The 70,495-nt window shown below is 45.8% G+C and overlaps 1 protein-coding gene across 4 annotated transcripts; it reads right to left on the reverse strand.

Moving 5' to 3' along the window:
• Nucleotides 1-2,205: 2,205 nt before the first annotated feature.
• On the reverse strand, nucleotides 2,206-37,702 carry Slc6a13 (solute carrier family 6 member 13). 4 transcript variants are annotated; one of them, XM_038321021.1, is made up of 16 exons: nucleotides 37,580-37,619; nucleotides 35,533-35,645; nucleotides 35,120-35,326; nucleotides 21,278-21,412; nucleotides 18,275-18,415; nucleotides 15,256-15,340; nucleotides 14,499-14,631; nucleotides 13,500-13,634; nucleotides 7,626-7,729; nucleotides 6,600-6,724; nucleotides 5,496-5,608; nucleotides 5,066-5,203; nucleotides 4,356-4,458; nucleotides 3,916-4,016; nucleotides 2,941-3,111; nucleotides 2,206-2,629 (listed from the first exon to the last, which is right to left on the reverse strand). In XM_038321021.1, the coding sequence occupies exons 2-16, from the start codon at nucleotides 35,555-35,557 to the stop codon at nucleotides 2,507-2,509; spliced, it is 1,839 nt and encodes a 612-aa protein (XP_038176949.1). In that variant the 5' UTR covers nucleotides 35,558-35,645; nucleotides 37,580-37,619; the 3' UTR covers nucleotides 2,206-2,506. The 4 variants fall into 4 exon arrangements, 3 of the variants coding, with proteins under 3 accessions (XP_038176949.1, XP_038176950.1, XP_038176952.1); XM_038321022.1 differs by lacking the exon at nucleotides 35,533-35,645 and having other exon boundaries at nucleotides 37,580-37,702; XM_038321024.1 differs by lacking the exon at nucleotides 35,533-35,645 and having other exon boundaries at nucleotides 37,526-37,581.
• Nucleotides 37,703-70,495: the final 32,793 nt, after the last annotated feature.

The raw sequence follows: 70,495 nt of genomic DNA on the forward strand, positions 1-70,495 counted from the left end.
TCTGTGTCCTGCTGGATCCCATCTGTGTACTGCAGGATCCCGTCTGTGTCCTGCTGAATCCAGTGTGTGTCCTGCCAGGTTGACACAGGTCTCCACCCTTCACCTCCCCACTGCCTCCACCCAAGCCAAAGTCAAGTACCATGGTTCCCAACCCTGACTGTACCTAGGCATGGTCACTCATACCCATAATCTCAGCACTTGGGAAGTTGAAGCAGGAGGATCTCTGTAAGTTCAAGGCCACCCTGAGCGAAGACTGAGATCCTGCCTCAGAACAAAACAAAAGCACAGTGAAAGTGTTGGTTAGCCAACTCTGACCACACCAGCCTCATTCCTCACACCTCCACCTGCCAGCCCTGCGTGGATAGCCAGTGTCTTCCTCCCACACCCATCCCCAAAACTGGACTAAAAGAACACTTGGGCCCCTGAATTCATTTGAGCCCTGGAATAGACTTGCGTGGGTTGGAGTACATAGTGTTATTCACATCTGAAAAGTGAGCATGAATTCCAAGGAGTTTCTACCAAGACGTGCCATGAGGTGAACACAAGTCAGGGACAGAACCAGCTCCCTGGTTCTTAGACTAAAACACATGGTTTTCATAGCATTAATTCCACCATTTGTGACTCTCATGAGCAGGACTCACCTCATCACCACTGAACCACCTCATTTCCTCAGCAGATTTATAAAACTTTGATCAAACAAGGTGACAGAGAGAGACAGCATACACACAGAATGGCCTACCCAGGTTGTCAACTTCTGTGACTCCTTCTCAACACACTTTGTTTGTTTGTCCAGGAAACTGCTTCTGGTCCAGGCAGTGGTGCACACCTTTAATCCCAGCACTCAGAGGCAGAGGCAAGTGGCCAACCTGCTCTACAAAGCAAGTTCCAGGCCAGCCAAGGCTACATAGAGAGACCCTGTCTCAAAAAAGGAAATGTATTGGATTCCAGTTCTGTCCATAAATACATGTGGTAAATATAGCACAGTGCTGTAGCCATCTAGAAATATGGTCAGGTGGACAGAGAATCGAGACAGTAGAATCCTGGGTTTGGGCACATTAAACCTGCAGGACTATGACCAAGCCTGTGTCCAAGGCACCTAGAAGAAAGAATCCATGTCCCCACACAGGAGGACCACTGTCCCTAAGTTCTACAGACTTTTCAGACAAACGACAGAAACTCGAACTGGAAAAGACTTCAATACACTTCCCTTGAGAATGACATGTCAAAAGCCGAGGAGCCTCCGGGAATGCCTGAACAGCTCAGAGTCACAAGACACTTAGCCAAGTCAAGGGGCACCAGAGGACCCAGGGAGACCTTGCGTTAGATTTGGAGAAATACATGTTTGGTTCATGATGACAGCACACAGCAGCATCAGGCGCCCCTCCCCATCCCCTTAGAGGCTGGTCGCTAAGGCACGCCTAAGATCTTGCTTCACCTCCAGGCAACATCCTGGAGCTTTGCCTGCCTTCTGCCAGATTCTCTTGAAACCTAGCCTTAAGGGTTCATCGCTGACACTCAGGGCTGAGCACATGACGGTGCCACCCCCTTGTGGTCACATCTGGAAGTGACAGTACCCTGTGTCAGAACCTCTTGCTAGCTTAGAACGAGGCTGTCTGAAGGAAGTGGATCCCTCTGCTGGCAAAGTCTGGGCACCGCTTCCTCTGCAAGACCCCTCTGCATCCATCTGGATCTGCAAAGGCCCAGCTGGCAGCCAGTCTCTCAGCCTGCATCAGTCCATGGGTACACACAGTTGACAGTGTTGGCAAGCAGGGTAGGGACACAACAAGGGTCACGTGGGCAGGAGGAAGCTGTAACCGGTCTGTCTTCTTCCATCTTGTAACCAGAGCCTGGTCCCCTCTGTCCTTCCCTCCATCTCCCCTTGTTAGTCCTATGATGGAAATAGGGTGGAGCGGTGGCAAGAAGTAGAGAAAAGGACAATTCTGGACCACATGAGACCTTAGGAAAGCACGGAGGGAGGGGCAGCTTTCTTCAATCTGAATGTGTGATGGAGGACATTGGTCTGGCCCCATCATTTGTCTCCCCTGTCCCAGCATAGCAGCCACGCCTGCTGTGTGATTCAGGAAAAACTCAGTAAGGACGGAGAGTTAGCAGGAAGCAGGACCCGAGAGCCACAGTTCCACAGTCAAGGTGAGGGATGGGGCAAGGCACAAACACAGGGCAGAAATCAGGCATACCGGCAGGCAGTTGTGGAAGGAAGTCGGATTTAATGGCATGGAGGGAAGAGGGCCCAGCAACCAGCCAGGCTTTCCCCTCCCCAGCCCTTGTTGGGCTTCCCAAGCTGCCTCAAGGGGTGTTACTGATGTGGACATGTACAAGGTTTGGGCCACCCTGGAAGAGGGGAGTCGAGACAGGAGGTACCCAGTTCAGAAGGTGGCTTCCAAATACCCCCTCTTGTCTTATGTCCCCCAGCACAGAGAGGGGCTTCTGCCCTCTGCTCCTATAGCTGTCCAGAGCCAGGCTCACAGGCATGTTTAAAGTCTTGGCCCTAGCAAGTAGACTCCAGTTCTGTGAGCCTGAGAAGGGATGTCATAGGCGTAGCAGGAGCCGTAGGTTCCGGTTGGTTCTTCTGGGGAAGGTCTTCAGCCGGGCACGTGAGCTGGCGGAGCCTCTGAAAGGAAAGTGGAGATAGTTGTCGCGGTAGAGGAAGGGTGCCTGCCAGTGTCCCTCGTTACTAATGTCTGTCTGCCTTCCCTGTCGTAAACCTGTTTCCAGCTGCCAACCTCACAGTCACAGACGCAAAAGTCTTGCAGTTATGCTGTGTCCCTTTCTTAAGACCCCCAAGAACTCTTTATCTGGAACCTTGGCACCCACACCAGGCTGGGGGTGCTCTTTATACACCAGCTCCATGGGAAGCCACCCGCCTGCCATCCAAGACCTATTCATCCAGCGAGGTTCTATCCTCCATTGCTTTCCGCCTACCTCTCTGAGTGGGCCCTTTAGAGTCCTAAGCTTGTAGATGCTCCAGGCAGGAATGCAGATCATGGAGGACAGAGCGAGAAGCCACCCCAAGGCATCCCCCCACCACGGGTATGTGTACTTCTTGTTGTAGGTCAGGGGTGTATATTTGATCAGGGAGAACAGGAAGGTTGCCTGGAGGGAAAACAATGGAAGACACAGAGGTTGGTGCTGGGGCTCTGTGTCATCGGCACCCCCATCACATCCTACCTCCACAGCTGCCTGGTAGGGTTTGTTCTCCCAGCAGGCTTTGCTGCTGCTTATCTAGGTCAGTCAGTCTCCAAACTCCACCCACATTCTACTCAAAGACCACTCCTGGGTAGCAATTTCCAGTGTCCATCCCCTGTCACTGCCAGGCCCTTGGGTCTCTCTCGTAGCCGGCTCTAATTAGGACATAACTCTGTGCCATCTCCTACACCAAAAGTCAGGCATGAGGGCCCCAGTCTTCCTCTACCCTCCTCGTTCATGCCAGACACACGACAGGAGCTCCAGGAGCTGCCGAGTCCCCGCTCTCTGAACCATCCTCGATGGTGTGAGTGCTCACCTGTCTATAAAGTGATATAGAGCTGACATTTTTCCTGTGTGTCAGTGAGACAGCATGTTGTGGCGAGCACTCTGGGGACCCGCTGCTGTGCTCACAGGCAGGATTCTGAGCTCTCTATTATAGTATTATATTCCAGTCCTGTCTGGGACATCAGCCTCACACTGGGCTAATGGTCAGCTCATCTAACAGCCTTGAACCTCGATTAGTGCCTCTGTGGTGAGGAGAACCCTCTGTGAAGGGGAAGGAGGGGGTTCCTCTTCCTAACTGATCAAGTGAGAGGATGAATGAATCTAAGATGGTGTCCAAGGTCAAGGGAACCATGGGCCTCCACTCCGCTGCAACCACAGTGCCCCTCCACCCTGCCCCCTGCCTTTACCCCGTGAGAATTCTGTTACCATGCACACAGCTGGGGTGAAAAAGAGCCAACAATATTTGACAAGAGGCCATGGCTTGTATCCAATCATATCCTCAATGTTGTCATAGAAGCGGCTGGCTCCTGTCAGGAGGGAGGAAGAAGGACAGAAGATGCATTCAGGCTGCGAGGGGTTGGGATGGGGACAAACAGGCTAGGATGGGCATGAACAAACACAGTGCCATGGCTGCCTTTGGAGCCATGGCTGGAAGAAAGCAGCTGGCTAGGATTCATGGACATACACACCATCAGGGAAAGGAAAGAGTTAAAGGGTTTGGGCAAGACAGGATGTGAACCCTTTAGGTGCTCTCGGTATAGCTGTGACAGACAGGAAGAGTGAGTGTGAGCAGCAGCTGTCTCCCTTGGAAAGTGCTGGCGTGGAAGAGTGTGCCAGTGTCTGGGCCCAGGGCAGAAGCCACTCACCATAAACCCAAGCCACACAGAAAGACTCAAAGATGGCCACGAAGAGAAGGCACATGCCGCTGGCTGCATAGTAGTCGAAGAGTTGAAACACGTACATGCCGCCCTGCGTGGGAGACGGTCATCGGGAGGACGCAGAAGGGCCCGCCCCTGTGGCCCCTATACCCCGCAGGACAGAGGTGGTGAGGCCCACAGACAGTAGCGTAAGACAAGAGAGCTTTAAGCTCAGAAGCCCCAGAAGTCAGAAGCAATGGCCGTTTCTTAGCATTGTTTTTGGATGGAAGATGAAGAGCATAAGAGTGCTGTTATTCTTGTCCCTGAGGCTGTCCAGGGTTAAACCCAAAAGCTCCAGACAGTGTATCCAGTCTTTTGAGGAAGGCTAGCCCTCACTGGATTCCTCAAGCTGATGGGTTCTGTCACCCGCCTCCCCAGTGTGACACTGACAGAGGGCCACCCATCCCCAGGGTACATCCTTCCCTTTGAGGTCATCCCTGGGAAAGCATGGGATCCCCGCAGAGAGCCAGCTTTTCCAATAGTAGATTTCCCATCTATTCTGCCATATGTTCTGTTACCCTAGAGCCAAATTACCCCTCAACCGTTCATTCTGTGGGGGCTACAGAGGGAGGTGGTGCTCCCACAGCCAGGAGGCCAACCCTGTGGTCCTTCCCGTTTGGCTCCCAGTCAGGTCCCCATCCAGACTCCCAGCCTCTCACCTCTGTGAGCATGATCAGCCCGATGAAAAAGGAGGTGACAGACACGATAAGGATGAGGATCTCCCTTCGGTTCTTCCTACGGAACACCCTGGGATACATGTCCACCAGCGCTGTCACCAGGCTTTCTACGCACACAAACTGAATGAGAGGATAAGAGAAAGTAGGGGGAAAGGGAGCTCCCAGAGCAAGCCCACCAGCCAGCTCCGGCTTCCTTCCGACCAGCAGCCTCCCGCTCCAGCCCCCAGAGCAGATATCCCTGTATGTGAGTGTGAGGTAATGCCACCCTGAAAGCTCCTCCAGGTCCCTAAAAAGGTATCCACCTAGCACATCCACCCAGTCCCCAACTCTTCAAGGTCTCACAGGGTGCAAACTCAACCATTGCCCTCCACACCCAGTCCTCCCTCAGATTCGGAGGGACCGCCTCTGATACCTGGCTATCCAGTCCCAGGAGAACAACCATGAAGAAGAAGCAGCAGGCCCACAATGGTGAGAAGGGCAACATCACCACAGCTCGAGGGTAGGCGATGAAAGCCAGGCCGGGGCCTACGGCAGGAGCAGAGGAACACAGCCCAGAGCCTGAGCCAGCTCCAGGCCTCTGCCACCCCAGGGCCTCCCAGGATGGGGCCATGGAATAACAGAGCTGGAAGAAACTGCCCCCAAAGTTGTCATCACTAGCACGTACTGACACAAGCCACCCAAGCATCCACTTGGTTCCCAGTGCCCCTGGCACAACCCCACTCTATTACAGCAGGAAGAGAGGCTAGAGACCCTTGCAATGAAGAAACTTGGGTCTAACAAGGCTCTAGATGCCCAGATCTACTGCCTCAAACCAAAGGTCTCAAGCTAAGAATGAGGTCCAGGGGCTAGCAGGCCAAACAAATCCATGAAGCCGACCTGAAGGAAAGTAAGAGAAGATGGAAGGGGCCTGCTGTGATCTAGAGTAGGGGAGGATAATTGCTTTCCTGTGCTGACAACCATAGTAAAGGAAATGCTCTGGGCCTGCAATTCACTGTGGCTACCCTGAAGACTTTTCTGTCCTCATCATGAGTGACCCAGAAGCAAAAGAACCCACTGACACATTTACTGTCAAATAACCGCCCCCTTAAGTTATTCAAATGGCAAGAACAAATTCCCCTGCCAAAACCTAGTTAAGCCATAGGAAGCTTCCTCTGAAAAGCCAAGGGTATCCTGTGACCTTGGACCCAGTTCCCACTCTAGAACAACCAGGAAAGTATTGATGTCAGTTTTACATAGTTTATACCTCATGGTACAAGCCAGATGCTCTACATAGCATGTGCCATATACTGCTTCAATGTCCTTTATCGAAAATGCTTGGGAGGTATTTTTTGTTTGTTTGTTTTTTGTTTTGTTTTGTTTTGTTTTTTATTTAGGAACGTTTATACGGACCCAGACAGCTAGGTTTCCCTACTCTGAAATTTTGAAATGCTCCAAAATGGGAAACTTTTTTCCAGCATTAACTCCAGATCCTGGTTGCCAAGGGTAAACCTGTCTTCAGCCTCCCCGGGACACTCACCTGACTCAGCAACCTCAGAGATGGGCACGCCCTGCTCCTGCGACATGAAGCCCAGGATGGAGAAGATGGCAAACCCGGCCACAAAGCTGGTGCTACTGTTGAGGACGCAAAGGGCGATACAGTCCCTGTGGGGTGCAGGTGGCAGAAGGAGGCATCCGGTTAGGTCAGGAGAGAACTGCCAAAAGCCTGGGTTTTCTGTCCAGGAGCTAACAGAAACCCCGGGGGAATACAGCCTCTCCCACAGCTGCAGAGGCCAAGGGTGGGGCCCCCTGGCAGAATACAGACTGGTCAAGGGCACCTCTCCTCCACCCCTTTGACCCCTGACTAGCTAGCTCATACGTGGAATAAACCATGGTGGTCCTAAAAGAATGATACCACATGGAAGGAAAACACTAAACACTCCAGCCGCTCCATCACCTCTGCCCTGACACACTGCTCCTACATCTGGGGACACGGCCACTCTGATATGAGCCCATGGGCTCTGGACATAGGTAATAACAAATAACAAATATTATATATATATATATATATATATATATTCTTAGATATCCCAATTTGATCTTGAGATGCACAATAGAAATTTTGGCAATATTTCAGATAATATTAAGACTGGCTGAAACTCTTGAGTATGAACCAGGTCAGCATGAGACAGAGATCCTACAGCAAGGGCTGTCTGGGAGGCAGGCTCAGAGAGTGAAGCGAGAATGTGTAAGGACACATTTGCCAGGTGGGGTCACCAAGACCGGGTCACCATTGGGCAGCATCAGCAGTTACTATCCTTGCTGGCATAACGCTTTTGCACCTGTGAGCCTCTTAATAAGCCAGGGAAGGTTGTGCGCCTGATAGGGTCTTCCGGCCAATCATAGCTATCCTACCCTCTGAAAAGCAATCCTTTGCCCAGCTACCTGGGCCAGCTTCTGAGACTTTTCCGCGGCCTTGGGGTGCCAAGATAGGATGCAGATGGACCAACGGCATGAGCTAGTGCAGTCCATCCTAACCTGGGTTGCCAAGAGATGAGAGAGTCACCTGTAGCAGTTGTTGTGGTACTTGTTGTAGCTGCCCAGGGCTGTCAGGCACCCCAGGCAGATGGCAAAGGAGAAGAAGATCTGGGTGCCTGCATCCATCCACACCTACACGAGGGAAAGGAGGAAGCTGAATGGTACGGAAGCCCATGGCAGTCATGCCCACGTGAGCATGAGGGCATGCTCCAGGCTCTGCCAGCTGTGGTGGCAGACCTCTTCCCGCTGCTCACATACTGGCTCTCCATCTTAGGCCCCTAAATGGAGTTTCTTGGAAATGCCTCAGGATGGAACAGATGCTGGGCATTCAAAGAAGACTAGCAGAGGCATGGTGGGGAAGATCAGAGGATGCTCCTGATCTAGAGCTTGGTATCAGGTATCCAACCATGAATACAAAGCCCTTGGCTCTACCCCGTGCCATCCTATCTCAAGTCTCACGGCAGTGTGACCAGTGGTGAAGGCATTTCTAGGGACGTGGGTCCATAATATCAAAGCCACTTCAAGCCCGTAGCTTTGTTCCACAATCCTTTATGTCTTAAAAGTGAAGAGAATAGTTCTCCGCTCACGGACGTCCAGTGGATGAAGTGGAAAGGAAAAAAAATTCCCATCTAAACCTCAGTGTGGCTGTCACTGTTATCTCAGCTGGCTGACCCAGCCTTGCATGCTGTGATTTCGATCGAACAGCTAGAATAATATCCCATCAAGTCTCAGGGCTAAGCCGTTCTTCAGGGTTGCGGGAGGTAGGCTCCGGAGGCCATAACCCTCTTACCTCCCCTCATTTCCTTCCGCAGATAACAACCTCCAGTGCCCTTGCTCACCCCACAGCTCCCCAGTCCCTTCCTGCCCCTCCCTAACTCCTTCACCATAGCCACCACCCTCGGGTTCCCTGCTCTACACTCACCCCACCCCCCCACTCACTCATCCTCCTCAAGTGCCAATCTTCCTCTCCACGATGGGCGTCTAGGGGACCCAATGGCAGCTGACCACCTAGAATCACATCTGCTCCTCAGCCAACATCCACAGCCAAGACACTGAGGCTTGCAGGCTGGAGGAGAACCCAGAACCTTCCCAAGCTCCCTGGCGATACTAACAGTCAACTGCAGGATCACCACTGACAGAGTCCTTGAGAAACAGCTTCAGATGCAGGCCAGTTGCCCCTCCTCCTCCTCTTACTGTAGTTCTGTCCCTACAGACAGAGGGACCAAAGAGAGAGATGGCAGAGAAGGGGAGAATGTCTGCAGCCGTCTGTCCTTCCTGCTCACTGAGCACTTCCCCCAGGAAAAAGCCAGCAGCAGTGGGAAGCATAGTTGAGGTTGGGGGAAGGGCTAGAAATCACCAGAAAACAGCACAGGGGTAACCATGAGGGGAGGGAAATTGCGATGGGGAAAAGTAGTACTAGTGACCCTTTTGAAGCAGCTGGGCAAGCAGAGGGCGGTGCTAAGGGGACGGCAAGGACATGGGAGAGTGATGCCACCCAGGCAACTTTGCCTTCAAGACGTTCAAGGTCCACCCCCTAAAAGTGTCCTAATCGTCTCAGGGAACACAGTGACCTCTCATATTGTCCTGTTCTATTCGTTCCTGACCCCATAAGATCTGAGCCACTTAACCAGCAGGACATTGAAGCAAGGAACACTGAGTCTGGACAGAGAGGGTGTCCCTGGGCTGGAGGTGAGAGGGCAGAGTTCATGGCACAGTTGTCATGATGTCAGCTGCTTTCTTCCAAATAGGACATCCAGGCCTTAGCTGTACAGCCTGAAAGCCTCGCTAGCCTTGAACTTTTACCCCGCCTCATAGTGCGTTGGCCCTGTGTTAAAAGGGCACCCCCTGTGTGCCTACAGACACACTGTGATGGCCCCTAGGCAGGTGGTGGCCCCATGCTGTGACCATGCGCATTTGTGAACTTGGATTTGGGAAGAAATCTTAAGAGAAACCATGACTTGGCTGCTTGCCTCCCCTAGCGGGAGTTGGGGACAGGGGAGCGGAATGGGCCATGGCAGGAAAGAGGTCAATGAGAACAGAGAAACTGCCACCCAGGAGGGCGAGAGTTCAAAGCTCAAGGGTCAGATGCGGCCTTTGACGAAAGGCCTCTGGCTGTGAACTTGGCAAAGCGTGCTCTGCAGCTGCAGCTCATCACGCCTGCTGGGTTAGGGGAATGGAACAGGATGGGGGGAGGGAGAGGCTTCAGGAACACACAGCAAGCTGTTCTGTTTCCCACCACAGGGGACCCACTGCCTCATCATTCCAAGCCCCCTGGGTTTCAGAACAGAACCCTGATGTATCTCCTGCTGGGCCAGAAGATTGACCCAGAAAAAAAAAAGTATGAAAAACACTTGGTGGAGTGTGGGCAAAAAGAGGCCTTTGGGGGAGAGAGGAAGAAGAAGAGAGCAGATCCAGGAATGGTGTCTTCAAACTCCGTATTTGTGGATAAATGCCTGCTGTTCTTAGAAGGGCAATGGCTGTCAATGGTCAAATGTCAAACAGTCATGGTCAAACAGACCGAGGCTCCAGCCCCACTTCTACCCGTTACTGGTGCTTGATTTAACCTCTCTGAACTGTACTGTTCTCATAAAAAAAAAAAATCAGTCCAATAACAAATAAAACAATGAATACAAAATGTCCAATACATAAATAAATATTAATAATTCTCTGCCCTAAAGTAATAAAAAAAGTTGTCCTTAGAACTTAAATAATCTATAAGCTTTCAGATGGTCATAATGGCGCATGCCTTGTAATGCTAGGATTTGAGAAGTAGAGTCAGAAGGATTAAGAATTCAAGGGCATCCCAAGCTACAAAGCAAGTTCCAGGCCAGCCTGGGCTTTGTGAATCCCTGTTTAATTGAGTACTCAAGACCAAACCTACCCCTCTCGCGTACTAGCTTCTGCTTCTCAATGAGTCTTCAATTTGTAAGCTTTCACGTCTCCATCTATAGAATGAGGCCAATACCTGACTCGGGATACGTTTGGTGATTAGAACAATTCACCCATGCCTGGCCCTGAGCCTTGTGCCTGGCCAGAGATAAGCACTTGTGAGCAGCTCTCGTTTCAGCTCTTATTAGATGACACCAAAATAAAGACCTAGTTTCAGTGGGCGGCGGTGGCGCATGCCCAGGGCTTGGGTGGCAGAGGCAGGTGGATCTCTGTGAGTTCAAGGTCCAACTGGTGTATAAAGCGAGTTCCAGGACAGCCAGGGCAACACAGAGAAGCTCTGTCTCAAAAAACAAAAACAAAATAATGAATTAGTTTTGATCCACGGTTAAACACCCTACTTCATGAGAATTGCAACATGTAGGGGTTTTAAAGTTTCCACGGGGCTCTTCAGACAATCTGCCCCCACTCCCCCACTCCCTGACCTTACTCATGAGCTGAAGCTCAGTAGAACAAGAGGTGGCGATGAGGGACAGGCACGTGGTGTGAGAAAAGCAGGTGCTGTGTTCCTAAGAGCCAGTTCTCAGCAGGAGCCCTGGAGCCTGGGAAAGGCAGGAACCTGGCCAGCTCTCAGCAAGCCTGGCAGAGAGGCGGAAATGAGAGAGGAACCCAGCAGTCTCCCCTGGCTCCCCGCCTCTGCTCGTGGTGGGAGAGATGCCTTTAGTCTTTGTGTTACCTAGCGGGGATTCTGTACCTTTCTCAAGTGCCAGGCAAACACCAGTTGGTATTATCACACTCCCCAAGGAGTGCCAACTACATTCAATTAGGGCCTAGCAGGATGTCCCATCCTGCAGGCACTACTGAGCTCACGGGTGATAACCACCTACCTTCAACATGGGACTACAACCCCGTTGCCCTTGAACCTGCTCCCTGCCCACAGCCACAAAACCTATGGAACAGGCACATTCCCTATGCAGCCTACAGTTGCCTGGGGATTGGATGGATGGCAGCAGGAGCTCAGGGTTTAGTAAGCCTTTCTCTCTGTTGCAATCCAGACACAGCTCCATTAAACCCCGGAGCTGAATCTTGCCTGGCCCATGCTCATGACTTCTGGGAACTATGTACCACACACTGCTCCTAGAATGGGCCTGGAACAGAATGCAGCCCAGTACAGTTTGCAGTGAGGGAGTTGCAGAAGAAGCCAGGGTAAGCAGACACCTTGCCTCCTTGCCTTCCAGAAGAGTCTGTAGGGTTGTCATCATCCAGACCTGTTTCCAGCTGCAGATGTGAAGGCAGACTGTCTTAAAACCTTGGGGTTGAGAGCTGGCCTGGCGTGACACCTTGCAGTCATATCCAATACCACAAAATCTTAAGGGCCTCTAGACCTGTCTCTCTATCTATAAAGGTGAAGTGTCTCATTAATATGCTGTGAGGTCTAGCTGAAATAAGACATGGAAACCTCTTAATAGTGCCAGGGACATGCCAGTTTCCCGGCTACAAATGGCTGATTAGGACAAAGCTACCAATATTGGGCTCCTTCGGTCTTTCAGACTACCTGTTGTTCTAGAACCCCCAAGAGCCCCTTCTGCAAGCTAGTTCCAAGCCTGCCTTTACCTAGCCTGCCGACACTGCTGCCCGAGGGCAGCCCACTTACTGTCCACTGTCCATCACAACCCTCTGGTTCCAGGGAAGGACAAAAGGCTTCCAAATCACGGAACAAAAACACCACTTAAATACTGCATATGCCTGGGCTCACAGTCCTCCTCTCTGGGTGGTGAAGCAGCTTTGCTGGCCAAGCTCCAGAATCCCAGAAGCTTCAACAGCATCCAGTCCTATAACTTAGCTCCATAGCCTGACCAAGTCCCAGCCTGTATCTCTGTGGTTTGTGAGAACCCAGAGAGGGGAAGGCCAGGCTCACAACCCTCAGGAAGACTCAAGACCAAGGCTGCTTTGTGAGGAGATTCTGGCTGGGGTTGGCCTGGCTGCTGGGTGCCAGGCTACCCAGAGAAGACTTGTAATTCCCCAGATGAAGTTGAAGACTTGCGAAGAACTCAGCTTTGGATCAACCCCAATTCTGCCCATAGGAGAAGTATTGCTTCAGGCCAGGGGGGACTTGGGAGCCCTGTGACCATTCCTTGCCTTTCTAACTTCCAACAACTTCACAGATAGGGCTTGTGCCATGCAAGACCATCCAACAGTCCTTTAGTTGTGGGGAACCACTTGTCCTCAAGTCCCCTGGGGGTCCTTGCATTGATACAGAATCCCCCAAAACCGAGAGGAGCATCGCTGACCTAGACACACTCTCCCCTCTGAGTCCAGGCAGCATGTAACCCTGGGTAGCAGCTGTCACATCCCTGCTGCTTGACCGGCCTTCAAAATGGCTTCCAAGAGGACACCTGTCAGAAGCAGGCACTGACAATCAGGGCACCTCGTACTCCCTCACTGTAAAGCAACACAACCCTCCAGTGCTTCCCCCCTGGACAAGGAGAAGCTGTAGGCAGTGGCGTGAGAGAGCATGGACACGCAAAGGGAGGCCCATGGAAGAGACAACTGACAGGAAATTTGACACCAGCCCAGCTGCTGTGGGAAGAGCAGGAAGCAGAGACTAGAGAGTCCGGTCACTTGGCCGGAGAGAGGGCACCATAGGGCACAGGGAGGCAGCCTGAGGTGGCGACAAGGGACAAAGCTCAAAAGGAAATGTGGAATTCGAGAATGAGAAGGGGAGAGGGGGGCAGCCTGCCAGTAAAGAAAAAAGTGCTTAGTAGTATTTGTAGTCCCTAAGGGTGATTGCCAGGATCCCAAGTCCTCTGGGCGGCTGTAGACCAAGAACGAATAGTGGCAGGCACCGTATGATCATAAGCAATTGCTGGCCCACGTCTGCAGAAGGGAACACGCCCACTCCCACCATGCTAACCAAGTCATCACAGATACTTGGGGGAACCATTGGGGAGCTGAGGTACTCCGCATAGCTCAAGTACCCCCAAAGACATGTGGTGGCCCTGTAGTAGCTTCTCACCTGGGGGTCCCACAGACGCGTGATATTGGGGTACAGGTAAAACTGAATTCCTTGGGCTGCCCCAGGTAGGGTCACTCCTCGGATCAACAGAACCGCCAGCATGAGGTAAGGGAACGTGGCCGTGAAGTACACCACCTGGCCAACGCAGAGGAGAAACAAGAACGGAGTAAGTGCCGGGAATAGAGAACACTGGAACTCCCTAGTAGGGGGAAGGGTCTGACAGGGAGCTCCCAGCCCAGAGCCAAGGCTAAGGGAGTTTCCCCTCACCTCGCAGCTGTTCAGTTCCATCTCTCCAAACCTTGGACCACAGCTCCCCTCTCCTTCCCTCCAGCCCCACCCTTCTTGCCGTTCAGCATTTGTGGAGTGGCTGTGTGAACACAAGCCTTTGCCGACACAAGTGCTTAGAAAGAGAGCACAGGGGTCTGGCATGCAAATGTCTGTGTCATGTGATCCCTTCTGGTGGTGCAGGGGGTCAGATTAGGAAGGAAGACTTATGAGAGGCCTCCAGGGCAGGGATCCAGAAGAGCTCAGGATGCAAGTGCATGCTTGCGTGCATGCCCATGGCAGACACACACACACACACACACACACACACACACACACACACACCCTCTCCACTTCGGCCTCTAGGGCAAAGAGAGGCCAAAATCTTTGAATTGGCTGAGACTCATCTGAGGTGTGTGGTCTAACAGCATTCTCTGTGCAATGAACTCTTATGAAACGGGACCCATAGCTCTGTTAGATTTGCAAGGTGCTCACACCCACTGTAGATTCCTAACTGGAGTTCCTCTGGTGCTGCCCCTCCTCCCTCTTTCCTTCCTTTCATCCCCCAGGAGCACATGGGTGAAACCCATTAGAGACACAGAATCAAGGCAGGAAGCCACAGAAATTGCTATTGTCATTCCCTCCTGTTTTAACTGTGCTAAACCAAGGGTGGCAGTCCCTATGGAAGGCAGGCTGTCCTGGGATGGGAGGGAGAAGGAACTTGCCAGCACAGACCTTGCCCGTGGACTTGACCCCCTTCCAGATGCAGAAGTAGCAGATGATCCAGGCGAGCAGGAGACACAAGACCAGTTCCCAGCGCAGCGCCCCCAGGTGCTGGATGCCATCTGAGAGCTTCAGGACTCGCCTCCTAAGAGAGAAGGTGGACCCTGGCCTTTTGCCTGGATTTCCTTCCTTCCTTCTTCTCCCTCCCTTCTGTGTTATTGGGGTTTTTAAAATTAATTTATGGGGTATTCTTTTCTGTATAGGGGATAGAAACCCAGAGTCATAAGCATGCTAGGCAACCACCCCAACTCTGAGGGTACATGTGTGGGCAGGAGAGTGACACCTCCAAGCTCTTGTCTAAAGACCTGTGATACTCTCTTTTGCACAGAGATGGAGACAGACCTAAAGTGGGGCTAACACACACTGTACCCTGTTCAGTTTGCTTGGAAAGTTCACTGAGCCTGGGGGAAGGGATGTAGACATAAACTTTCTCATCCATCTGAGAATGCTTGATGTCAGGGATCAAGCCTTGGGTGAATGACGTTCAGGGTCAAGTCTGGATGAGGTGCAGTACCTTCAGCCAGAGGGTACACATATATGACACTCTCTAACATGAGAATTACAAAGTTCATCTAAGAACAATCCTGCATTAACCATAGTAAAGGTATTACAGAGCTAAGCCACATAGGTGCTGCCCAGGGAAGTCCCCAGCCCAGGTCCCTCTTTCGAATGCAGAGCCACATCCCAAAAGAAGAGATGTCTCACTTACTCCCAGAACTCGATGACAGGGGAGGTGGCATTCTCAGAAGTCACATTCAGGGAGCCATTGGTCTTCTGGAACTCCACACAGTTTTCTACTCATGAACCCCAGGGAAGAAGGAAGTTCATCAGCCAACATTGGGCATTACCAAAGATAAAAGGATCAAAATAAGGTAGTCAGAAGGCTGTAGGCTAGAGTCCTGCGAGCCACACAATCTCCCACGAAGCAGCCTTCCATGAGACAACCTCGCCTCTCACACACTCCCACTGTGGACTGCCCACTGCTTGTCTACGGAGTCTCATTAAAGTGTGGCCAACAGCACTTGGGGAAAGAGTCTGTGTGCCAGGTGATTCGAAATATAAGCCATCTTTGGGGAACTGTCCCAGGCGGAGCCACAGCCTTGGAGGAATGGTAAGAACACCTTCGAAGAAAGTCACTTAGGAAAGCAGCCAAGAACACAGTGACAGGAACAAGGTCAGAGAGCCTTGGCTTGATTCTGACTCTGTGAGTATCGACTGTGCGGGCTTGGGTGAGTGACAGTTTGATACCCACATATCACTTTCCTGGTCTCTAGAGCACAGATTTTAATATGAGGGGCTGGGGAGTATAGCAAATGGAAACATAAATGTGAAGCAGTGATTGGTGGCTCTTCACGACCTGCACAGCACTTTGGAATCTTACATGATGCGGACATTCTTTTTAACGTTTTAACATCAATATAATCTTAGGAAATACAAAGGCAGATAACCCAGTGGGTAAAGGTGCTTGCTGCCAGGCCTGACAATGTATACCACTTCTTTCTATATTTTCTACGTTGTTCACAATGTGTGTGCTGGGCAGTTTTGTGTCAATTTGACCCAAGTTAGAGTCATTAGAGAGGAGGGAGCCGCAACTGAAAAAATGCCTCCATCCGTTTGAACCCAATTGTTGGCTAGTCTATAGAGCAGCGGTTCTCAACCTTCCTAATGCTGCAACCCTCTAATACAGTTCCTCATGTTGTGATGAGCCCTAACCATAAAAATATTTTACTGCTCCTTCATTACTGTAATTTGACAATTGTTATGAATATAGTGTAAATATTTGCAGGATATCTGAAATGCGAACCCTGAAGGGGTCACAACCCACAGGTTGAGAATCACTGCATTTCCTTAATTAGTGATTAGTGGGGGAGGGACCGTGGGTGGTCCCATCACTGTGTTAATGGTTCTGGGTTCTATAAGAGAGCAGGCTGAGCAATCCAGGGGGAGCAAGCTGGTAAGCAGCTCCCCTCCATGGCCTCTGCATCAGCTCCTGCCTCCAGGTTCCTGCCCTGCTTGAGTTCCTGTCCTGTTTTCCTTCGGTGATGAACAGGCTTATGTGAAAACATTAGCCAAATAAACCCTTCCCTCCCCTTTTGGTCAGGTGTTTCATCACAGCAGCAATAACCCTAACTGAGACAGGGTGTCTTTTGTCACCTGGTGACAGCTCCAGGAGGGTAGGGCTCTTTGCTTTCCTGCATTGCCAGTTGCAGGGCTTAGACTAGACCCATATTCCCAGGCCCTCAGCATTTCTTGATATCTTCTAAGGTAGGTAGCCAGCTTGTGCTAGGACAAAACACCTCATTGCCTTTCCAGCTAAAAGGACAACGACATCAGTAAGCAGCAAAAAGAAAAGTGCCCAAGTAGGGCCAAGGTCAGTGTGAGGCCACCAGTTCGTTTGGGAGGAGCCTATTGCAATCTTTGAGTGTTGGGAAGCATACCTCTAAGGTCTGACTTTACGTTTGACAAAAGATGGCAGAACGCAGGTGGCACTAGAGATGGACAAGGACTTGCCTGAGAAGGGAGTATGAGGCACTGGGCCTCTGATTGTCACAATAAGCTAAGAGGAACAGGCAGAAGCCAAAGTAATGAAAGCCAGTCTGAACCTGGCAAGTCAGGGATTCAAACTCCAGCTCAGAGCCAGTGGCTTCTCTGTACAAGAATGTATTCATCGTGGCCCTTGCCCCTTCATACGCTCTCACAGACGAGCACTGAAAGACACTTGGACAATGATCGTGACATGTGGCAATGAGATGCCAAGCAAAGCATCAGTTGGCATGTTCTTTGTGCTGCCCAGCCACTAGGCCATCTGGCATGTAAAGTGTAAATTCCACTGTTCTACACCTCACACACCCTGGCCACATGTCAGGTGCTCAGTAACACGGGGACCGCACACAGAACACATCCATCCTCAGAGGTGGGACTGTTGAGAAGTCCCACCTGGATAGCTTTGCTGTCATCATGGCTCTCAATACATCAGCTCTCGCCAGGCGGTGGTGGCTCACACCTTTAATCCCAGCACTTGGGAGGCAGAGGCAGGCGAATCTCTGTGAGTTCGAGGCCAGCCTGGTCTACAAGAGCTAGTTCCAGGACAGACTCCAAAGCTACAGAGAAACCCTGTCTCAAAAAACCACACACACACACACACACACATACACACACACACACACACACACACAAATCAGTTCTCTTGATCTAGGCTGCTCACGTGGTCTTACAAACACAGAAGTTAATTGCTATTACAAATTTTCTTGATAATGGACAGAACAGCACATTGCTGAATTGAGCACAGAAAAATTATAAGTTTGAAAGACTTAAAATTGTTCCAGATATGAAAAAGAAATACATACGTTGACATATCAAACAGGCCATATTTCAGATAGAAGCCAATAAGTGACTGAACACAGAAAAGGACGTCGGTTCTATTTGCGTGGTACAAAAATAGAATATATGAAGTTTTTTAAAGTGCATGACATTTTGCTTGTGAGGCTGGTGAAATCTCACATTGACGGGGAGACTTGGATGCGGAAGCCAGGGCCTTACTCACACACCAGACGCTGTCTGCCACTGACAATACTCTTGATTGGCAGGAGTTCATCATAATCTATTGGAGCAGTTCTGAGTCCTAAATATGAACTAGAGGTTGAATGAGTGGGATACAGTGATGATCTCACTCCTGGTTGACGTAGGCAAGCAGGAGAAGGAAGCAGACTATTCAGCAATGATCTTACCTGTGTTCCACTCATGGTTGCAACTTCCCCAGGGGAGGTCGGTGGTGAAGCTGCTGAAGAGGTAGAAGAGGGCCCAGGCCAGGACGACGATGTAGTAGACATTGAGGAGACTGACGATTATCTGTGAGGCATAGCCGATGCCTGGAGAGGGGACTGAAGCTTTGGGCCAGGATAGTGCAAACATTCTCACGCACCACCCACCCCTGTGCAGGAAGGGACTCGCATGCCACTAGCAGGGCCCCTAGCAAGACATGGTAAGCCTAGCCTCCTGGCCAAAGGAGTAGAGTTTCTAAGTTCCAATGGTCTCCTGGGTCGGTCCAGCACTTTTGTCTTCTGCTACTAAGCCTAAGCTTTGATGTTTTTCAGGATCTGGGATACCTTTTAAATACATAAGACTGGAGCTAGGCAGAGTGGCACGTGCCTGTAATCTCAGCACTCAAGAGGCAGAGGCAATTGGATAACCACAAGTTCAAAGACAGCCCAGTCTACCTAATGAGGCCCTGTCTCAAAAAAAAAAAAAAATAACTCTACCATAACAATAGCTCATTTCCCCAGAATTAATCTGACTTGTTTCCAAAATAAAAATATGAGCGCAGGGCTGAAGATGTAGCCCAGTTGGTACAATGTTTGCCTTGCCAGCATGAGGACCTGAATTTGAGCCCCAGAACCCACATTTTAAAAAAAAAAAAAAAAAAGCCAGATGTGGTGGCTTGAGCTTCTGATCCCAGGTCTAGGGAGGCACAGACAGGCAGATCTTCAGGACTCCCTGGCCAGCCAGACTGGCCTGTTTGGAAAGTTCTAGGCCAGGGAAAGACTCTGTCTCTGAGGGAGAACACCTTAGGTTGACCTCTGACCTTCACACACACACACACATGCACGCACATACCAGGCACACAAGCATAAAATCACAAGACTAGAGACAGGTAATTCACACAGGAGAAAATATAAACACTGGATGAACAACCTTTAAAATAATTATCATCTCAAATAGCCACAGGGTGTAAAGTAACACAGTAAAGTACCATTCTGTAGCTACAACCTTGGTCATGTTTTTAGAGACAGGGTCTCATATAGTAAAAGGGGCCCTGAAACTTGCTATACAACCCAGGTTGTTCCTATACTCTCAATCTCCTGCCTCAGTTTCCTGAGTGCTAGCATTACAGAAGTCTGCCCCATGCAGGACTTTTTTTTGAAGTTTTATTGGTTTGTTTCTACAAACGTTGTCATTCAATGGTCTTTCTATCTGTTTATATATCAGAATGTTCTTCAGGGATATGGGTATAGTTCAGTGACAGAACATGTACAAGGTGCTGGGTTCAATCCTGAACACCACGGGAAATGGAGGAAAGATGTGCTCGCGTCTTTTGATACTGTCAGCCAGTTAACGCTGCCACAGGACAATCTAATGAGCCAGGTCGAGAATCTGTTTGTTCTAGGGATCCTGCACCAGGGGTTTGCCTTTAAACCCATCATTTCAAAGTGGAAAGGAGCTAGCCAAGTAAACAGAGATGACAGCAGAATGTGAAAGTTTGACAAGTAATTAAAAATGAGCCCAATTGCTCATACAAAGACCCTCTAAATTTATGTGTGTGTGTGTGTGTGTGTGTGTGTGTGTGTGTGTATATATATATATATATATATATATTCATATTCAATTGATGAAAGTTTACAAAGCATCTGATGATCACAGTGCAGAAAATGGAAAACAAAAACCAGACCCTAAATCATGTACATTATATATACATTATATGGCAATGCACTATGAGTGCCACAGAAAGGAAAAGAAATAGTGAAATAGAACCCCACTCCAGCTAGAAGAATCCCAGATGCTGCTTGATGAGTAAATTAGGGCTAACCAGATGCACACTGGTATCAGGTATCATGGAATACCACCCAACCAAGGAGAAGACAAGCATTATTAATATACAAAACAGCCTGGACAAGCTGCTGGATGCAGAGCAGAGCGCACTGAGGAAGAAATCAATCACAAAATCACTCATACTGACATTAAATGACATTCTCAGAATGACAGAAATAGAAAAGAGACTGGGGTTTGCCAGAGTAGAGGCGGGGACAGGTGCGTGTGACCACGTGGTGGAGATGGGTGTGATGATGCCACATGGGGCTCTTGGTGGTGGTGGTGATGGTCAAACAAACCAACATGTGGCAAAATTAGAATGGCACACGCATAACAGGAGGTTGTGAGAAGTCCCAGAAAGGTGAATAAGTTCTGCGGTAATGCCAATGTCAGTTTCTGGGTTTGCTAATATCCTACGGTTCTGCACAGCGTCATCACTGGCGAAAACTGAATGAAGGCACACGAGACTTGCCTGTGCTATCTTTATAACTCTCCGTGAATCTATAATTATTTCAAAATAAAAGCATTCATCAGAATCTAATCTATAAAGGGATAAAATGTGAAATGAAGCAGTCTAAATTTTCAAGTTATTATGTCAAAGTGGTAGACTAATTGATGAAATACTCTTCTCATTTAAAATTTCCCTTTCGGAGGCTGGAGAGATGGCTCAGCAGTTAAGAACACTGGCTGCTCTTCCAGAGGACCTGGGTTCAGTTCCCAGCACCTACATGGAAGCTCACAACGGTCTGTAACTCCAATTCCAAGAAATCCAACACCCTCACACAGACATATATTCAGGCAAAACATCAATATGAAAGATAAAAATAAATTTTTTTAAATAAAATTCTCTTTTAAAATGTGTTCTAGTTGATTAAATATGCCCTGTTAAAACTAAATCATTGTTACATATTTAAAACACATACAATAAAATAGCATTGCTCTCTGCCCATTCACCCATTTAATCTAAAGCCTTTGCCCCACTCATCCTTTATCCCTATTCTATCTGAGGAACTACATAGCTACCTCAGTCTACAGCTCACAGATGAAATGGAGGTTAAGATGTTCATCACTCAGACACCCTAAACAAGGGCTAGGGATTATAAGCACCAGTTTATGCCCATGGAATGGGACACGGAGTTACTCACCCTCAAAGATGGGACAGATCTTCCTCCAGGCCGTGATGCCTCCCTGGTTGGTGTACTGGCCAAGGGCTGTCTCCAGGAAGAAGACGGGAATGCCACAGGTAAAAAGGAAGATGAGGTAGGGGATAAAGAAGGCACCTGTGGGTAGAAAATGGGATGCCCGTTACCTGGCACTCTCCTCTTCATGGTCCACATTCATCTCCTCTCAGTACCAACCCACACTGCTGGTCAGAACCCCTGAGGCAGGGAGCATACAAACTTCAGGTGACGCTATGTAGTTATCTGTAACCACAGCAGGGACCAAGCGGCACCAAATTACCTGGGAGCTGTATGTCCCATGCTTTGTCGCCACTGTACAGCTTGGATCAGTGCCTGCTGGGTTTACTCCCCACTGAGCATCCGGTACTGCCTTAGTCACACATCCTTGTGGAAATGGCAGGGAGACCACTGAATGACAAATACCCAGAAACCTCACACAGACTACAATTCTGAACTCTTCTCCAAGACATTATTATACTAATTTCAGACTTTTTATTAAAGGTTTGAGTTTTGAGACAAAATCTTGCTGGATAGTTCAGGCTTTACTCAAGTTCATAGTCCCATGGCTATGACTTTCCAAGTGCTGGGATTATAGGCAGGGGCCTTTATCATACTAAAATCCAATTTTCCTTTGGTAATCATTCTGATTCTTTGCTCATAATCACTGGCTAAGGAAAGACTGAAGTATTTTCTCTGCATGGATCTCTACCTACTGCCAAAGTTGTCAGGAAGATTCACAGTAGAAAGCAACCAGGAAAGGGAGGCCCACATGAACAGAAGTCCTAGAACCTTCCACTTGAGCCAGGAGAGAGGAAATGACCTGAGGTGAAAGAAAGAACTATTCAAATGAGATTGGGCACACTCAGGGTGGCATGGCTGAGACTGGGCCCATTTGGGATGGTATGGCTGAGATTGAGCACACTCAAGGTGGTATGGCCAAGACTGGGCACACTTGGGGTGATATGGCTAAGATTGGGCACACTCAGGATATCATGGCTGTGACTGGGCACACTTGGGGTGATATGGCTAAGATTGGGCACACTCAGGATATCATGGCTGTGACTGGGCACACTCGGGGATGGTATGGCTGAGGTTGGACACACTCAGGGTGGCATGGCTGAGATTGGGCACACTCAGAGTGGTATGGCTTAGATTGGGCATACTCAGGGTGGCATGGCTATGATTGTGCACACTCAGGGTGGCATGGCTGAGATTGAACACACTCAGGTGGTATGAGACTGGGCACACTCGGGGTGGTATGGCTGAAGTTAGGCACACTTGGGTGGTATGGCTCTACACTAGAAAGAACCATTTCAAAAGATTAAAGATAACAGTGCTCATACCGTGCCTGATACACAGGCATTGAGACTCTCCTGATACTGGGTGGTGCATGTGTTCCACTGGGGACAACTCCAGTCCCACCTAACAAAAGAAATGTAAAGAAACTTAAAGCAAGGCATATCACAATCCTCTTCCTTAAATGCTCCCGTTTTTCAGAAGGAAAATCTTAACCACGACCAGAGAGAGAAACAACACATAAATACAGAAAAGCAAAAAGAAGGAAAACATCAAACTAATCCTTGGAAGTAAAGCAAGCAAGCCAGAGAGACAAATGTGTTATAGTAATAAGGAGAAAAGCTGTCAACCTGGAATTCTACACTCAGAGAATGTTTGCTCAAAAACAAAAATTAAATAAAAACTTCTTGAGTCATGAAAAAAATCCATCACCAGCAAGACACACACTCCAAGAAAAGTTAAGGATGTCCTTCAGGCAGAGGGAAATGACTGTTGCCACAAACAATACACATCCTCGAAGGAATATAGAACTCTAGAAAGACAAACTACATCGTCAAAAACACAGCTGGGCTTGGCAGGGTGGTGCACGCTTTTAATCCCAACACTCAGGAGGCAGAGGCAGGTGGATGTTTGAATTCAAGGTCAACCTGGTCTACACAGAGAGTTCAACACCAATGGGGGATACTACTGAGATCCTGTCCCCTGACTCCCTCCCTAAAAAAGTAATAAGATATAATTGACTTAGCTGCCTTCCAAACATTTATGCTTCTATCTACACAGGTTGGCGCTTCTCTCATTCTTCATTGGAGACATGTCTTTGTGCAGTGGACAGTGGCTAATGCAGACTCAAGGCTGGTCGGAGTGATGAAAATCAAGAACTGTAGAGCACTCACCCCTCAACGGGACAAGCTCTACCCCATCTGTGGCTCAGGGAACAGCGCAGAAGAGGAGTAGAAGGAATGTCAGAGCCCCGGATGAGGAGAGCAAGGGAAGAACAGTGTCTTCCGGTCATGGCACAAGCATTGCTGTCATGACCTCACCCCAGCTGTGATTAGCTCCACAGACCTGCACAAGATCGGGACTGTCAACATCCTATCATGCACAGGAAAGGCGTTGCTCAGACCCCGCCCCTCCCTGAAGGTCTATGGACAGTACTGGTTGTGGGGGCTGTGGGGAGACAGTATCACCTTCTTCAATGCGGTAGTCACTGGGAAGTTAGCCATTTTCCAATAGCTAATCCCCTGTTCATGCACATGAAGTCAACCATAACAGAATTCTGTAAGTCAAACATCAAACAGAAGACGTCAGAGTAGGAGGGGCCTTGTTGGGAAGAAGAAGGTTTTGTGGGAGAGGGAGGAAATGGGAGCGTGTACTGAGGGACTGAAAATGACCAAGGTTTATGCAGCCATGAAATTGTCAAAGAATTATAACAGGATTCAAAAATAAAATTGATTTATTATAAATTACAATGTAAATAACTTGTACAGTACAATGCTCAGGAGAAAAACATAGGTTTGAAAGACTCTTATCTGGAGACTGTATGTCCCATATTTTGTCTTCACTGCACAGCTTGACTCTGTGGCTGCTAGGTTTACTCCCCATTGAGTAAATATCCTTTGAAAATAAAATTTGATGAAGTAATGAAGTAAAGATGAAGACTACAAAGTCTAAACTAATATAACAAATAGTTATGAACAATAAGCCAACAGAAGAACAATGCAAGCAGTAGAATAATAAAAATATCTAAACAATATAACAGAAGACAGAAGAAAGGAGAAACAAGGAACTAATAGCACAAATATAAAACAAATAGTAAGAAGTCAGACTTAATCTACCTATGGTTTGCTGTACTAAATGTAAATGATCTAAACAGAATGATTAAAAGACTCAGACTTTTAGGTTGACACTTAAAAAAAGTAAGCCTCAAGAACATGCTGCCTAAATGAAACACATTTGAGGTTTCTAAAAATGAAGAGGTTATTAGTAAAAAGACAGAAAGAGATATTTCAGGTTAGTACTTATTGAAAGAAAGTCGGAATGTTTATCTTATTTGGTTTGGCTTGAGGTAGAGTCTCAGCATGTAGCCCAGGCTGTACCATAATTCACAATCTTCCTACCTCAGATTCTTATCATTGCAGTCCTATGATTACGGGTATGCACCACAATGCCTAAGGAGTGTTTATCTGTTCATCTTGAATACTTTTTAATGGCTATAATCCTTTTAAAAATCAGAGAAAAACTTTGAAAAGAATGTCTATCTTAGCATCACACAGATTAGATTTTAGAGCAAAGAATATTTCTGGTGTCAAAGATAATTTTATAATAATAGAGGTCAGTTCATCAGGAGTACATAATATCTTAAAATCAAAACCACTTTTAAAAAAGAGCTTTGAGATCTATGAAGCAAAATGAACAGGACTACATAGAAAAGTATATAGATTCCTAGTTAAAATTAAAATGTTCAATATGCTCTAAATCACTTAACGAACAAATAAACTGAAAATCAATAAGAATGTAAAATACTTGAAAACAGTGTAACTCTGCTCCACTTATAAGACATTTCTAAAGCATTCCAGCAGCAGCAATCGGGTATGTGTTGTTTTCTGGCATACACAGAATGTTTACCAGTCCACAAAGCAAATCGTAATAAGCAAGAAAGTCATTCAGACAGATGGATACCCTGACTAAACTAGAAGTCAAGAAAAGAAAGACATTGGAGAAGCCTACATATTTGAGTATTTTAATTAGGTAACACTCTTTTAAATAATTTATAGCTCAAATAAGTAATCAAAAGATAAATTAGGAAGTTTCTTAAGTAGAGTGAAATAAAATACAACATATTCAAATCTGTGGGTTCTGTTAAAGCAGTAGCTGGAGTTATCTATCATCATAAAAAGGAAACAGAATTCAAATCAATAACTTCAGCTTCCCCCTTAATAAATGAGAAATAAAAATCAATGAAGCCCAAACTAAGCCAAAGAAGAAAACGAAGCCTGAGAGAAAATCAACACAACCAAAAGCTGGCTTCTTGAGACAACAGATTTTCTGGTGGCATAGATTGCCAATCCAAGGCCTGGGGCTCCGACTCAGTGGGTAGAAGGGCTAATGGCACAAGTCTGCGGACCCAAGTTCAATACCAGGAGCCCACATTTTAAAGAGCACAGGTGCAGCGGCACCTGTCTGCGGTGAGTTTGGAGGCGGGAACAGAAGCTCTCGGGCCAGCCAGCCTGGAGAAGCAGAGCAGCCACAGAAACACGTGACTCTGCCTCAGCACAGTGGAAATCAAGCACCCGCCCCCAAAGGTTGTCCTTGGCGTGCATGCATCTACATGGATGCAAGCACGTGTAACACACACATGTGCACACACACATACATGCAACACACATACACAAACACGTGTGCACACACAACACAAAAATAGTCTCTAAAATTGCCAGTTTAACAAATGAGAGGCATGTCATTAGCACAAATTCTACAAATAATAAAAAGATGGTTAGAGAATTCAGGAGCAACGGTATACTGATAATTACAGCAACATAGAGTAAATGGCCAAATTCCTCAAAAAACACCAGCTCCTGCAGATTACTCAAGAAGAAAGACGATCAAAGCTGCCCTTAAAGGACGAAATCACACCAGTTCTACACAAACTTCTTATACAACATCGAAAGGAAGGAAACTGTCGAATTCATTCTATGAAGCCTGAAATTTGTGATAACAAAACCAGACAAAACCAGGCGGTAATGATGCACGCCCTTAATCCCAGCACTTGGAAGGCAGAGGCAGTCGGATCTCTGTGAGTTCAAGACCAGCCTAGTCTACAAAGTGAGTTCCAGGACAGGCTCCAAAGCTAGAGAAACCCTGTCTCGGGGTGGGGGGGGGAAGATAAACAGAAAAATATATAAAGGAAACAAAATTTAAGGTTTTTAAAAACTGTTTAAGTTGTATGTGTGCATGTGTGTTTGTATGTGTATGTGTGTACACATGAGTGTGTTCACAGCCAGAGGACACCTCAGGTGTCATTCCTCGTACATCCACATTTTTTGGCATGGAGTCTCTCATTGAGCTAGAACTCACCAAATAGGTCAGCCTGGCCACAGGGATTCATCTGTTCCTGCCGCCCTGACACTAGAATCTCCAGCAACAACCACCAGGCCGTGTGTGTGTGTGTGTGTGTGTGTGTGTGTGTGTGTGTGTCCTCAAACTCGGGCCCTCGTGCTTGCCAAGCAAGGACTATCGTCTGAGCTATCTCTGCGGTCTGCAAAGGAAATCCTTCAGAACGAGGAACGAACTACTGAAAAAAAAAAGACAATTGCTAAATCACAGAACAATTTTTCTTAGTGAAAGAAGCCAGGAAAAAAAGATACATAGCTCATGTATAAAAATTTTTTTTAAAAAAAGCAGCTGAATTCCAATGAGAGAAGAGCTTCCTGGTTGCCCAGGGACACATCAGCAGGGTCACAGGAAGAGATCATCAAGGCAGGAGAGAGTTTGTGAGGGTGACTGATGTTCATTAGCTTGACAGTGGCAGTAGCTTTGTACACATGCGTGTCCGCTTCAATTTATATATCTTAAATATGGCGATTAATTGAAAGTTAATGGGAACAGAGGTCCAGCTGATGGGACAGAGCTTTAGTGTGTGGTCACACACTATCTAGGCACTAAAAAAAAAATACCCAAATACCCTGAAAGCCAAGGGAAAAAGACTGGACAGTCTAAGGGGTGCGAGGCTTGATGGGAAAATTCAGGGAAGATAGAACGTGTAATCGCTGACATGAGTGGTCTCTGTGGAAAGCCCTAATCATTCCAGAAAGTTGACGGTCCAGTTCAGCACCCCATCTGTGCAGCCTGCCCTTTCCTAACTGACCAAGCCAATGTTTAACTGCTGGCCCGTGGTCAGCTCTGCCCCTGAGCGTGTGGACAAAGTCCACACTCACCAGAGAAGCTTCTACTCAGGAAGCTTGGAAGCGGGAAGGGGCCAGTGACCAGATGCTGATCAAGAGAGACCAGAGCACAACCCAGGTAGTCCTGAGGGGTACCTCCCTTCGGTCCTCTCACCACCGTTAAAGGATGAAGTCCAGCACAGGGACACATGCCTTTAACACCTGCACCTGGGAGGCCGAGGAAGGACGATTATAAGCATGAGGCCAACCTGAGCTACAAAGAAACAGGAAGAGCCAAGGGAGACAAAAGTTGGCTACACCCACACTTCCCATGTAAATCTCCCACAACATTCTGAAATGTGCTGCCTACTTCCCATGAATTGGGAGGGAGCATAAAAAGAACGGTGCGGGAGACACCCCTCTCAGAAGGCACACACTCTATGATGTCACCTGCAACGTTCCCGCCACTTTTTAAAGATACGAAGAACTATGCTCCGTATTAGCCACAGAAGTCCGTGTGTGTACACGGAAAGGTATATACTGTAACGAATGCCAGCCGGACCAAAGTGAGTGTGGGGTAACTCGTGGGCTATCAAATAGCTGCTTCCCACAAAAGACCTGAGATAGACAAAGCAGCCCTGAGCAAAGAAATAAAGCTCGCGTTGTCACCATACCTGATTCCCAGCTGTATTACAGAGCCCCAGTACCAAAACCAGCACGACACTGGCACAGAATGAATTAGGACACAAAAGTGAGTTCCAAACCCATGCAGCTATCGCCACTTGTTTTTTTTTTTTTGTTTGTTTGTTTGTTTTTTTGAGAAATACTCCAAAATACCCCTTGTGGAAAAGACAGTTCCAAACAAACCTCGGTGCTACATATCCACAGGCAGAGGGACGAAACTAGGCCCCTGTCTCTCGGCCTTTACAAAACTCAACTCCAAATGGATCAAATGCCTTACTGTAAAAATAAAACGGGAATTGGTAGAGAAAAATTGCTGGTGAGGATACAGACAAAGGGAACCCTACACAGTGCTAGTGGGGATTCAAACTAGTCCAGCCGCGGTGGAACTTAGTGAGGCGTTCCTCAAAAAGTGGGAACTAACAACAGATCTTCCACTTGACTCGGCTGCATCTCTTCTGGGAATTCACCGAAGGGCTCCAAGTGAGCATGTCCCAGAGACACGCACATCCATGTTTCTGCAGCACTGCTTCTGACAGCTAAGCTACAGAGAAACCCAGGTGATTCATAACAGAGAAATGGACTTTTTTAAATGTCACACATGTGCACACGCATGCACACACACACACACACACAAAATGGAGCTTTTTTTTTCCAAACATAAACAGGAACAGAGTTCTGTGGTTTACAAGTGAACAATACAATTGGAGACAATTACATGAAGGGAATTAAGCTAGGTTCAGAATAAGAGGTGTTCTGAGTTTTCTCTCCTTTGTAGTCACTAGATTTTATATGGCGACACAACACTAGTGTTTGCATATATGTGTGCATATATGTGTCTCATATGAATATAAAAGCAAAACTCCCTAGGGGGTTGACAGAGACTAGTGAGAGCAGAGAAGTTGCGGGGGGAGCGTGTCTCAGTGGAGCATGTAACTTGTGTAATGAATACACACATAACATTGTTTAAAACATAAAGATCAGAATGCGGGGGGAGGGGGAATTGCTTCTTATTTCTCATTCTTTTATATAGCTACAGACAGTACCCTGGCTGACAGCCTCATCTTGTCCTCTTTGCTCTCCCTGGGCTGCACTCTTCCTAGGCCTAAAGACTAGATTGTCTGCTTCAGCCTTCCCCTCCAGCTCACCCCTCCCAAGAGGTCCATCTGGGGTCCGTCATACTCTGGCCTCACATGAGGAATTCCGAAACACCCTGGGTATTCCGCCAGAGAGATCCCATTGAGAGCTCAGGTCTGAGGCATCCAGGATTTGTGTGTGTGAGGGCTGAGGAGTAGAAGAAACTTGGAGAAAGGCAGCGGGGGTGGCGCAGTGCCTGCCCTGTATTGGACAGTCTTCAGCTGTGTGGACACAAAACTCTAAGTTCCCAGCAATCAATCCGAGACTGAGAAATCAAAGGGAAGCGGTTGAGAGTCGGTTTTTAGCCACGCTGAGATTGACAGGCAAGCCATGGAAATTCTTCTTGCCAAACTGAATGGTAATACTATTTCTACCCAACCTCATACCCCACACCTGTCCCACCATGCCTCTTGGAATGAGCAGAGTCCTTCATCCCCTTAGCTGAGGTCTGTATCGGACAGGTCTTGGGGGAAAGGCATATTTATTTTCTCTCCAGGGAGCTGAGGGTGAAGGGTTGGAAAAATAAGTTTGCAACTTCAGCAACTTCTCCAGGGCAGGGGCCCAGGCCAGAGCGACTGGACATGTGGGCTGCATGCTTCTCCTCCAGGGGCGGGGACGACCTACTTCCACCCAGAAAAAAGAAGCAGAAAGAAGAGATGTGCATGCTTCCTCGTTGGAGTCTTTCAGCAATATCTGTAATTATGGCTTCCAATTCTCTCTCTCCATCTCCATTCTTACCTTAACCCTATGCCCATCGGGCACTGGTCTAGTACCCCACTGCAATCACGGGCGACTTCTCGGCGGTCCAGCGCGGCTGGTCCAGCGATCGTGCCCACCCATCGCCCTCTCAGCCCCTCTGCAGCAACCGCTGTTTGCTCTCTCCTCCCCAGCATCATCAGCTGCCTTTCTCTTGGTTTTCAGTCTGTGTCACTGCTCTCTTGTCTCTTTGCGGGCTCTTTCTCTTTTCTCACATACTCTAATGGCTGGCTCTGACTGCACATGCGTGCGTGCGTGCGTGCGTGCGTGCGTGCGTGCGTGCGTGCGTGTGAGCACGCGATTCTTTCTCTCTTTTCTTTTGAGACAGCAGGCCTTACTATGTGGCCCAGGTTGACCTTCAACTCACACTCACAATCCTCCTGCCTCAGCCTCCTGAGATTACAGAAATAAACTGCCATGTTGGGCTTTGTGTGTGTGTGTGTGTGTGTGTGTCTCAACATAGTTTCTCTGTGTAACAACTCCAATTCTCAGAGAACTCTCTGTATAGACCAGGTTGGCCTCAAACTCACTGAAATCTGTATGCCTCTGCCTTATGAGCTCTAGGATTCAAGGTGTGCGCTAACACCGCCTGGCTAGGCTTTCTTTCTTTCTTCTTTTTTTTTTAACTCCTTCAAATTGATAGTGACACCTAAATGTGTATTCCCAGTCAGATCTTTCACACGGACTCCAAACTCGAATATTGTACTGCCACAAGGACACATCCACTTGAATGTGCCAAAGGTATCTCAAGTCACCGTTCCTCCCCCAAACCCAATCACTTATTTTTCTCTAAAATCCTGTAGCCTTTCAAGTCTCAGGAAGAGTCGCCCTTTTCAGGTTAAAAGTCTCGGGTTGCTTAGACGGGGGTTAGCAACGGGAACTACGTCAAGGGCTCAGATTCCACATATCTCACATACACAGTCTGAGATATGCTGGAGGTTGAGAAATTCATTCTGCTGGCAGCCAGGGTCCAGAGAGCTAGAGAGGCTTCATCTGAAGGCCTGAGTCCCGAAGCATTTGGCTCACATATTTGGGCAGAGTCAATAGTTAGGAGAGAAGTCCCTGTCTTCGCTGCTTTTCTGTAACCTAACGGAAAACGATTAAGGAAGCTCTTCTTCTGGCACATAGTTCAAGGCTCAGCCCATGGTGGTGGGGAGTCATCAAGCCAGCAGGAGCTTAAAACAGCTGGCCGCATTCCATCCACAGTCAGGAAGAAGAAAGCAATAATCGCTCCTATTCAACACACTTTCTCTTTTTTATACAGCCCAGGGCCCAACCCCAGACAGTGGTGCAGCCCCCTCCTTTAGGATGGATTGCCCCAACTCAACTAAACTAGTCAAGATGGTCTCTCACAGGCATGCTCTCTTTGTGTAGATGTGTCTGTGTGGGAGGGCCTTGGTGCCACCGTGCACACGGAAAGGTGAAGGGACAACGTGGTGGAGGGCAGAGGAATTGAATTCAGGTCATCAGGCTTGGCAGCAGGTGCCCTTTATCCGATGCTGCCCCTCAACACCCCAAATCCGATCTAAGCTATCCCAAACAGGTGTCCTGGAGGCCTGCTCCCCAGGCGATTTCAGAGCCAGTAAGGCTGACAATCAACCCTACCCATCATAGGAATCAGGGATTGGTCCAGAACCTTTAGCTTTATAACTGGGCTGTCCAGTACAAGACCTTTGCTACCCCTGCCCTGACTCTCCATGTCACTAGAGGAAAGGCTAGCATCTTACAGTAGCCAGCAAGACCCTTTGTGACCTGCATTCATATTGTATAGCTCCAAATCCAAACGTGCCCTCCTCTGGGGAGAGGAAAAGATCACAAGACTTGGAAACTTCGCGAAGTTTACGAGAATCATGAGGCGGTTCTCTAAGCCAGCAAAACAGCAAATGAGTGCTGAGAAAGGAGCCTCTGCTTGGGCTGCCTGGTAGTCACGTGGCCCATGCTGGGGAGGGTGTGTTAGTCACAGCTGCCTAAGTCACCCCTACGCCTATAAACGACCAAAAGAGATTCAGGTGGGGAGTCCCTTCCCAGGACTGCCGTTAGTGTCCTGTCTATGGTGAGCAGTGGCTGGTGTATGTTGTGACACCCCCACCCCCACCACCCCCAACACTGCCCTGCTTAAAACAGCCACAAGCCCACACCCAGACTCCTGATCCCCTTTACTCCACTCTTCTGGTTCTTTTCCGTAGGATTTGCTAACTTCGGATACTCTATGTAAGTTTCTTACTATTAAACTTTGCTTTGCTGTGTTTCCTTCCTTCAAAATACAAGGCCCATGAGGGCAGGGCCTGGATCTGGTGAATTTGCAAGTGTATCCCAAGAACTTGGAACAATTTGCAGGGTACCCAGTGTTTGTTGTTGAATGACATAAAGTCAAGACTTCCTTGTCTGTGCGCCAACACAAGTGACATACTGGCAACTCTAGGAAACCTTCGTAGTGATACCAGGATAGGACCATGGATCCTAGATAAGAGGCCTGCCTAGGTGACGGAAGTAGGCATTCTTCCTAACAATGTCCCTGAGCAGGCCATTTTAGCTTCCACGTCTTGGTGGGCTTTATCCCAGAGCTCTCTTTGCTTCAGTGATTTTCCAGACTTCAGCTGCTTAACCATTCTGCTAGCTACCTCAGCTCCTCCCCTCTGCAGATAGCCCTTCCTCTAGCTACCTCAGCTCCTCCCCCTCTGCAGATAGCCCTTCCTCTAGTTACCTCAGCTCCTCCCCCCCGCTACGGAGCTCACTTTGAATTAGCTCCGCCAAGAGTTAAAGCTGAAACCTAAGAAGACATCACTAAGCTTTGAGGAGATTCCTCGCGCTTAACATTGTGGCCACACAAATACATTACTAACATAAGTTCTTACCTTACCTTCGACCTCCTCCGCTCTCCCCCACCCCAACCACAATAGTGACTGTGTGACAATGTGGCCTCAGAGAAGAGTCCAGAAGCAAGTTGATAGAACACACAAATAAGAACGGTACCTCCCCAGAGCACCCAGCATCCTTCTCAGAACCTACTCAGAACACACCTGGCATCCCTAGGAGCCCAAGTCTCAGTCAGAGAGCAATGGGCTCAAATAAAATCACTAGGGCAACAGAAAAGGGTCATATCAATACACAAGCTCTTGGTGTGTCTTTTCTTCACCCTTCCTCCCCAAATCATCAGGTCATCTACTGGCTAAAAGGAGATGTAAAAATGGAAGTACCCCATCCTAAGGATCTTCCGGAGTCTGCTTTCTGTGGCATGAATTGCTGAGAACACAGAGGCAGAGGCTCTGCGTTCCTCCAATAGCATCCTCAATCTTTGGCAAAGCACTTACTCTTGCCCTCCCCTCCCCTCCCCCACTCCAAGCACAATGGTGGCTGTGTGACAAACTTCATTAGCATTTGCTGTTGAATTCTCCCAGTAGCCCTTGGGTGACTCGTGCCCTTCAGAGCAAACCTGGGTATTAGCCTCTAGCTCCAAAGTCCACCAGAACGTCACCCCCACTACCCCCGGGGCTGCTGTTATTCATCAGTAAATAGGGAGGTAGCACACGAAGTCCTCAACCACTTTTCCACCCCCAGTGGCTTTACACTAAGCTTGGCAATCACTGCCTCAACCCTTACCCAATTCCAGAGAGGCTTGGGGAAATCTTCCTACCCCATAATCTTTCTGCCACATGAGAAGCTAAGCTGGTGATTGTCCCAGGGTACAGCTTTAGACTCTTGCTCCTGTCTGTGCCCTGAACCAGCCACATCCCTCCACCTAATGCTCTAAAGGGAAGGTGTTCAAGCCCGAAGTCCTCATCAAACACAGAAGTATCTAGTACTAGATGAGGAGCAGGAAGACTTTCCTCCTTCATCCACAATTCAGACTAAGCAAAGTCCTGTGATTTCAGGCCACTAGCCAGAATTCCTAGGGAGAAAAGACATATTATGTCATCCCCATTCATCTAGGGGAAAACACAAGTTAACTTCCAACCCCACAGCTAGTCTCCAAAGTCCACAAAGCCCGGAAGAAGACAGCATGAGCATAGAGCTCCTCTCTTTTGGTCTCTCCCAGTCCCCTCCTCTCTCCACCTTGGATTGTGTGCTTTCTCTCTCCAAAACCATTTGTTCGGGAGAGAGACTTGAGCTTGCTAAGTTTGGAGGCCTCTGCTCCCCTGCAAGGTGGTAGATGCCTTCCCCTCGGCCTTGTCCTGTCCCTGGTGACCTACCTCTGTGCTCTGCATTTCTCCGGCTCCGGACATAGCCTCCCTACAAAAACAGACCCATGACCTCCAATCCCAGGAAGCTTTGTTCATCAACAGAACAGGATGGTTTCCTAACGCACAGGTCAACTCGATGCCCTTTAGTATCTGGGGACTCTGTCCAAGGCTTCCCATAAAGGTGTGGACATTCCCTGAATATGAATTAGTGCAATAACCCCAGAGGGCTTGAAAGGAGAATGAGAAGCCAGTACAGAAGTATGTGTACACACACACACACACACGTGCACACACACACACAGAGAGAGAGAGAGAGAGAGAGAGAGAGAGAGAGAGAGAGAGAGAGAACCTTAAAGGAAAAGCCAAGCCATGAGGGTCAAAGATGATACTAGTTAGAAGAGTTGAGAAACAGGTGGTACTGGGAATGTCATGGTACCAGCTGAGGAGTGGGCGGCAACACAAGGCCAAAACTGAAGAATCTCAAGCTCCCAGAAGAGTTTGGAAGCAGCAGCAACATCAGTGTAGCTCCTATTATTGAACACTTTATGGATGGAGTTGCCAGGCCTTACAACAACCTTGATAAACAGGTACTACTATCCTGATTTGCAGGAGCAGCCAATGAGACTCTGAGGATCAAGATCACACCAAGTAAGAGCAGAGCCCGAATCCATTCTCATCAGGATCAGAGCCTGTACTCACACGACTAAGAGAGAAAGCCCTAGGACACTGCTTTAGCTAGGTCTCAGTCTCCTGCAATGCATCATCAATGACCTGTCAGGGTCCGTAAACGCCAGAGTTCTATGCCTTTATAGAGCTTCCCATAGGGACAGTAATTCTCCTTCCTGGGTGGACTTGTGTGGCATAGTGACTCTCACCTCCCCCATTCTTGTAGCAGAGATAGGGAAACCTCCAGACGTTGCCTAAGCCAATGATCTCTCCCGCCACTGACAGCACAAACTCCATCTTGTTGTTCCAGTGCTCGCGTTCCAAGGTGCCATCTTCCTCCACCTTCTCCATGGCTGGACACACAGGCTTTGTCTCTCCATTACTGGTTGTTCCCGAGATCCTGTTATCCATCCCACCTGGAAAGCAAGTGGAAAGCCCTGTCACTGATAGGAACCCCACAAGGAGAGCCTCCCCCTTCAGGAAATTCCCAAGGGAATTTCTTCTTCTATTACTTCCTTCTCAATCCTCCAATCCATTCCTTCTTGGCGCCCCTCACTGGCAGAGCTGGGGAACAGCTCCCGAGACTCCCTGTTCCCTTCACATTGAGGAAGAAAGCACTGACCCTGTAGAGCCACCTTTGCTTCCATGATGCTTGTTCTCTGAGTTCATAGTCTGTGATGGTCTGCACTTTCCCTTGCCTTCCACACGTAAAAAACAATGCAGTCTCTTTATAGCCTAGGACCAGAAAGGGGATGACAGTTGACATATTGTCAAAGCCACTGATGTCCCTTGCAAAATTTACCCTAGGGAAGTAACTGTGACCATGGGGAAAAGCTCTGGTATTGAAGATGTTGAATGCTCATAAGGCCAACCAAAAAATACTGAGAGAATATGCATGCTAAAAATAATGGAAGGTATATTAATAAGGTGTGGTAGTAATATTATGAGCTTCTATGCAATCATTAAAAAACTATGCTATGGGAAAATGCATATTGAAAAAAAAGGGTTGTGTGCTACAGAAAATGAGATCAGTGTATATAGAATGATGATGTTTGCCAGACACCTTTCACAGTATTGACATGCATTGAAAGATTGGGACGTCAACCACGATGTTTCTTTCTTAGTGGCGGCATCATAAGAATGTATTCCTAGTCTATATCTTTACCATTCTGACCAAAAAAATGTCTCCAGCAGGATACTGAATGAGACCAGTGACTGAATGCAGTAAACGGAGCTCTCTAAGAATCCACTCCTCAGTCCTTCATTCCTTCTTGAATCAACATACATGGGAAAAAATCTCTCCTTCACTCTATCCCTCATTACCCCCTCTTCCGTCCCCCTCCCTTCTCCCCTTCCTCCCTTGCTCCCTTCCTCTCTTCAGCAATAACAGCATAGCAAACTGTTACCCTAGAGACAGCGACATGAAAAAGAAGTCCTAACTCTCAACTTCTGACTCCCAGAAACACCCTCCTCTAGACTGATATTGAGATTGAAGATAAATTCAGGTTAATTTAAGTTTAATGAGCAGCTACTATGGGCTAGGCTAGGCTAGGCATTTTACACACATTCATTTCTTACACCAGTCCTATTCTTGTTGAGAAAATCGAGTGAATGTATGCTAAGTACCTGAAGTCGTTGTAGATGAAATCAAGTCACTATTGCCTCATTGGTGGTAAACTGTATGGAACTTATGCCAGCCTGCACTCCCTGGAATTCACTTACATTGGCTGCCTTGCTTTATCAACATATTTAATGTTAGTATTTCAAGTGATTCCCTCCTCGTTTTATACAGTGGCCCCTTTTGTTTTGGTTCTTGTTTTAGCTTTTGTTATTGCTTGTTTGTTTGGTGGTTGTTTGTTCTGAGACAAAGTCTGTAGCTCAGGTTGTCAAGTTAGTGGAACATTCTTATCAGGAACCCCTCCAAGCCACAGGCTTCCCTTAGCTTCTGCCTCCAGCCCTAAGGACTGAAAAAGTCAGCCCCAAAGGCAGGGAGTGGAACCCACCACTGATTATACAACCTAGGGAGTGGGCTTCAAAGTCAGCTGGGAGCAAGAAGTCTCTCTGCTGATCAAACTCAGTCTTCTCGGCCTCATGCTGCTCCAGCCTCCCCTAATTAACTAACTAACCATCTAGGGAATGTCTTCCAGCCAGGCAAAGCCACCCCCACTTGGCCTCCTCGCCCTCCCAGCAACCAAGCAGCCAGCACTCCTCTCCCTCAGCCCCATGAGAGTTGTTTCTCAGGGGCAGTTGAATGAGCATAGGCTGTGGGTTCTCCTGAACTGGGTTCAGACCTCACCCATTTCCAGCACTACTGCCTGCCCGCCTCCAAAGAGGTTAATGAATAACACAGTTTGCTCATCTGAGAAAGTGGGAATGATGGCATAGGCGCTGTAAGGCTTGCGTGCGGAGATACGTTATAGCTTCACAACTTAAACTCCGTGACTTTCCTCTCCAATTAGGATTCTCAGTCCCTACTCCTGTCGCCCCTCAAGTCACGAGCCACCCCCTTCAGAATGTCAAGAGAATCGTATGAGCTGTTTGCACCTGCACACCTAAGAGTGTCAGGGGACATCAAAAGCCCTTGGGTTGTCAGTCCATGGATCCCACCAACTTACGTTCTGAGGCTCAGAAACAAGCAAAAGAGAGAAAGAGCAGAAAATATTCCGAACCTTGGTGAAGTTTCTGCCTGAGGTCCCGTCGGAGAATTCTCGAGGGGGCCAGGAAGGTGCTAGCTATTTAAAGCGTGGCAGGAGACCGCCCTGTGGTGGCTGTAATCCTAAACTTGACCAACCCACATTCCGCCTCCTGCCTCCTGCCTCCTGCCTCCCTCCTCCCCCTCCCGTGCTCTCCCCTCCCCTCAGCCACCAGACAATCTGCACATGAGTGACTTCCGGGCCAGGGGACTGTGTGTGCACGCTAGCAGTTCAGCCAGTTGCTTGTGATTTTACCACAGCATACTCTCTCCACATAGCCTGCGTGCCCTTCCTTTCTGACACTCTGGCCCCTCTCTAAGGGGATCAACCAGTTATCATATCTTTCCACAACTCAAGGGCTCCTGGGAATCAATATTAGGTGCTTATTTGATGAAGTGCTATGTGGATTAATTTAAAGGTATATTGATCTTATCTGATTCCAAATCGCATTCTGAAGGAACAATGATGGGAATGGGGGGAGATCGAGGTCACTAAACATGAAAACTACTCACATGCACACACACACACACACACACACACTTCACTTACATTGGCTGCCCCGGTTTATCCACATATTTAATGTTAGTATTTCAAGGATACTCTCCCCATTTTATAGACATAAATTTATAGACATACATGTGCACATACAATGTTGAAAAGTTTGAAAAAGGTTCACGAGTTAATTGTGGTTGCACTCAGAACAGAGTTGGCTGAGGGACCAGTAGCAGAGGAGATTTTCTGTTCTTTTTGATGCTCCAGTATTATTTGAATTCTTTGACAATGTGCTAGTACTCCTTTTTTTTTTTAACCGCAATCAATGAAATGTCTAGGTTTAAAACAAAGTCATCATGGAAGATTTGGCAATGTGAGGCAGACAGCCAGTCAGGGAGACTTTCTTTCCAGTCGGGAATGACCCAAGGAGGTGGCATGCTGTTGGTTCAGCTGCGAGTCGCAAGACTAGAGCGCAGTCTGGGCCCGGCCACCTGCTCCAGGGCAGTGCAGCGGGAAACTGCAGAAGCTTTGATGCCGGGCAGTGCAGGGGCCAAGGGCTGCATCTGTCACTTTCGAGCTTGACGTTTTGAACAGAGCATTCAACTTCTGAGACTCTTCTTCTCATACCTATAAAATGGAGAAAATGTTGCCTACCTTAGGAAAGGGTGTGAGATTTCGGGAGAGAGTGGATCTAACAATGTAGCGAGCCCAGCAACAATAACTGGTGCTGCTATTTATCCTCAAACAAGTATTCACAATGAGCTTCATGGAGATTATCCATTAAAATAAGATTGTACCTTTCTGTTGTTATTTATGTGTATATTCTATGTATGTTTGTATACAAGCATGTGGGTGCCCTCAGTGACCAGGGAGAGGGCTTCAGAGACCTTGGAGTTGAACTTGTAATTAGACGTGAGCCCACTAATGTGAGCACTAGGAATTGAACTCTGGTCCTCTGGAAGAGCAGCTAGTGTTCTTATCCACTGAGCCATCTCTCCAGCTCCTGGAGATTATTCTCATGTTTCAGCAGCCCCTTTTTCCTTCCTTCCTAACCACCCATCTCATCTTAAGGGTTCTCAAAGATCGGCTGCAAATCTGAACTAAAAACCCAAAGCAATGATCGACTTCCTAGGCTGTGCTAAGTGGTGCTAACTAGCAACCTAAGAACTGGCCTACTAACCGTTATGAGCGGTGGGTTATGTACTCTAAAATTACCAGGCAGCTGGAGTTTACTTGAGACCTAAGAAGTCCAGCAGTGTTGCTTGGCTCTCTGTGACCACACACGCACTGACGGGTTTCGTTTTTAGGAAACACTCGCAGAGATCAGAGCATCCTCGGAGTCACCTTCTGCTGTTCTCGGGTTGCTCTAACATGGAGGAATATCGACTCTCCAGTTTCTTTACATAACTGCCACTGCACTGCCTTTTTCATGTTCTTTTCTTCCTCCCCAAATGCTTATAATCCCCAGTTTCTTTTATTTATATCCTGCTGTGACTGACATTTTTCCCTGCTCAGTCAAGTGATGGAGAAGTAGTTTGAGAATGATTGGTAGAGCCGTCAGTGATCATCTTCAGACTTCCCATCCTGGGGTGTCACTGACACAGGACCGGGTGAAGCAAAATGACCTCCTGGAAAAGCTTGGTGGTTGGTACCAAGTTCATTCTGGGCATATTTAATGCCTGTGTGTCCCGATTCATTCTTCCAGGCACTTTCTGTCTCCACTAGGAGCAGAACGAGAGCAGAAGAATCTTTAAGATGTGCGGCCTGTTTCTAAGAGTGTCTCTGAGCAGCAGCAATGTCAGCAGGAAAGTGGCGGCGGAGGACATGTCAGACCCTCTCCTGCTCATTCACGGACGACCTGAGCCCTTTTCAAATAGACACTGATGGGAAGAAAGGAGCGAGTAGACTCGCCTAACGACCCCTAGCAATGACTCTCTGAGATGACAGAAATCCAAGAGACAAAATAAATAAAGGTAACAGCATATGGTGACCAAAGAAAATGTCATTCATGTTTGTGGTCACATAAACAATAAAGTAATCAAGTGAATGGGAGAGAAAATACGTCTTTTCCCTAAAATAGAATTGTGTGTGTGTGTTATATATATTGAATTATAGTTAATATAGATATAATATAGTTAACAAATGCAGAAGGAAGTGCAGGAATAGGAAATCACCATTGGGCCAACAACACCAGTAAAACCTGTGAATAAAAGTTTGAGGAAGAGTAGAATGTTCATAGCTTCTAAGTAATTTCCCCCAAATATTTGTTCACTACAAAGGGAAAGATACTAACTTCCTGGTAGAAAGGCCAGTGATCAAATGCAGCATCCCTAGTCACAAAATATACTGGTAACATTCACACCCCAATGCAGGCGCCATACGCGGCTGTTCTACCAGTAATTCGACTTGATCATGAGAGATCAGCACAGACCTCCAAGCAAAGGACATTCAACACAACGGTTCTTCATTCCGTCCTGTCTGTGACGATTAATGTGGCGTGTCAACTGGACAGGCATCCCTGTGAGAAATTATCCAGATCACGTGGACGGAGGTGGGAAAGCTGGCCCTGAATGCAGGCTGAACACTCCTCTGCTTCTTAATTGCAGCCGCAATGGGGCCACCTGCCTCCAGCTGCGTCCGCCTTGACGTCCCAGCCATGCTGGACTGTCTCTGCAAACTGCGAGTCGAAACTAAGCCTTCCCTTGGGTTGCTTTGGTGAGGTGTTTGTCACGGCGGAGAAACAAGAAAAGCTGCATAGATGAGTTTAGGATGCAGGGGGATCTTCGCTGGGTTACTGCTGTTTTGAAGAGACACCATGATCATGGCAGCTCTTATAAGCATGCAGTAGTGGTAGCTCGCTTACGGTATCAGAGGTTCAGTCCATCATGGCGGGGAGCACGCTAGCACGCAAGCAGACATGGTGCTGGGGAAAAAGCCAAGTGTCCTACATCTTGACTCAAAGGCAACAGAAGTTCACTGACTGTCACACTGAGTGAAGCTGGAGAAAAAGAGACCTCAAAGCCCACCCCCCACAGTGACACACTTCCTCTAACAAGGCCACTTCTCCTTCTAGAGCCTTTAGGGACCACTTTCAAACCACCAGCAGGAAACTAAATAATAATGATAATAATGATAATAATAATAATAAAAGATGTATTGTGGGAACTTGAGATCCTGAATTGGAGTGTGGATAGCATCTTGGACTAGAAAGAGTCATCAACATACACACACTAAACAAACAAATAAATAAATGTAACCTTAAAAGTTTAAATCTCATTAGAAATTCCTTTGATGGCCCATGTAGTCTATAATCTGCCCCCCAGCACTCTGCCTTCTCTAGTGAAAGAGGAAAACCATACATTTTCTCTTAAAGCCAAAAGAGTAACTGTATTTTCCAGTTATACCTGGGTCTTCTATTCCCTAGTTCCTGATTCCTTACCCAATTCTCTGAGCTCAGAGAGAGCGTTACAAAGTTTCACAACAGCCTGCATGGGAAGCTCTTGGCCAGGTTAAGCTAGCAAGGCCACTGCGCAGCCCCTATACCCTGACCAGCTAATGAGTCACGGAAAGGGACTACGGCAGAGTGACATATTTAAAAATATGCTGACGTCGTGTTACCCTCACCCTTATTGCTGCAAAGAGCCTGAAGCATTCACCTATGATTGTCAGTGCTGGCCTCTGGCAGGTGAACGTAGACCCCACACAGTCTGAACACACTTTGTCTTTTACTCTTGTCTGAGGAAACCAGGACCGGTAAGAGCAATATCGCCACATTCCTCTCTGGTTCCCTTTCCTCTGGACTTAGGAGAATGGTCTGGGGAGGGGGAAGAGGGTGGTGGGGATTTATCTCAGAATGGGCTTATGTGTGATGATTCTGAGGAATGGCCGGGAAGCGGGGCTATGCTCTGAACTGAATGCTGTTGAGAAGGGCGGGTAGTTGTATGCTTGGGTTTCTCAATGGATCTTCTGAGAAGGAAGAAAGAAGGAAAGCTATATATGATTAGAAAGAATAGCAGTTCATGTGTCTGTATGACTGCGTGTTTGTCTATGTGTGTATTTCTCTGTGTGCCTGTGTGTGTCTGTATATCTGTGTGTGTTTCTGTGTGTATATTTCTATATGTGTTCATCTTTGTATGTGTATGTCTGTGTGTCTGTGTTTGTGTTTCTGTGTGTCTGTGTGTGTGTTTGTGTGTCTGTGTGTATATTTATGCATGTGTGTGTTCGTGTGTGTGTCTATGATTGTGCCTGTGTGTTTATGTGTGTGTTTGTGTGTGTTCATGTGTGTGTATCTCTGTGTGTGTTTGTTCATGTGTGTGTGTCTGTATGTGTGTTTGTATGTCTCTCTGTGTGTGTCTGTGTATGTTCATGTGTGTGTCTGTATATGTGTCTATGTGTGTTTGTGTGTGGGTGTTTCTGTGTGTATATTTCTATGTGTGTTCATCTTTGTATGTGTATGTCTGTGTGTCTGTTTGTGTTTCTGTGTGTCTGTGTGTGTGTTTGTGTGTCTGTGTGTATATTTATGTGTGTGTGTTCGTGTGTGTCTATGTATGTGTCTGTGTGTTTATGTGTGTGTTTGTGTGTGTGTTCATGTGTGTGTATCTCTGTGTGTGTTTGTTCATGTGTGTGTGTCTGTATGTGTGTTTGTATGTCTCTCTATGTGTGTCTGTGTGTGTTCGTGTGTGTGTCTGTATATGTGTCTATGTGTGTTTGTGTGTGTGTGTTTGTGTGTCTATATGTGTGTCTGTATGTCTGTGTGTGTTCATGTGGGTGTGTTCATGTGTCTGTGTGTATATCTATGTGTGTGTCTGTATGTCTCTGTGTGTGTGTCTGTGTACGTGCATCTGTGTGTGTGTCCATGTGTCTGTGTATTTCAACGATGTTCACGTTTTGTCACTGTTCGCTCATGGTCACAGAATGGCCTTGTTTGTATCTTGATCCATCCTGACCACAGAACGTTCACTAGAAGACTGGGTCCAGCTATGTCTGGCCAGCTCCTGGCACCACTGAGGGCTCAACAGCATTTCATTGCTCTAGCTCCCAGCTGGTGGGGGCTTCCTTTCTCTCGCACACCGTAAGCACACACACTGATAAAAGCCCTTCAGTCGGCCTCTGGGAAGAAGAATCTGTGACTCAAGGTGATGCACTCGGGTCCCCAGCTCTTGCCCCTCTCTCCTCTCCTCAGGCTAAGCCACTCTCTCGCTCCTGTGGTCGTACCCACATTGCTTAATTAAAACAGCAAAGTTCTAGACCACACTAACATTACTGGACCATTTCCTCTTCATTCTTCCATAAAACTAAGTGATTTTAACTTTCATAACCATGTCATAAGTGTTCTCCAGGAGTCTGGAAAAAACCTGTCTCCCACTGGATCCTGGAACTTGGCCTTTCTGCTGCTGCTCTGCTTTTGACGTGGCCTCGCCTGCCCCTGGACTCTCCCTGCCTTACTGCAGATGTTAGGTTCTGGCGCTGGCCAAGCCCGGGAGTCTGGCTCCTGTCTTCACTACGCTCTGCTCCCCATGGTCTTTCTCTTTTTCAAAATATGGCCCCCTGTACCCATGTCACACCTCCATGCCCTCCGTCATGTGCTGTCTTTTCAGATCCTGCCTGGTTCCCAAGAACCAGCGGAAGCCCCACTTCTGAGAAGTGCTCGGTCATCCATTCAGCCGGTGCTGACTGTGCTGTCACCGAACGGTGACAATCTGAACCTCCTGACTTCTGACCGTCTCCCTCATCTTGCTCTTCAATTGCTGGCCATGTGGGAGCCTGTGAACCTTTTTAATTTCTTAATTAAAAAAGTTTGAGAGGTTTTTTTTTAGAATTTCCTACATGAGTACAGTATTCACACCATTTCTACCCCTCCGTCCTCGCTCCAACTCTTTCCATTCCTTCCCACCCCCTCTCAAAATGTTTGCTTCTTCTTTAATCACCAATGGTGGACACATACATAAGTATATGCACATAAACTGCTAAGGCCTTTCGGTGTTGTTCATACATATTGTGTTTAGGGTTGACCATTTGGGATTCAATAACCTACCAGGAAGCTCATCCCTAGAGAAGACTGATCCTCCTTCACCCAGAAGCCATGATTGCCTGTAGTGGGCTTGGCTTGTGAATACCTTTAAAAGAAAAGAAAAGGAAAAATCTTTTGTGTCTCTGTCCCCAAAGGCTACAGTAGAACTAAACACACCGTAGGAGCTCAGGACACGCCTACTGGCTGGTGGCCATGAGATTTTCACTGTGAGTTGGCACGTTGATGCGCATTCTGGGAAAGGAAGGGATGAAGGCGAGCATGCATTGCCTCCCAAGCACACCTACCTCTCCCAGCATCTCAGAGACAGTGCTGTCATTTGCAGTGCCTTTCAGAAGTACACAGGTCATCCAGGAACGCAGCAGTCTGTGGCCTTTCCTTGGTGTGCGCTACTGCATGACAGTCACCTGTAGCAGCATTTCAATTGTATTTTAATAAATAAAGACTGCCTGAAGATCTGAGAGTAAATCAGTCCTATGGTCAGCTTTACAGACCAGGTGATGGGGCAACACACACCTTTAATCTCAGTAGCCATAACACTAGCTGCCATAGAAACTGGGTGGTGCATGCCTTTAATACCTTTAATCCCAGTAGCCACACTAGCTGCCATAGAAACTGGGCGGTGCATGCCTTTAATGACGGTGTTGCCTGCCCTAGAGAGGATTATAAAATAGGAGGAAACAGCTCTCAACACACAGTCTCTTTCTGAGATTCCAGGAAACAGGATCGCCATTTCAGACTGAGGTAGAGGTAAGAGCCAGTGGCTGGCTGTTTTGCTTTTCAGATCTTTTTTTTTGGTTTTTTTTTTTTTTTTTTTTTTTCCGAGACAGGGTTTCTCTGTGGCTTTGGAGCCTGTCCTGGAACTAGCTCTTGTAGACCAGGCTGGCCTCGAACTCACAGAGATCCACCTGCCTCTGCCTCCCGAGTGCTGGGATTAAAGGCGTGCGCCACCACCGCCCGGCCTGCTTTTCAGATCTTTAGGTTGTACTCCTAAAGTTTCTGACCCTGAGCTGTTAACTGTGCTTCAGTCCCTAGACTCACCCAGAAAGTTCTTGAGAAAAATGTACCTATCTCTAGACATTATTTGTAATCAATGTATGACTTTATACTTTGGACCACAACTCAGATTCTATTTAGCATCCCTAGGGTGAGAGCCAGGGAGACATCTTAAGGCCCCACGAGTAATTCCAATGCACAACCAAGGCTGATATCCACCACCCTCAAAGAACGTCAGCTCCTCAGTACTTGCCTCTGAAGGGCCTAAGCACTGAGGAGAGGCAAACTTGTACCCTTTCCAAGTGAGATCACACGCCACTCAGCAACTGCTATTGCTTGGCTCCTGAATGTCCTCCAAAGCCTGTATGTTAGCCGCTTGGTTTCTATTCTGGAGTTACTGGGAAGTGGCAGAACCCTTAGGAGTATGGGGCTCGGTTAGAGGGAGTCAGGTCACTTGGAGACATACCTTGAAGGGACTGTTAAGGCCCCTATTCATCTTCTTCTTTGCTTCTTGGCTGATGTGGGAGAGCAAGCTGCAGCACAGAGTGAATCCTTCCAGAACGTGTGGCTTCACCACAGACTCCAAGCAACAGGGCTAAAGGAGCAGGCACCGGAATCCCTGAAACTGTGAGTCAAAGTAAACTTCCTGCTTCTTAAGTTGTGTATCTCAGGGATTTCATTACACTAACTGACCATATCTAAAACAATAATATTAATTCTCAGCAATTTAAAAAACATTTAATCATCACCTATTGTACATCAGTTCTCAAGCTTGTCTACCCATCAGAATCTCCTGGGATGGGTTGAAGACTTTACTGAGATTGTCACTCCCAAAGAATCTGATGTATATTGTATACTGCAGCTTGATAAATAAACAAAAAAGCTATCTCTATTGGGCAGCTGAGTCTGAAAACTCCTGCAGCCCAAATCTTGCTTCTGTTAGCTAATTTCTCACTCTGTCCCCTACAGGAGGATGCTCTACAGCTGGATTCTTTTTCAAAACCACCTCAGCTTCTTTAAGATGAATAGCCCCAGTCCTTTCTATCGTCTCCTGAACTCTCTTCGCATCATTACCAAATTCCCACTGCTTGTCTCTGGATGCTGTCCAAGATCCTGACATCCCTGTCAATCTCTGGCATCTAAAACTTCCCCACAGTTGCCTCATGCCACGTTCTCATGGCCAGAGAGGCAACTGCATTCATGGTTCCTCTCTGTCAAGGAATTCATCATGCAAAGGTGGGCTTAGCGGCCCACGCCTGTGATCCCAGCTATGAGGAGGCTAAGCCAGGAGGGATCGTGAGTTCCTGGCCAACCTGGGATATTCACCTGTCAAAGAAGAAGGGGAAGGAGGAGGAGGAGGAGGAGGAGGAGGACGAGGAGGAGGGGGAACCCATCAAGCAAGAGTAGTAGACCAAGAGAAGTCTAGGATAGCCCAATAGCCCGACCACTAGAATAGAGTTGTGCAGGATAGCCAGTGCAGAGAACAGAAGGGTAAAATGAAAAGGCACGGGTGAGAATGAAATAAAATTAAAAGAATAAGAAGCTGGCCTTGGAGGCAGAGCTGTACAATAAGTTGCTCACCTTCCTGGACCTGGGGGGAGTTGGGAGGACCTTGGTCTCAACATAGAGTAGGGAACCCTGATGGCTCCTTGGCCTGGAGAGGGAGGGAGGGGGGTATGGGTGGAGGGGAGGGGAGGGAAGGGGGAGGAGGAGGGGAGGAAATGGAAATTTTTAAATATAAAAAAATAAACCATGAAAAAAAAGAATTGTCCTGAATGTGACACTAAGTGTAACCTTTAGTGACCCATTGCCTTCCTGGGCCTGTCTCCCAACTGTAACGGGAGAGAATAAGACTGGGTTCCTAGCCAGGTGGTGGTGGCGCATGCCTTTAATCCCAGCCCTGGCAGGCGGATCTCTGTGAGCTCAAGGCCAGCCTACAAGAGCTAGCTCCAGGACAGGGTCCAAAGCTCCAGAGAAATCCTGTCTCCAAAAACAAACAAAGACTGGGTTCCCCCTCTAGGCTATTCTTCAGCTTTGTGTCCTCCATACACAGCTCAGCCCAGGCTCAGGCAGAGAAGGTAGGCTGTGAACACTCCTTCTACGTATGCTTCCCACAATCCTTTTCTCCCAACAGCAAAGTCATCCCAAGATTATTATTCTCCCAATTATAAACATTGAATTATTGTCTAGACACCACCAAAGCTTCTTTCAGAGAGCAAAATGCTGTCATCTAACTTGAGATTAAAGTCTAGGAGCATGTCCTCACTCGGCAGATAACTGGGAGATTTAAATCCATTAAAGACATCTTCCTGGAGTCCTAACTACATGACCATCCCTGCCCAGACTCAGGACTGTGGAACGCCATCAGTTTGAGCAGTTTTATTGCGGCAGGTGTTGCTTGCACTCATTCACATGCATTCTTTTATTTAAGTCTTCAGTAACACTCTAGAGGGAGGAAAATCCTATTTCACAGAGAGAAACTGAGCTCTGGAGAGGGCCAGGAAGCTGCCTGGGAACAGGCAAGACTGAGCAGATTCTTCTGCCCCCAGAAGCAGAGGCAAAGCTGTCTGGAGGGTAGCAGAGATTAAGTTTCAGCACCCTTCACTTGCACGATGCCTTTCAATTCTGCTCTTGACATTTAATGCTTCGATTTGTGCTCTTTTCCATCAGTAGGGTGCTCCTCAACTACCTGACTTCAGGGCTTACTAAATCTCATTCCTTCCTGAACCCAACTTCTCAAGGTTTACCTACACACAACTCTCCTGTTCAGAAATCCAGTCTGAATGTTCTGCTTCAAACATGGGCTCCAGAAGTCTCCTGTAGCTTTCTGCTGTAGGACGCCATTACAATTCTTCAGAGACACATCCCTAGGGCAAAATAGAATCTCGTGATACACAAGAAGCATAATTTCAACAGTGAGAGAATCCTCAAATTTCTGTCTTTGATAACGGCAACCGGGAGGGGGAAATACAGCAACTTCTGTTCACGGCTCCCAAAGCAGAAATCTGCAAAAGAAGAAAAATGATATGGAAAGGAAACAAGCAGGTAGATTTTTAACCATGCACACCGTGGACGTTATGAATTTTAAAAGTCAAGATGTCACCAGACATGGTGACAAACCTGGAATCCCAGTGATTCCGAGGATAAAGGGTGAGATGATTGCAAGTAAGTACAATTCCAGGCCGGGCGGTGGTGGCGCACGCCTTTAATCCCAGCACTCGGGAGGCAGAGGCAGGCGGATCTCTGGGGGTTCGAGACCAGCCTGGTCTACAAGAGCTAGGTCCAGGACAGGCTCTAAAAGCTGCAGAGAAACCCTGTCTCGAAAAAAAAACCAAAAAAAAAAGAAAAAAAAAAGTACAATTCCAGCCTTGGAAGCATGGTCAGTTCCCTGTTACCCAGAGTTGGAGGAAGAACTTTGCCATACACAGAAGGCAAAGGAAGGGAAGCAGGGAGTGAGGGAGGGAGGGAGGGAGGGAGGGAGGGAGGGAGGGAGGGAGGGAGGGAGGGAGGGAGGGGGGAGGAATGGAGGGAGGAAGAGAGAGAGGAAGAAAGGAAGGAAGGGAGGGAGGGAGGGAGGGAGGGAGGGAGAGGGGGAGGAATGGAGGGAGGAAAAGAGAGAGGAAGAAAGGAAGGAAGGGAGGGAGGGAGGGAGGGAGGGAGAGGGGGAGGAATGGAGGGAGGAAGAGAGAGAGGAAGAAAGGAAGGAAGGAAGAGAGGGAGGGAGGGAGGATGGGAGGGAGGGAGGGAGGGAAGGAGGGAGGATGGGAGGGAGGGAGGGAAGGAGGGAGGAAGGGAAGGAGGATGGGAGGGATGAAGGATTGGAAGGAGAAGGGAAGGGAAGAAAAGGGAAGGGAAAGGAGGGGGGAAGGGAAAGAGAGAGAGGGGGGGAGGGAAGAAGGGAGAGAGAGGGAGGGAAAGAGGGAGAGAGGGAGGGAAGGAGGGAGGAAAATGAAAAGGCCATGACTCCTTTGTCTAGTCCTGTAATTATTCTTTACAAAGCGTGGCGCACGCCTTTAACCCCAGCACTCAGGAGGCAGAGGCAGGCGGATCTTTGTGAGCTGGAGGCCAGCTTGGTCCAGAGTGAGTTCCAGGACAGCCATGGCTACACAGTAGTGAAACCCTGTCTCAAACAACAAACAAACAAATCTTGTCAACCCTTAGATGCAGACAAAAGAGCATGCAGAAGCTTTGTGGAATCTAGAACTCGCCGGAGTAGATGTGACGAGGTGTGGAAATGTTTGTTTTTCTAGGTGGAAAGTACCAGCTTCATTAAATTCATGAGACGGACCAATTTGAAGAAATGAAGCACATAACTAGTATGCAGAACAATATGCAGAGAGTTTTCTTCTTTAGTATGCAGAACAATATGCCATAAGATACAGTAGAGATGTAAATAAAGAAGAAAACTCTCAAAATATTAAGCTATCAGGGGTGCCTTTTTTTCCTCCTTTTCCTGCTCCTTTATTTCTCCCCAGGTTTCTCCTCCTGTTTATTCTCTCTGCCTACCAGCCCCACCTATCCTTTCTCTGCCCAGCTATCGGCTGCTGAGCTCTCTATTAGAGCAATCAGGTGTTTTAGACAGGCAAAGTTACACAGCTTCACAAATGCAACACAAAAGAATGCAACACATTTTTGCATCATTAAAACAAATGCTCCACAGCATAACAAAAGTAATACATCTTAAAATATTTCACAACAGTGTCCATAAAAAATCAAGACTCCAAATAATAAAGTTTAAAATGATAAGTACTTAATGTTCTCAAAGGGAAAAATAAAAAAGTTTCAAAGTAGTACATAGATTGGGATCTCGCTCACATAATAAATATGCACATTTTCATATACACATAAAAATATGTCCAGAAAGTTGTCTCAATATAAATTCAGTTAAAATCTTAACACTGATAATTTTATGTGGAAGATTACTTTTAACTTTTCTAGTATTTTTAAGTAATTTTGTTTTGTTTTGTTTTTCAAGACAAGGTTTCTCTGTGTAGCTTTGGAGCCTGTCATGAAACCCACTTTGTAGATCAGGCTGGCCTGGAACTCACAGAGATCTGCCTGCCTCTGCCTCCCGAGTGCTGAAATTAAAGGCATGTGCCACCACAGCCAGGCCCCTATTCTAGCATTTTTAAAAAGCAAAGGACCCATAAAGAGTTAAATGCTGCCTTTATCCACATGACTTTGGAAGTAGATGTCTATGCACTGTTACTGTTTTTTTTAAATAAGAAATGTATTTTAAAGAAAGTTTCAGAAGTATTAACTTCAGCAAAGAAGTTAATTAACAAAACACCCAGCAAAGAAGCTTCAAAGTAAAAGAGACTCAGAGAAATGTCACTTTAAGACTGCACCAAGGAGCCGGGCAGTGGTGGCGCACGCCTTTAATCCCAGCACTCGGGAGGCAGAGGCAGGCAGATCTCTGTGAGTTCGAGACCAGCCTGGTCTACAAGAGCTAGTTCCAGGACAGACTCCAAAGCTACAGAGAAACCCTGTCTCGAAAAACCAAAAAAAAAAAAAAGACTGCACCAAGGAACTGGGGAGATGGCTCAGCCTACAGTCTACACACAAGCATAGGGACCTGAGTTCAATCCCCCAGGCCCCACATAAAAAGCTGAGCATGGCATCACACACACCCATAATCCCAGCAGAGGAAGCATGTAGAAGGAACAGTGGGCTGTGTCCCACCACCAGGCTAGCTTTACACCGGAAATAATTACACGGAAACTGTATTCATTTAAATACTGCCTGGCCCATTAGTTTCAGCCTCTTATTGGCTAATTCTCACATCTTGTTTAACCCATTTCTATTAATATGTGTAGCACCATGAGGTGGTAGCTTACCAGAAGAGATCTTAACCTGTGTCTGTCTCGGAGAGGAGAGGCATGGCGACTGACTGAGGCATCTGCCTCACTTCCCTTCTCCCAGCATTCTGTTCTGTCTTCCCCACCTACCTATGTTCTGACGTATCAGGCCAAACAGTTTTCTTTATTAATTAACCAATGAAATCAACACAAAACATAAGACCCACCTACATCAGAAGCAGAAGCGGGAGGATTCCTGGCACAAGCTGGCTAGCCAGCATAGCTGAATTGGAGTGCTTTAGATGCAGTAAGATATTGTCTAAAAAAAATAGGATGGAGAGCAACTCAGTAGAACACCTGATGTCCAGCCCCCAGCTTCCACAAGGGCATACACACCACAGGCACACACACACACGGGAGTGGAGGTGGGCAAAGGCAGCAAACACCAACACCACACTCGTTTCAGAGACTACTACCACAAAAGTTGTCAAAAATATTCCTCATATGCCTTCTAGGACTGCTAGCTAGTCTTAAAAGGGAAAAAAGCATTCTTTCTAAAAGGATTCATTTGTGTATGTGAGTGTGTGTGTCTGTGTGGTGGTGGTAGCAGTGTGTGTGTGTGAGTGTGTGTGGTGGTGGTGGTGGTGTGTGTGTATGTATGTGGTGGTGGTAGTAGCAGAGTGTGTGTGTGTGTGTGTGTGTGTGTGTGTGTGTGTGTGTGTTTCTGAAGAGTCCAGAGAGAGTATTGGATCCATGGAACTAGAGTGGCAGGCAGTTATCAGTCCCTGACAAGGGTGCTGGGAGCCTAACTCTGAAATGCTGCGCCATCTACCTCACCGGCAGCCAGGAAAGCATTCCTGAGATGTTTTTAAAGCACTTGAAAGAGAATGAGAGAAGATTTGAAACGTGATACTAAAATGTATAAAGGTGAACCAGAGCTGCCCATTAAGCTGCACTATCAAATTCATGATCTTGGTCATTCTGGTGAGGGATCCTTGTACCCTGCTGGGCGGGGTCAAAAATGTAGAAATGTGTGCAGTATCCCTTACTACACACAGGGCTCAGTATTCAAAGGATTGTCCATGCCAAGTTTAAAGCTGAGGTCCTCCACCTTGGCTGCCTATTAAAAATAATCTGAGAGCTTAAAAAGAAATCCTGGGGACCAGAGTGTTGGTTCAGTGGTTAAGAGCTCTGGCTATTCTTCCAAAGGACCTGGGTTCAATTCCCAGCACCCGTGTGACAATTCACAGCTGTCTGTGACCCCAGTTCCAGGAGATCTGGCGTCTTCACACAGATGTACATGCAGGCAAAACCCCAAAGTACATTTTAAAAATAAATATTAAAAAAAAAAGAAATACTGATGTTCAATACTAGAAAAGGCAAATCTATCGTCTAATGGCTGCTTGGGGCTGGGAGTAGACAGTTCAATACTAGAAAAGGCAAATTTATCATCTAATGGCTGCTTGGGGCTGGGAGTAGACAGAGGCAGCAACTGCAAATGGAGGCAATGGAACACTGTGTGTTTTCCATGTTTGGTGACGCCTGCTCAGTTCTCCAGGTCTCTACAAAGATAACTGGATCCTTCGTATAAAGGAGGGAGATTTACAGAACATAAATCTCAGAAAGTCGAACTGGTGCTTGCACTCCACCCTGACATACCTGAGATCAGTTGTCTGGAGCAGTGATGACAGGCTTGGGCTATGGTTTTTTAAAGTTCTCCTGATGATTCTGTGACGCCATTGGGTCTGAGAACTGCTAATCCAGTTATCTGAAACTACTTTACATAATGACTTACATGATACCTGCAGGTGGCAGGAAAACAGACTCCAAAGATCTACCATGAGGTCACACCTAGAGCTAAACCCCAGATTATCTGAACCCTAAATCCTAGCCTGTTTGTATTATGTAATTCTAGGGTTCTAGATAAATAAACATTTTAATTTATAGGTCATTCTTCATCTCAAGAAGGTTCCTCAATGCAAATTCACTGCACAGAGCTGGCTCAACGTTTCTAAGGCTTCTCGGTGCTTTCTGTCCAGTGTGCTCAGCTTTGTCGAAAGACAAAGGTGCACAAAACACATTCCTAATTAATTTTATGGATCTTTACTACATTAAAATATTAATCAAATATTTTCTTTCTACAAGTTAGAGTAGCAGTACACTGTGAAGAAGAAATTGGGCCAGGAAATGGACAGCCCGGCAAGCAAAATCACTGTCCTTGAAGCCCCAAAAGGTTCAATACCCAGAGCCCAAGGTGGAGGAAGAACCAACTCCTAAGAGTTGGCCTCTGACTTACACAGATGCTCTGTGGCACATGCGCTCACATGCATGGATGTACACACACTAATAATAATAAAAATAACTTTTTAAGAAGTATAAATAGGTGAGAAATTAAAAACATTTTAAAATCACTTTAAAGTTTAATCATATGACATCTAGATGTGGCCTTTTGTTTTTTTAGGGTTTGGGGTTTAGTGTGTGTGTGTGTGTGTGTGTGTGTGTGTGTGTGTGTGTGTGTGTATGTGGTGTTCTGTACTTCTACCACTCTTAATCTCCCAATCAATAGTTAAACTTTCCATGAAGAAATTCCAAATTTCTTTTTCCGCCAAGAAAATCACAATCCGGTAAGCTATGAAAAGTCATGTAAACATAATGTCAATTCAAAGGAATAAAATACCACTGCCTGACAAAAAAAAAAAAAGAAATTCCAAATTTCCCAGTTTTTCTGTTATCAACCACAAAATAAGATTGCCAAGATTTAATTGCATCCCCCCCACACACATGAATTAATTAGATATAATAAAACCATTATAAAAATAATACTTGACCTAAACCAGAGGATCCTGTACACTTCTTGGAAAGTGAAAGACTCCATTTGATTCTATTGCTTTTTCTGTTTTGTTTTTTATTCCTTGAGACTTTCAAACATATATACAATGTTTTGCAGCCAAACCCACCAGCCATTTGCCCCCTTACTCCTGGAATGTTCCACACCTGCCCTTCACCTTACATCTTGTCCTCTTGGTTTTAATACCTCACAGAATTAGTTAAACTAATCCATTCTGGAAGAACCAAAAGAGAGGAAGAGGGAAAGGAAGGGAAGAAACCTTGTTTCTTCCACTTAGCATTTTCCAAAATACAATGCTCCATTAGACAATATTAGAGAATACAAAAGGCTAAGCACATCTCCTTCTAGTGAGAGCGTAGATAAACAACAGAAGTGCTCTCCCCAGTGGGGGCATCTTCTCAGTGGAGCTTCCCCCTTCTGAAACGACTGGCCAGTGACAGGCTGACATAAGTAGCCAGCACACACCCCCTACAAACTACCATGTCTTTCCCCAGTGCACATCCCATGCTGCACAGCAGTGGGTGGACCCAGGCCAAGAGAATACTCCAATTTCAAAGACACCAATGTTCATTCTTTCCCTCTTATTTATTTATGCTATAAATACCACTTGGGAAATCCACATTCAAAGTAATGGTGCGGTTTGATTTAAAGGAACAGAAGGGTTGAGATGAATTTTACTTAAGGATCTAATGGAAAAACAACTCACGGCTGGAGAGGTGGCTCAGCAGTTAAGAGCCTTATGCTGCTTTTCTGGAGGACTCAAGTTCAATTCCCCGCACCTCCACTGGGAGTTTCACACCTGCCAGTAAGCCCAGCTCCGGGAGCTCCAACAGCACAGATAGCTGTACTGAAGTGACTGAGGTGGCGCCATCTTGTCCTGCTCTTCCCCTAACTCCACTTTATGTCTGCTCAGGCAATTTTTTTACCCCTAACTCCTGGGCAGCCATGCCTTCCTTGGCAATGCTTTCAGGAATTTCCATGACCCTGACTGTGGTCCAGAAGAATAATCAAAATATTTGCTGAAAGTATAACCAAAACAAATGTCAGTAGGCCCCCCGATCTACCCCTGACAGTAATGTCTTTCTGCTTTTTAACCTTATAAACACTGTACCCCTGAGCTCGGTGCTGAGTCTCACTGGGGGGAGAACCCGTTCCTGCTCATTGGCTTAAATAAAGGACTCTAATTTTCCCTGTATGCATAGAGACCTGTAACTTTCTCTCCTGGGTTAAAATAGGGCACTCGCATGCACCTGCTTACACTCAAACACATACATGTACAAGCAGTTAAAATTTTTAAGTAAATTTAAAAAATAAACAAAGCTCCTTTTTACACTCATGAAGCTAATTCACACGAGAAACTTTATTGGACCTGGTTTTAGGGCTGTATGGGGCTTCAAATCTTAAATGATCTATTTTTCAAAATCCACTCCAAACTATCACTCTCTCCTTTAAGAAGTGACTGTCGCACCTTTTTGAAAGGTAGACTTTCTAAATTTTTCTCTTCCTCCTGTTTTACTGATTGACACACAAATGTACTACATAATTAAAACACCAACAATGAACTGCATCCAGCAAACTAAGAAAATCGACATTTCTTGGACTCCTGTCGAGGACAAAAGCAGAGACGGAAGGGAAGCATGAGGAACTCAGGCTAACGTAGGGTCTGGCACAATTTTATCATGGGCATCACAGAGTTACTGTCTGCTTTCCAGTTCTTTGAAGTGTGACAGGCAGTATTTCACATCTCACTGAGTGAGGCACAAGTCAAGAGTCAGACATGTCACGCTAGTTTATAGCAGCTCCGTGAGGGAGCCACGCTTCTCCATCTCCACACGTGGCTCCACACGTGGCTCCAAACGTGGCTTCTGCAGGACACCAGAGTGAAATGACATCGACGAGAGGGTGGGGACATCTCTTCTCACTAGCTAGGGACGAGGAGCCCTTGCTACCTTGTACTTCTGAGTACGAGGATTGCACACACTCTAACCACCTGACCTGTCAAGGATTATCAAAGACTTTTTTTAAAGATTTATTATGTAACCCTGGCTGACCTGGAACTTTCTATGTAGACTAAGCTGAGCTTGAGCTCTCGGAGATCCTCTTGCTGCTACCTCCTGAGTGCCGGGATTAAAGGCGTGCTCCACCACACCTGGCAGATTAAACTTCTTTCTTCCTGCTATTACCTTTGTCAAAGTATCTGTGATGAAGACAGTGAGAAACAACTTTGAAAGCGTTAAGCAAACAAGTTAGACATTAACGGAGAAGAACTCCGACTCTGAGAATACAGGAAAGGCCTAGAAACCTGAATCAGGTTTTAATTCTAATTTTCCATCTGTATACTTTGAAATGTGGGAAGAGAGTACTAATTTCTCTCATTATTGTCTAACATGATCTAAACCTGTGGTCAAGGCCAATCAAATTCTTCAAATAAGTATGGGAAAAGTCAACTGTATCATCGAAATGACATATTTAAATTTCAAAGTGTCAGAAGATGGCATGTAGCAATTCATAGGTACAGACTGCCTTGTGTTCTTCCCAAGTCTCCAACAAATACTATACAAAGAGTACAAATTTTTCCTCTGGCAGCCACCCTTCTCAGCTCTTCCTAACTCTCCCCCATTCCCAGAATGCTGACTAAATAAAAAATGAGAAGAAATAACAATTTTTAAATAGTCTTGGCATCTATTGCTTGCATTTTTAATTTTAAAAGGTTGAGCCTCTCAACAAGGGCTCATCTGCCTGGTACTGGAAACCTAGCCAACTACCCAGGGATAGTGACATCATGGATCTTGGAGAACTGACAACTATCATTTTACTAAACAAGCATAATCCCTAACTACATCCTAAATATTTGCCTTTATGCCTACAGATAAGTGTTGATGTGGGATGTCCTTCTGTGTATGTGTTGCTTATATTAGTTGATGAATAAAGCTGTTTCAGCCAATGACTTAGCATAGTAAAGCCAGGCAGGAAATCCAAAGGGAGATATATAGAAAGAGTAGATGGGGGTCAAAGAGATACCATGCAGCTGCCAAAGGAAAAAAGAAGCCAGAACATTACTGGTAAGCCACAGCCTCATGGTGATACATAGATTAATAGAAACGGGTTGATTTAAGATGTAAGAACTAGCTAGGAATATGCCTGAGCCATTGGCCAAACTGTTATAATTAATATGGTTTCTGTGTTATTATTCAGGTCTGTGAGGTCAAGAAACAAAAGTTCAGTCTCTGTCTTCAAAGTGTAGGTCTCACCTTTCATCAAGGAAACTTCTTTGTGCTACAGACAGAGACCATCAGACAAGCAATCAAAATGCAGAGCTGTAGGGCCCGGTCCCAAAGGATACATCTACAAAACAACTATGCACCTAAGGCTTAGGTCCCAGTGCAGAAGAGAAGGCAGGAAGATTGGAAGAGGCGGGGAAACAGGGAACTTGCTATGACACTGTATCTCCCAGGAATATTAGAAGCTACACCCACAACAGCCTGGACATGTGCTGAGCAAGTAAAACAGTACACACAAGCTAATGTGGATGAGGGGAGAGAGTGGGGTCCCTTAAGGCTTCAGCATACACGAAGAACCACAGGCAACTGTGGATGCTGAGAGTCAGAAAAACAGCCTTCCCCAGGGAAGAGCACACCAGTGGGTTATCCAGCACCAGTCAGCCCTGAAACATGTACATACGAGTGACATCACACAGACTGAGCAGGTTGCAGCTATGTATTTAGGAGCAGATATTTTCTCTTCAGCTTTGGCCTCGGAGTCCTCACCTTGATATTTGTGGTTTCCAAAATGGCAACTTCTAAACCTGCCCCAAGCAACACGGATTCATCAGAGAATGTGGATTTCTCGACCCTCTGGATGTGAAGCTGTTTTAGTAAAGCTATTTTTAAGAAGAAATGAAGAAAATACTTGGTTTTACTTTTTTCTAAAGAAGTATTTGACTACCAATTGTTCTGTGGATTGTTTTTCTAGACATCTATGTATGTAACAACAATTAAGGGGAAAAAAGAGGCCATGAATTTGAAAAAGAATGAGAAGAAATATATGGGAGGATTTAAAGAAAAGGAAAAGGAAATGAGAAAGGATATAATTACATTATACAAAAAATAAATTATTTTATAAGAGTTGAATTGCCTTCAGTTTTTAACTCACAAGTATTTCAAAAATTTTACAAAAGCAAAAGAAATATATATATATATATATATATATATATATATATTCTTCTATAAAAATAACCAGATGAAGTTGTTTGTAAAGCAACAACTTCGATATAGTTTGGCGAAATGAAAACCTATTAAATTGGATTAATAGTTTCCTCATAATCTCTATAGAAACCCTTCACTGATTGAGATGAAAACTCAAGACACACAAGTACAGTAATAATTTCAAATCACCTCCAAGGTGGAAATTCTCAAAACTTTACCGAGTACTAAGGAGTGACCAAAAGTAGATTGAATGAGCCACAAAGAATGCATCTTAAAATAAAGACTGAATGAAAAGAGAAGCAGAGACTACAAATATTTTCTAGTTCTATTCAATGCCTTCCTTTAAGAAAACAACTGCCGCCAGGCAGTGGTGGCACACACATTTGATCCTAGCACTCAGGAGGCAGAGACAGGTGGATCTCTGTGAGTTCAAAGACAACCTGGTCTACGGAGTGAGTTCCAGGACAGCCAAAGATACACAGAGAAACCAAGTCTCAAAAAAAAAATCAAAATTTAAAAAGAAAAAGAAAACAATAGAGTTTAAAATAAAGCCACATAAAAATGGAAAATACACAGAGTCTGGATACTGTATATTATTGTGTTGTCTTTGAACTGCTTGACGGCTGAAGAAGGAACAGCTGCTAAAAGACATTTGATTATAAATGTTGCTGGATTAATCTAACATATATATTTTGAAAATGCCTTGACTTTAAAATATAAAAGGTATGTTACTTTGGAGAAGAGGTTTTTGCTTTTGTTTCCACAGGAAATGAGAGGCTGTGGATTCATTCTGGATTGAGAAAAATCAGGTTTGATCAAGGAAGACCCCCTGAGAAATTTCCAATAGGATCAGATGGCCAAGATGTCTGAGTTCTACATCCAGAACAGTTTCAAGACTGCTGGCTGAGATGATCAAGCCTCACAGAATACTCCAGTCAGGACTTGATCATAATTCTAATTTTTTTATCTCCCCATAAGATTATCACTGCCCCTAATCAGCAGGAAGTAGCCTGGAAAACTAAGCCCACATTCCCCAAAAAAATGGATTATGGATGTTTGCCTTTGTTTAGAATGTTGGTTACAAGTTGTTATGGATAATGGTCATAAAGAAAGCTAAACAAGGGTGATTAGATTCAGAGTTTTTTCTTTAAAAGGGGGGGAATGCTGTGGGAGAATGGCTTTGTACTTTGTAAAGATTTGTCACTTGTATTTTAATAAAACACTGATTGGCCAGTAGCCAGGCAGAAAGTAGAGGTGGGCAACGAGAATAGGAGAATTCTGGGAAGAGGAAAGAGTCAGTCTGCAGCTGTCACCCAGACACAGAGGAAGCAAGATGAGAATGCCTCACTGAAAAAGGTACCAAGCCACGTGGCTAACATAATATAACATAGACAAGAAAATGGGCCAATTTAAGATGTAAGAATGAGTTAATAAGAAGCTTGAGCTAATAGGCCAACCAGTTTATAATTAATGTAGACCTCTGTGTGCTTCTTTGGGACTGAATGACTGTGAGACCAGGTGGGACAGAAACCTCAGTCAACAGAGGTTCCTCAAAAGCTAGAACTAAACATACCATATGACCTAGCTATACCACTCCTTAACATATTCCCAAAGGAATATATCCTACATCTTTCTACAGAGACACTTGGTCATGCACACTCACTACTGCTCTAGAAACAATAGCCAGGAAACTGAAGCAACCTACATGCCCATCCATGGATAAATAGACAAAGAAAATGTGGTTGTCATATTGTATATATGAATGGAGCATTATCAAGCTAAAAGGAAATAAATTTGTAGGTAAATGAATGTATCTGGAAATAATCATTCTGACAGAGGTAACTTAGACCCAGAAAAACAAACGCTACACGTTCTTTCTCATATGTGGGTGCTGGTTTTGTATCTGTAGATATGTATCTTTAAACTGGAGTACCCATAACAGGCAAGAAACTAGTAAAGTGCCAGTGGGTGGGCAATTTCAATGAAAGGGGAAATAAATGCAATTTGTATTAAGGAGGAAAGAGGAATAATAGAACAGAAGGAGTTAAATGAGGTGGGGAATGAGAGGGTAGAGGAAGGAGAATAAGGAAGAACAGTTAACACTAGATACTTTTGAAACACTGTGTGGCAGCCTACCACGCTAGACTCTTTAAAATACACACACACACACACACACACACACACACACACGCACGCACACACACACATACAAGAACAAGGGTTTAGGGGCTGGAGAGATGGCTCATCACTTAAGAGCACTGGCTGCTCTTCCATAGAACCCGGGTTCAGTTCCCAGCACCCACATGGCTGCTCCCAACTGTCTGTAACTCTAGTTCCATGGCATCTGGCATGCTCACACGTACATGCAGGCAAAACACCAGTGTACATTAAATAAAAAATAAATGAAGTTTTAAAAAAAAAGAACAGGGGTTTAAATGGAGGTACCTGGTAAGGAGGACAATCCCACCCAGATACCACAGGCTATCAGATAAGAAGCCCACTGCCAGGTATATGCTACCTCTTTTCAAGTTGTTGGACAGAGGGTTCCCTAGTCCTTCCAAATATTTCCTGTTATTGCCATTGCTCCAGAACTTGATGATAAGACCCTATTGCTGAAGACACCACATACTTGAATTATGGAGAAATCAAGTTCTTACTGACCTGGATGTTTCATTCCTGCTGGTTAGCTGTGGTTGTTTGAATGAGAGTGTCCCCTATACTTGGTCCCCAGTTGGGGGAACTGTTTGGGAAGGATTTGGAGGTGTGACCTTTTTCGAGGAGGTGTGTCACTGGGGGAAGTCTAGAGTTTTCAAAAGATTCTTTCAATTCCCAGTGCTACCTTGATGTCCCCCACCCCCATAGTCATATGGTTGTGGATCAAGACAGAAGTTGGTACAAAGGAGTGAGCTATTACTATGCCGGGCCTGATCATGCTATTTTTTGAAGGAATGTGGAAGACTGGGAATTTGGACTAGGAAGGCAGTCAAATGCTGTAATTAGAGCTTAATGGGCCGTCCTCATAGATGCTTGGAAGACAATAGCTCTTAAAGCAATGTGGATTATGGAGGCCCAGCACAAGAGGTTTAAGAGGGGAACAACATCAGCAACTGAGCTAGAGACCATTCTTGTGACATTTTGGCAAAGAATATGGCTGCTTTCTATTCTTGTGCTAAGAACTTGTCTGAAGCTAAGTTAAAAGGTAATGGACTAGTTTTCTTGGTGAAGGAGATTTCCAGACAGCCTGATATTGACCCTGTTACATGGTTCTTGGCAATCACACTTATACAGGTCTACGGTGAAAAAGAGCAAGCGGGGCAAAAGGAAACACAAAATACACAATTTAAAGAGAAAAGGAGCAGCAGAAAATTTAATATTGGAGCCATTGTGGGTCCCAACAATAAGTGGTTGTGTCAAAAACAGTAAGATAAAAGAGAGGCCTGATCCAGAATGGAATAAAGGGCTGGTACAATGACTCAGGGGTAAAGGTGCTTGCTGCTAATCCTGAATACCTGAATTCAATCTCTAGGACCCACACTGCGGAAGGAAAGAACAGACACCTACGAGTTGTCTTCTGAGTACCACACACATGCTGTGCCATGCATGTGTCCACACACGCAAAAGAAATGTTGAACATAATAAAAATTTTAACTGTATGAAATAAAAGGACAGGGAAAGGAGGAAAGGAGCCAAGAAACTAAATTAAAAGGAGGAAGGAAAAGGAAAGGTATAAACACTGTAGGAAGAAGACAAGAAAAGAAGAGTTTCTGGTTTAGTTTGGTTTGGTTTGGTTTGGTTTAATTCACAATATCTTTAATCCCAACACTCAGAAGGCAGAGGCAGGTGCATCCCTGTGAGGTCCAGGCCAGCCTGGTCTACAGATTGAATTTCAGGCCAGCCAGAGTTACATAGTGAGACCCTGCCTCAAAAATAAATAAATGGTAGGTAGGTAGGTAGGTAGGTAGGTAGGTAGGTAGGTAGGTAGGTAGGTAGGTAGGTAGGTAGGTAGATAGATAGATAGATAGATAGATAGATAGATAGATAGATAGATAAAATGCACAATGAAAAATACACAAGTTCAACTAAATAAACCTAAGATAAAAATGAAATGTATAAGCTGACATTTAAAATAAAAGTATATAAGAGTATATTGAAAGGAAAAACACGAAGGACAGAATCATGTAAACACTTGCATGCACATGCTCACACACAGAATTTCTTTCCGGCATCTCTAAGATCCTGACAGGCATATTGGTGGTCATTTGAGGATGGAGACACTTCTGTTTCCTTCTGTTTAAGGAGGTGCTGAGCCTTTGGGGGGCTTCCCTTTTGGCACACCGGGAGTCGCTCCTGAACCCTCACTTTAGAGACTCTGATTTTAGCGCTGGGGCCGCTAACATCCAAGCCAGGATGTTTTCCCTACGTGTGTTGTGGTATGCAGGAACAGGTGCACCAGCACTGAGATCAGCTACTGGAGGACCCATCTAAGGCTCTAACCATGCTGGGCATTTAACACCCTGCGGGAGGGAAGAGCTGCAAGGAGCATCCACCGGACCTGAACCACAGTCCTTGACCATGCATAGAGAAAACTGTATGGCAGAGAAGCAGCTGTGGAATTTGAGGCACCCTCTCCCTCTGCTCCAGGCTATCAGTCTCCTCAGTTATCTGAGCCTTGTGGAAGAGTGTAGGCTTCCCCGTCCTCACCAAGGAGCAAGGTAGACTGGTTCCAAGTTTCAACTCATTATCTTTTCTATTTCTCTGAACTCTTCAGTTGCTCTGTGATGTATTTTGTAGTTTCTTTCTCTCTTCAGTATATAGACAAGCCTTTGTTTTCTCTCGATCCTGGTATCCCACAAAGGCTGCTTTTAATCTGCCATCCTTCTTTTTTTCTGGGCTAAGGAGGTGTTCTAAATTAGTTTCCCCTTCTTTTTTTTTTCCAAGACAGGTTTTTCTGTGTGTAACCTTGGCTGTCCTAGAACTCTCTTTGTAGAACAAGTTGGCCACAAACTTAATAGAGATCTGCCTGCCTCTGCTTCCCAAGTGCTAGGATTAAAGGTATGTGCCACCATACCTGGCCAATTTCCCCTTCGTTATTTGTAGAAATAGCCTTTATTCTAAAAATATTAAATATGGGGTGTTGGAGAGGTGACTCAGCAGTTAAGATCACTAGATGCACTTCCAGAGAACCTGGGCTCAATTTCCAGCATCTACATGGCTGCTCACAACCTTCTGTAACTCCAGTTCCAGGGGATCTGGTACCTCCTTCTGGCCTCTGTGAATACCAGGTACACACATGGTACACAGATAGACATGTAGGCATGACACTTGTACACATAAAATATTTTTAACATTGTTAAAAAATAAAAATATTGGGGGCTGGAGAGATGGCTCAGCGGTTAAGAGCATTGCCTGCTCTTCCAGAGGTCTTGAGTTCAATCCCCAGCAACCACATGGTGGCTCACAACCATCTGTGATAAGGCCTGGTGCCCTCTTCAGGCATGCACGCAGACAGAATATTGTATATATAATAAATAAATATTCAAAAAATAAAAATATTACTTAAAACTTCATCACATAAAACTTCAATTGAAGAAAAGCAGACTTACTCTAGTTTACTTGGGAGAGCAGAACAACCAGACCTCTGTCCACTCAGCCATCCCCTTGCCACCGTCTATAGACCACTGAAGATTCTGAGCATTTATTTTTTTAGTTTTTCTATTACATGTATTTGTCTGTTTGCTTGTTTGTTTAGTAGAGGCAGGGGCTGTGCACACATGTAGACACCAGTGGACAACCTATGGGAGTCAGTTCTCTCCTTCCACCCTGAGTCCCAGAGGTAGAACTCCATTGCTAACTCTGTTAGCAGCCAGTACTTGAACCTGCTAAGAAGCAGCGTCAATGGTGGCAGACACTTGGACATCTTAAACGGCTTTAAAATGTTATTGAAGTCAATGTTGTTATAGCAGCTCAGAAGGCCCTTTAAGGAAAAGCTATTATCTCCTAGTCAAGAGTATGAGATCTCTGAGCCACGCAGAGACAAACATTCAGTTGGGCAAGTCAATCACCTAGCTAAGGGACCCCCCCACGAAAGCCACCACTTTAGTTGGAGTGGTGGCCTCTTTGTGGCCCCAACTTATTTCTAACATTGATGAGCAGAAAACTGAGTGTCTGTAGTATCTGGAACTTTGCTTCAGATTACTCAGGAAGTCGGATTCTTGGAAAGAGTCCCTCCGTGGCCGGAGCACCCCAGGTTTTGAGTTCCTGTTTTTTCTTGTTTGTTTGCTTGCTTGCTTGTTTTGTTGGTTTTATTTTTCCAGTGGTGGTACTGCACACTCACGTAGATTTTTGAGCAACTTGGGATTCGTCTGAACTACCATTGGCAACTGCCATTTGGTGTCTGGCTTTGTCTCTGGAAATTCTCTTGCTGAACTATTTGAGTTACCATGCCATCGGTATGTCTGGCTCTCTCAATTTGGAAGCTCTCTTGAACAAACCTGTAGCCCCTTGAACTGCGTGGGGTGTTTGCGATGCGACAGGAGAGGATTTGGGGCTCTTGGACCATTAGGTTCTGTAGAACCATTCGAGACAAGGAAGCAAGGGTTTTGAGATTGGTGCCATGATTTCTGCATCCATGAAAAATGCTACCTTAGCGCCTCCTGGGGGAGCTGCACCCTTGAGTGTTTCTGGCTAAGAACCCATGGCATCTGAAAGAGAAGACAGCTAGAAGGCAAGAGGAAACTTGAAACTAGAAGGAAAGTTGAACTTCAGGCTGGCCTGTGTAAGACCTTAGCTAAGGGAAGAGTTAATTATGAGATTCCTTGCTAGGGGAATGCTTGAAGCTGATGCTTTTTAGTGTTGATTCAAGAAACTGAGATGGGGAGAGAAAATCTTATTAGAGAAATTACAGACTGGATAAAATTCAAATCAAATGACAACCAAATGCTTTATGTTGATAAAAAATACCTCTAAACTTAATTAAAAATCTGTTATTTGGATTATTGCTTATCACTTTTAATATATTTTTTTTCATTCTTTTAATATATGAGTGATAAATACACAGCTCTAATTAATATATAAAGCAACAGGTATGTACATCCAAGATCTTTACATTAAAGTTCCCATTTTCAATGAAAATTATGGGATACATAATCTCTACAAATAATAACTCTTTGGAGGTTTATTTTTATTATTTTTAATTATGTATAGTTGTGTATATGTCTGCTTGCATGTACAGCATATGAGAACAGGTGTCCACAGAGGTCAGAGGCCATCTCTCCAGCTTGCTCTACATGTAGTAACCTTATTAAAGATCGATTTCTGTAAGTCTTATCATAAGGAGATAAATGTTACATTTAAGGACTGATTACGGGCTAAAGAGCTGTCTTGGTTAAGAACACTCACTCTGGTCGATTCCCAGCATCCACATCTGCATGACAGCATCTGCAACTCCAGTTCCAGGGCATTTTATGTCCCCTTCTGAACACACATATGGTGCACAGATATACATGAAGCAAAAACATTAATACAAAAAAGAATTAACAAATTTAAAGGCTGATTGAATTATTAAAATATACTTGCATTAAATGTTAGAAAAAAATCTCTAAACTGGTTTTGTCTTTGTTGTTTTGGTTTGGTTTTTGTAAACCAAGCTATCCTTGAAATTTATTGCAATCCTCCTGACTCCTGAGTACTGGATTAAAGGTGTGCACCACTATGCCTGGCCTCTAAATTGATTTTTGCTAGGCAAACTTATAAAGAGATATTTCCACATGCTTTCTGGGCCTTCTATTTGAAAGATACATAGTTTATCAGTGTTAAAATGGGCTAATTTTGTCATTGGGATAACTGCTAAGAAACACTGTATTTTTGTAAATAATACTATAAGAATTAGATGATTTAACACCTAAATACATTGGCGAGAAATCCAAGTTCCCTGCTGTGGGTCCTTAGTCTTAGTAGATTGTAAAATTTGCAGCTGTGCTTGGAAGGAAACCCAAAAGACATTTTGCTGGAGTTTGAGAGAAGGTAGACAGGGTTGACAGGCCAAACGTCTTAGTGGGTCCATGTTCCTAAGAGTGTGGTGTTGTGGGCCAGCTGCTGCTCAGGCCACAACACCCACAGCAGCTCTGACAGGCAGCCTCCTGACACACAGTCTGTGAGTCTCTAGCTAACAGACTTCCAGGTACCAGAATTTCTCACCTGAGGAAATGAGTCTTACATCAAAGGATATCAGTGGCCACACATCCCGTTCCCCATCCCTTCCCTGCCCCCTGCCTTGGAATCAGAGAGCTCTGAGCAGTCCACGTAAAACCTTCACATCCTCAAAAATCATGACCCATAAGCCCCACCTACAATGTTCAACTGCTTTTCTAGTCCAAAGTTTCAGAATGTTCGCATTTCCCCAAAGGCCAGGATGGTCGGGATCTTCACAGCCACGGCCTACTCACTCACTGGCAACAACTTCCATATTATTTACTGTTGCTGTGATGAAAATCAACATGGGGACAAATGGGTTTGTTTCATCGTACAGCTGTTAGAAACAAAGAGTAATCTCAGTTTTCAGACAAAGTGAAAATTTCCACAAACAAAGCAGAATTAGCTCGAAAGGGAAGTTATTTCTGGGAGTGGGGAAAGGTGTGCAAAACCCGAAATGGGTTATCAAATGGACTTGATCATGATGATGCCTATCTGTTATCTTTTATGTAGGTAATGTCTACATCTCATTCTTCTTGTGGGCGCTCAACTTCACAATCGGATGTGTTTGGCTAATCAGTGGAAAGTAGGAGGGGAATGTTCAGGAAATGTGAATCCTTAGGCTAATTACCTTTGCCCAGGAGACCAGACGAGGATAGCAGACCTCTTGGGGGAGGAGTTCCATGTCGTTATGAGCCACCCAGCTTAGGTGCTGGGAGCTGAATTCGGGCCCTCTGCAACAGCGGTACATGCTCTTAAACTCTGAGTCATCTTTCCAAGCCCCGTAGTCACTGGTTTTGCACACAATGCAAAGTAATGGGGTGCTAAAGGCTTGCACTTCCCAAGAAAGTTCTGTTAGGCCAGGAAATATGTAGCAAGGTGACTCTGGGTAGGATGTGCATGACCCTTGAAGGTGAAGCTTAGCTGCCATAGAGACTTCAGAATGGTAGATGTGATAGTTTGGATGTGATTGGCCCCTATAAGCTCTTAAGGAATTGTGGAATATCCCTTTACACCATATGAATATATATTGCTATGATTGGTTTAATGAAGAAGTTGGCTGACCAATAGTTGGACAGGATAAGATTAAGCAGAAGAGTCAAATTGAGGATGCTGGGAAGTAGAAGAGAGTCAGGAGTCATGAGTAGATGCAGAGAGAAGCAAGATGAACATGCTGTACTGAGAAAAGGGACCAAGCCATGTGGCAAAGCATAGATAAGAAATATGGGTTAATTTAAACATAAGAGTTAGCTAGTAACAATGCCTTGACCAAGCATTTATAATTAATATTAATTACATTAATATTATATAATATTATATATACTGTGTTGGCTATTTGGGAACTGGCAGATAGGAAAGGAAAGTCCACCTACAGGGAATGGCACTATTAGGAGGTGTGGCCTAATTGGAGGAAGTGTGTCACTGTGGGGGTCAGCTTTGAGGTCTCATATGTTCAAACTATGCCCAGTGTCTCAGACTACATCCTGTTGCCTGTGGAATCAAGATGTAGGACTCTCAACTTCTTCTCCAGCACTGTCTACCCACATGCCACCATGTCCTACTATGAAGATAATAAACTAAATCTCTGAAGTTGTAAACCCCCCCAAATAAATGCTTTCCTTTATAAAAGTTGCTGTGGTCATGGTGTCTCTTCACAGCAATTGAAAGCCTAAGACAGTAGAGATACCAGAAACATGGAACATTTGCCAAGGAAAACAGCAGACAATAAAAGGCACAACCTATTAGAGAGGCCCTGTGGACTTCAACTGGTTGGGCTGTAGGAATTGGGTTACCCAAATCCATAGGAGTTCACATCAGAACACTACATAGCTCAGATACTTGGCATGAGGGTTTAGTGATGCAGAATTCCCCTCCGTATGCCTTGAATATGTTTTATTACCATTAGTTAATAAAGAATCTGCTTTGGCTTATGGCAAGACAGAATATAGCTAGATGGGAAAACTAAGCTGAATGCAGGGAGAAAGAAAGCAGAGTCAGGCAGACACCATGTAGCTGCCCAAGAAGCAAGATGTGAGGTAACAAACCACAAGTCTCGTGGTAAAATATAAAATAATAGAAATGGGTGAATTTAAGATGTAAGAGCTAGCTAGGAATATGCCTGAGCTGTTGACTGAAAAGTGTTGTAATTAATATAGTTTTGTGTCATTATTCGTGTCTGGGAGGCCAGGAAACAAAAGCGCAGTTTCTTTCCATTTACAGTTTGGTGTTTTTCCTAACAAGTTTTGGAGTGTGAAGCGGCGGGACTGCGTCCGGCCACCCAGCCACCAGCTAGCTTTACACCCGAAATAATTACATGGAAACTGTATTCTTTTAAAACACTGCCTGGCCCATAGTTTCAGCCTCTTATTGGTTAATTCTCACATCTTCCTTTAACCCATATTTAGTAATCTGGGTAGCACCACGAGGTGTGGCTTACCAGGAGAGATCTTAACCTGCGTCCATCTCGGAGAGGAGCAGCATGGAGACTCCCTATGGCGACTGCCTGAAGCGTCTCCCCCACTCTACTTCCTTGTTCCCACAATTCTGTTCTGTCTACTCCACCTACCTAATTTTCTGTCTCTTAAAGGGCCAAGGCAGTTTTCTTTATTAATTAACCAATGAAAGAAACATAGACAGATAACTCTCCTCCATCATTTCCCCTTTTTCTGTTTAAACAAAAAAGAAAGGCTTCAACTTTAACATAGCAAAATTACATATAACAAAACAGTTATCAAGCAAGTATTACAGTTACAATATTTAAATCTATTTTATCTTTTATCATAACTAAGGAAATCTATAACTATCTATTTATTCTTCAACTCCATCAAAGACTCCAGAAGGATATAATATTACCTAAGTAAACAAGTCATTTGTAACTTTCAAACTCTAGAAATGACAGAGACAACTCGCTGCCTAGACAGTCACCCAAAGTTCCTCTGTACCGTTGGGGCATCCATCTTCAGCCTTCAGGCCCATAGTGTCCAGCAGACTCTTTCATGAAGCAGGGAATTCCAAAGACAGTTCAGTCACTTTCTGCTGTGTCCTGCAGAACGTCTCGCAGACTCTTTCATGAATCAGGAACCCCAAAAGACCATCTCACCTTTAGGCAAGTTCAGCAGTCCTCTCTCTGCGGGTTTTTTGTGTTCAGTTTATGGAACAGTCCAGCCAAGAGCAGTTTCTTGCCCAAATGGCTAACAAACTCCATAAGTAGCCTCTTCGATGCCCATCTGTCTCTTGAAGTAGATTGGTGCTGCCAGGAGCAGACGTGTCTCATTGTCATGAAAAACCCTAAGTTATTAAAACATTAAATGCCATATTCTGCAGTCTTTGAAAGATATGAAGAATGTCTATCTAACTGAAATATATCTCTACATATCTAGAAAATCTAATAACATGACTACAAGCTTAACTATTATCAATGATTATCCATTAACAACCTATATTTCCTAATTATACATTACATTTTTAAATGAACTACACAATTAAAATAGCTTAATCAAGATCAGAAATACATATACATATAACAAATTGACCTTAAAATCCATACCATTGCAAATTATTCATCTCTATATCATATCCCCCTTTAAATGTAAAAGAACATTTATAAACAATATTTGGGAAAATGGGCGCAGTTATTTCTCTCCAAACTGCTTCCTGCTGAATGGGGGCGTTGTTATTTAGGTCTTTCATGGTATAACCTGTCTGCTAGGTTCATCTCAGTCGGCAGTTGAGCGAAGTAATTTTTTGAGGGTGTTCACAGCAACCTTTCAGGAGGGCGTGGTCTATCATACCATATTGGGATAGAAGCAATCCACAGAGTCTCATCCTCTGTGAAAACAAAAGAAGAAACTCTTTTCCAAAGCATCATGTTCTTAGATCCAAATCCTGAAGTCATACCGTTAAGATGTCCATTTTGGTCTAGCCTGGCAGCCCATATAATGAAATGTCTCTCTGTACTTAGCTCCTTTACAGTCAAAAATTTCAAAGAAAACACAATAAAATACATCATCCAGACTCTCTGTGAATTTTCCATTTTTACGTGGCTTATTTTTACTCTATCACTTACTTTATTCTGTCTCTTTAAAGGCTTTACCTTTTTTTTAAAGGCATTAACTTTATTTTCTATATTTTTTCTTCTCTTTCGCTCTCAAGCCTACGTACATTTATCCAACATTGTGACCCATTTAAAGGCCTTCTACGTCTGAATCTTTCCTATTGTGAATCTGTAATTTTTTTACTATCCAGGAGCACTTCTTAAAAGGTTAAGCACTTCTTAAAAACTTAAGTTGCGCCAGGTAGAGGTAATACGGTAAGGCCTGTTTACAGCCAAGTCTA

This window comes from Arvicola amphibius, chromosome 2 (assembly GCF_903992535.2).
Source record: "Arvicola amphibius chromosome 2, mArvAmp1.2, whole genome shotgun sequence".
NCBI classification, from domain to species: domain Eukaryota; kingdom Metazoa; phylum Chordata; class Mammalia; order Rodentia; family Cricetidae; genus Arvicola; species Arvicola amphibius.

What these genes read in the sequence shown, in the direction of transcription:
- Slc6a13 (XM_038321021.1), bottom strand. Translation starts at nt 35,557, where the DNA reads ATGGAAGCAAAGGTGGCTCTACAGG. An exon ending in AGCAAAGGTGGCTCTACAGG is followed by an intron (nt 35,327 to 35,532) that starts GTCAGTGCTTTC and finishes CTTGCTTTCCAG; the next exon opens with GTGGGATGGATAACAGGATC. An exon ending in GGGTCAAGTCCACGGGCAAG is followed by an intron (nt 13,635 to 14,498) that starts GTCTGTGCTGGC and finishes TGCGTTGGCCAG; the next exon opens with GTGGTGTACTTCACGGCCAC.